Below are 72,089 nucleotides of genomic sequence, written 5' to 3'. Positions count from 1 at the left end.
CGACTGCTGCGTGAGAATTAATTGTTAATTAAGCCAAGTAAGTTCCTCAAACAAAACTTTTTGGTAAATTTGGATCCTTAATGACAGTTGCCATGGCATTCGTGTTTGCAGTTGTCTGACTTTTGCTTTACAAGGAATATTCCGAGTCTTGATATTTACCTGATCTTTAGCAGAGGAGTGATTAAACCTTCCTGTTCAAACGGCTCCGTGGGATTTGTTTCCTTATCATACTCAGCACTTTCCTGATGTCGGGGCGTTTTGTAAAGACATCTTGAGAGAAAAAACAAACATCATTCCTGAGGCTGTTCGATGAAATACGGTTCCAGCCTTTGGTGACACAGGGTTGCGTAAATACTCAGCGGTGAGAATCCATTGTTTGTTTAACAGGCTTACACTCAGAAAGTTTCTGACTAAACAAAAAACATCCTACACTAGATTAGTATTGAAAGCTAAACAAATGCAGCTTGTCAATTAAAAGAAATATAGCACAGACTGGATGTTTTATACACGTATATTCACCTGATGGCGAGCACATTTCCAACGGCCACCACGATAACGGTACAATAAAGCTCACAAAGCTTTTTAGTACTTAGCTGAGGGATATCTCAGAGGTTACAGTGTTAGAGAAGTTTGTTTATTTCAACTTCTGAAGAAAACAATACAAAAGTGAGAACTACAAATTTAAAAAACTAGGTATTGCCAGTCCCTTTAAAGTCATTCAGCAGCTTTTCACCGAAGCAAACATTCTTTTAATGTTCCCTTTGCATCTTGTAGATACACCAATGTTTAACAAACGGGGATGTAATATGGTCTTGTGTCCACACCTAATACTACAAAAGAATCAATCATTACTGTAGTATTCTGGTAGTTTGAGCCGATATTCTGTTGGATCCACACTATTGACGTTGTTTTATTGGCATTTGTAAATGTTCTAGGTGCTACAGAGGAGCCAGAAGTCATTCCTGACCCCGCTAAGCAGACGGATCGGGTGGTGAAGATCGCTGGGATCAGTGCTGGGGTCCTCGTCTTTGTACTGCTGGTGCTGGTAGCCATCCTATTGGTCAAGAAGAGGTGAGTGACAGACCACGCCCGCTAATTCAGCATATTTAGTGGAGAATATCAGGAAGAGTGCATATACTACATGAACAACAGTACTACTCCAACACACATGCGGATGCAAGAACACACATACAAATGTGCACCTAAACCCATTCTCTTGTTGTGTGTTGGTCCGGTATTTGCTGTAGTAACACCATCTTCCATCCATCTACCATAAACGTTGATCTCCCTATAGAACCAGCGTTATACATTCCTGAAGGTTGTTCTGTTTATAAGGCACTAAATAGCTGATGTCTTGATTTCCTCAGATCCCATACGAAAATATGGTGTTTCCAAAATTAGAAACTCCTGCCTCACAGTTGTGTGATTTAGTGCAGGAGAGATCTGAGGCTGTGTTGGGTTTTATTTTTTTCTTCTTCTTGTGCCGTGCAGCTGTTGAATCAAAGTAGACGGAACAACAACCACTCACTGAGAGTAATAGAGAGAAACACAGTGAAAGAGATCCTCAAGCAGACGATGTCAAGTAACCATTCAAGATTAAAATTAGAAAGTTCCAATACACATGGATTATATAAACACATCAGAGACATGAGACATCCCAGAAACCTAGAATGTGGTATTTCAGAGGTGAAAGGAGACATTGTGCAGAGAAAAATATCATTTTGGAAAAGTTGATCGAGGAAAAAGGGCATAGAGATGCTGACAAAGAAATCATTTTTTTATATCCACTAAACCACACACGTTGCTCCACGCACTTTATTCGTTTAGGTTAACACACACACACACACACACACACACACACACACGCGCACACAAACTTTACTTCCATCTAGGATAGCATGGAGAAGACTCCCAGTTGGTCCTGGTGTCAGCGTTTTGGCCTGTGATGTGTTAGTTTGGTGCAGGGCTCCACCATGTGGTGGCCTAACATAAATGCAACGTGTGAGTGCAGCCGCAGAGCTCAACAGCAGCTGAAGCAGTAGATCACACCGACAGTAGTGAGAAGATAACGCCCATGTCTATAATGCATTACAAACATACTTTTAATGTGTTATAATCTCCTCATAGCACTGTAAACAATGTCATTGCAAACAATGACAATTGAATTAGTTGTGATTATTGTTATAAAGCATTATGAATACTTGTGAATGCTTTTAACTGGAGTTATACAGTGCTATAAACAGATTATAACACGTACATGTGTTTATGGTCACAGAAAGGGCTACATATAACTCATGTTATGTGTATAACTTGTATATTTCTGTACCATTTCCTTTAAAAACCTGTCTATTCTGTCGTCCTATTTCAGTTCACAGTGACTTATTGTTTAATATTATCACGTCAAAAGTCTGGAGCTGTAAGGAGAGTCATCGTCATGCTTTAAAGGCAGCCCCCACCCCTAAGTCTAGACGATTTTTAGTTTTGCATATAACCTGCTCGCTATTCATCAAACCTGAGTAACTGTGAAGTTACACGAGGCTGAATTATGTCTTTGTACTCTTCAGGGCGTCTGTGTGCGTATGCGCGCATGCAAGTCATGAACACAAGTGTACGCGTGTAATAATTAACTATTACTAAACACGCCGTACTTCCTGTGACCTTTCAATTAAAAGCTGGTGTTCAGGGAACCTGAGTGCCTCATTTAAAAAGAGAATAATTAGGAAACTAATTTGCATATTCAGGTATTGAGTGCCTTATATCACATCTAAAAAAAGTGTCGGCATAAATAGCTTGATTTTCTCACCACCATGTATCTTGTACACATCACAAGACATTTAAGATGAATACAATTTTAAAAATACACCCAAAATCTTGACTGTGTTTGATCCGCAGTTTGCACTAAGTGGCCTAAGGACCGTAGCACGTATTACTGGGCTTCCCCTGTCCCTCTGAGGGTTTCAAGCCTTTTGATAATAAGACATTGGTCCAAACTGATCAGGTCAACTGTTATGTAATTGCACGGACACAGCTGGGAGGAGTCTGTTGTTGTTTTGAACTGTAACCAGCTCTTGCTACGTTTATGTATTTGGGCAAAAGGAGACTTCAAATAAGCACCAGATCACAAAGCATTCGAGGACTGCCGCAGGACGACAGCGCTTGTGTGAAATATCATGTTAACATATTATATTTAAGTGTATTTCTGACAGGTTGAAGCTATAAATCACCAGCATCAACAACTGAAGATGAATGCTATTTCTGGAAATATAATATTTTCAAGTATTAAGTTTAATTATGTTTCTAGGTTAATGCTTTGTGTGGTGTTTTTACATTACTTTTTTTTAAGTTACATTTTTTGTTTAATTTATGGGAACATATGCGACTGTGTAGCGAGTGACATTGATCAACTCGTGACAGCAGTTACTGGTTGAGGAAACGTATTTGCATATCTCTGCATGGGGTAGAAATGTGCCCTCGAGCTGCTAAAAGTGAGTCCTAAAAGTTTGGATTCAGTGAAAAAGCATCTTTGTGTTGAGCTGTGACATCATTTGTGTTGAGATATGAAAACTTATTTAGACATGTTTAGATTGGTGTGTGAACTAAACAGTTTTAATTGTCTTACAAGTGTATTTGGAAAATGGATTTAATATGATCAGAGGATTTGTGAGCCTTATGAGAGTGAAGCTATGTTGACAGCTTTTAGTAGTTTTTCCATGAAGGTTTCTGGGGAGATCAATCTTCATTGTCATAAAACCGTTTACAACTTTTAACAATACTGCATCTTTAAAATGGTGGGACATGATGACATTGCAATGACATCATGCTTGCTTTACAGGAAGCAAGCTGCGTGGTGTTACAGATCACAGAGCTTTGTGTCAGTCAAATTATTTAGGAAGGAAATGGTTATTGGCTAAAAGAAAACTCCGTTCAGGGACTTCTAAAAACAGCGAGTTCCACTAATAAATAATGCATGAATATTTTATTCAAAAAGACTGTTATTATTAATAGTTATTTGTTATTTCAGTTATAGTTTTATAAGTCTCTAAGCTTGTTTTGTAGTATTTATTTAGCATTAAACTTGAGTTTTTTAAATAAATAGTGCCCATAGTTACTATAACAAACCCTTGCATGACCCTTAAGTTGTAGCAATCAAACGGTGTTTTCTTCTGTTTCTGTTGTTGCTGGTTGGGACAGGACAGTAGTGTCCTAATTTGCACATTCATGACCTTTGTGTCTCATTCTTTGCTTTCTGATTGGCTCACAACCCCAGGAGGACCTACTATTCATACTCTTATTACCTGTAAGTAAACAACCAATCAACAATCAGCTCACCCAGCTGCTGTTATCTTATTGGGGCGAATTATTAGTGGCTAGTTGTTGTTATTTTTAAAGATGCAGTATACTTTTTTCAAGACAAAACACATTTTCAGCTCTGACCAATCAGCCCAAGCCATCCTCATTGACGCCGTGCCAGGGTGGGGGTGAGTTCACGTTCATGTCAGTCAGGTCAGGATTCTCCTTATTCTCCATCATTTATATCTAAGTATTCAAATTATAATTATTAAAACGTTTTCTTTCTCCGCAAGAGAATGTTGATTGTTTCATGTCTTAAACTAACAATAAATGCTAAATCATAATCCATTCACACTTTAAAGGGACTAAACTGACAAGTGAACCGAACTGACCTCAGCCCTGGTGTCCTCTACATGCTCCAAAGTTGCTCTGAAGCAGGCTTATAAAGGCCAAAGTGGGCCACAAACCAGAACTAAGCAGGCCCTAAGCGTGTTATTTGAAAAAAGAATGCTGCACTTGTGACTTGTAGCTCTTTGTGTGCATGTAGTCATGTGATCATCCATCCGCCCATCAAGTCACAGGTATCATGGTTCCTCTGCTGCACATGCTCAGTGTCTCAGTCAGCTTTACTGTGTGGAGCACATGGGTCTGATTTTGGTAGTTGTTGGTGGGTTTTCTCGTGCTGTGGGCACTCTCTACTTCTCTACTCTGTTTCTTATTGTCGCTCACCGGCTGTGACCAAAATAGATCCCCAATCGCCTCTTTGCACTCCTGTTAAAAAGAGTTTAGTGCACCGTTTAGCAGTAACAAAACCAGATGCATATGGACATTTATTCATCACCAGCTACTATGCTATTTACTGTCTATAATGTCTCTTATTGTCCTCATACAGATCATCTAACTTTAAGTAATCCTTTTCCATATTTATAGCAAAATATCTTAATATAAATGTAATATATTTTTGCCATGTTTTTAGTTTTCTTATTTATTATCAAGAGATTTGCAGTGTGTCTTGGCATTTATTTACCATTTTTAATGATCAGGCATGTTCAGTAGATATTACTTATTGTGCTCAAAATCAGTTTACAATTTAATATTACAATTCAGACCTTACAAACTATGTAAAGTGGTCACACACATCCAAAAGGTTGTAGGCAGTTTTGAGCTAATGCTCTTCTCCAGACAACAAATAAGACCTTAGAAATAAATAAAACATAAAAAACGTAAATAGAGATTAACTTTAGTTCTGGTCACAGCTACCCCTCCTACTTCTCTCTCCCTTAAATACAATATATATATGCATATATACTGTACCATTACACAGCATATGGTGGTTTATAATATATGCATCGCTTTCTTTCCTATTTTTCTGTTTTCTGTTGAACAATACATTCACAAACACGCACACAAACAGCTACACCTGGTCAGCAGCTAAACCAATGTTCCAGAGTGTGTGCGTGTGTGTGTGTGTGTATCATGTGTGTGTGGTCTTAGAGGTGGCGTTGGTGTATTTTTGGGGTGAAGAGGTCAAATAACCCAAACAAAGCATGCTTTCTGTCTGTTTACGGGGAAGAAGTCAGAGCTGTACATTGTATCAGTTATGCAACAATCAAACTTTTATTTCTTCATCAAACCTCTGAGAGATTTTTTTTTTACATTTATGTTGTATAAGTGAGGAACTAACTCATGAGCAGGTCACGTAAACACATGATAAATGTTTGCTCTTCTGTACAGATGTTGTCCTAACTGATGTACATCTATGGCTCTGGGTACACAGTGTTCCTGCATGCTCTGTCATGCTCGAAGTACTAAACCCTCTACAGTTATTTGTGCTGGGATGTTATGGATTGCACACATTAAACCTGAACAAGATACCTTCATGATTCGATTTTAAACTGTTATTTTTCTTCACCAGGCACTGTTTTCTGTTGCTTACAAAGACAAAAAAGCATATAATTCCACAATTTAACAAAAGCCTGTGAAGAAAAATAGGAGATTAAATTAGAAAAATCTGGTATTTCTTAAGATATCTTTCCTAGAAAGACGGTGTACCTTTCTCTCATAATTCTGGACTGACTATTTATGATGTGACCTCGAGTCCTGCTACTCATATAATGATGGCTGGTTAATGGTTTCCCTTGAGCTTCTGTAGATCAGAAGTCATTCCCTTACTGCTGTTTTAATGGGATTTTCCTCTTTGCTGTCAGATGAAACACAAATATTTAATACTAATGTCATTTTTCCTTTTGTGTTTTTTCCCTTTATTGAAAGCCTTCCTCTTGATAATGATCTTTGAAATTACAAAAAATGAAGAGTTTCATACGATAGAAATATATTTGAGAATAGAACTTACATTATTCATCTGACAGCTCATCTATGGCACAGCGGTTGATAACAGGTTTTTACTTTGCTACTTGTAGGCCATAGGCCTTTTCCCCTGGGATGTATTGGATGTTATTTCCCCTCCGCTCCTTTAGCTGAGCCTGTTACATGCTGCCATTTACAAACAAGCCCCCCCCCCCCCCCCCCTTGCCTGTTCTCTCCTCTTCTCTTCCTCTCTTATTCTCTTCTCCCCACCTTTCTTCTTTTCACTTCCTTGTTGGATCTAAACTCGGCATCTTGAATCAGCAGCCTGCAGCCCATAGCCGTGCTTTTTGATTCCAAAAAATGACACGATACCACCTACGTCATACAAAATCAGAGTATACTTTATAATTTGAGACTATTCCTGACATGGCGGTGGTCTGCAGGCTAGCTGATGTTTGTGCATTTGTTTATAGAATGCCTGACTGTGTCTGTCTCTGCCCCTGACAGGAAACTGGCAAAAAAGCGCAAAGACGCCATCGGAACGACGCGGCAGGAAATGACTCACATGGTGAATGCCATGGATCGCAGCTATGCTGACCAGAGTGCTCTGCATGGAGAAGACCCCATGGCCGTGACATTCATGGACTCTCACAACTACAACAACAGATGTAGGTTCACGAACAAGACCGTTATTATTGTTATTATTTAGCATAAACATTAGTATTAACCGTGGACTACCGTCGAAACACAACTCAACAAGTCTCAACAAATCTAATATTCAGTTTTATCCTTTTACATTCTAACACGTCGACTTATTTTCATCTTTCCTCTCTTCTATTCTCACTGATGAGACTTTGATTTAGATCTGATTTTGCCCGGGAAATGCCTGAAACGATTAATCGATGATGATTAACAGTTGCCAATCAGTGTCCTAATCGCCTAATAATTTCATCTGTTGAAACAACTCAAGAATTGATTCAACCGTATCAGTTTTACAATTAAAAAAAAAAACATTGACAGTGTAGAAAGTTCACGTATGTTTATGTCTGATGTGTGAACGAAAGAATTGCTAATAAATAATTTCATGGCTTTACCAAAGCACGTCGAGCAAAGCACAAATTATGGGATGGTTCTGTCGTAGATAAATGATCCTCATATTTAAGTCATGGCTGGAGAACGTCACGTGTAGTCCATCCGTGGCCACACAAAGATATCCTCTTTGAATGCTCACTTTAAGGTCCTCATGTACGTTTGAGTAACACTGAAATTTAGGACATTTCCTCACCGTGTTTCCTCCCACAGTGCCCAACGACCCCCTGGTTCCAACAGCTGTGCTAGGTGAGACTCCTGGCATGGATGGATATGTCCCATTTACCACCAGCTCCCTTTAGTGATCACCCATCCTCATCTTAAAGCCTTGTAGCCCCCTCATTGTTCATCACTACATAGGTCCCAATTTAGTGTCCTCAGACGACGTCAAAGCCTCCATTACATCCTGCATCCTGTGTTATGTACTTTGATCTCTGTCAAGTACGTTTTTGTGGGTGAATAGTTTGGCTTGACTGAAGTTTCAGCACCACGATTCTGTCTCTTATCCACATTTTTAGAAGTGCTAACACAGATCACTAGTATTGCCACAGACATGAACTGAAATTAAACGGAAACACAACAAAATTACAAAATAGATGTTTGGATTTGGTTCAAAGGCAATCGAATGATTTGTAATGGATTAGAATACATGCGGATGGCAAAACCGTGTGTTCATCTTTTATCTTTTTTTTTTTTGCCACCTAGTGCCAACACTCTGTGTAAAACATTGCTGGTACTAAAAACTCCAACAGCCAAGCACTTCATCTGTCGTACTGCGTTATCCCCAGGTTCAATCACTCCCAATCCAAGCCATGGTTTCTGTTTCCTACTGAGAGTTATTGATATTCACAGTAATTACCATCATTCTCCCTCAGAGACCTCATTATTTCCACAGTTTGGAGTTGTTTTAAGGCGTGCCATTTCCTGTCCCCGAAAAACGACAGAAACCGATGCTTAAAAGGAGGACGACAATTTGTCACATTGCCAGCTCAAAACGACCGCAGATTAAATCTGCGACATCAAGTGACAGTGAATAACTTAGTGCCTACAGGCCCGTGTGCTTGGCAGAGCTTTTTCTATAAACTGGATCTCAAAGTCTGCTTGAGTATCTACCATCTGGTGCTATTCCCTAGGCTGAAGTGTGAAAGCTCTAGTTTTTGCCAAGTTGGATGCTCCTCCAGCTCCAGTGTTGCACTGCAATGTGTTTATCTTTAGTTTAGTCTAGTTTTGACGCTGCAGCATGATGCAGAGTTCTAACAAACCATTCAGGGCTCCACAATCCACGCTGCCACCAAACTGTGTTAACCAACTGATCCATAGCCTTTGATTGAGAGCGAAGGCTGCAGTTATTATCTGTCTTGGCCAATCACATCACAGACTGGGAAGGAGTAGCAAATGAACAGGCAGTGTCGGGTCAAGTTTACTGTTAATTGGCCTGACGAGGGCTCAGCAAACCTTTAACAATCGGTAATGAGCTAACATGTCCTCAGAGCACATACAAGCATCAGCTGGACGAAATAAACAGTGTCAGTTAACAAACAGCGGTGGAGATGAAATCACTCGGTTGTTCTGCAGCCCCGAGCTACTCCATTATACGAGCTGTCAGTCAGTGCGTACTGCCGTCAACTCGCGTTATCCCCCGCTCACCTGGAAGTTCTGCAACAATTTGACCCCATGATTACCTGCCTCGATACTGCTTTTTCAACTTCCGAGCTCCCAAAATGCAAAGTTCATTATATCATGCCATACTCACGAGTGATAATTAAACCGGCAACAGTTCCACACTACAGAGCAGACGCTTGCTCGTCTGTGGTTTCAATGTATTGTTTCATTCCTAATACAACAGATGCTGAAACATCTTAATGTGGGGAAATTTGTTAATATTGAATAAAACCACCTACTCTTACAATTATAATGAGTATGGAAGGTGTAGAGAGGTTGGGATAGCATAGTGAAATATGAATGAAGCGACAAAGTTATAAATAGGACGTTGCAGTAGACTTAACAGCTCATTTTAAGTTGTTGTGTCCTGCTTCTTAGTGTCTTTCATGTTGCCAAAGGTGTGTTTTAGTCAAGTGTTAATTCAACTCGTGTTTTTTGGCCACGCTCCATTGTTTTGTGAGATCATCAATGTTTTTCATCATCCATTATTTATGGCCCTTTGGGGTCCATGTACACCGATCAAAGGTTCCACAGTAACCTGTACTTCATGTTTTAGAGTCTTACTAAAATACTAACAAACGAATCCTTCCATTCAGCCGTCTGACTGAACCTTTTGCTCTTCTCTTTTCCTGCTGCTTTAACATGTAGTTCCAATCACAGGTGAGTTTAGACAGAGAAAAGTGACTTTTGGTTTGATTTATATAGATACAAGTAATGTGTTCAATATCAGTGAATGTAAATCCAACCTACCTTAACTTATAAAGCTTTTTACTGCACGATTCATCCCACAGACCTGATTAAATACAGTGGATCTGTTTGATACGTGTTTTGTACACTAGACGGTATAAAACAGCGGATGCGCCGATAAATGCAGCTCAAATTTTGGTAGGTTTGCAATTTAAGTGACCAGTCATTCCCCCTCTTGTTGTAGATGAGAACCACAGTGCCTCTGGAGCGGAGAACAGCCGGCTCCTGGACGTTCCTCGGTATCACTGTGAAGGAACCGAGTCTCCTTATCAGACGGGACAGCTCCACCCCGCCATCAGAGTGGCCGACCTCCTGCAGCACATCAACCTCATGAAAACCTCTGACAGCTACGGCTTTAAGGAGGAGTATGAAGTAAGATTATAATAAACAGTACTAGTAGCAATAACTGTTGTATTAGTTGCCTGACTGGTTAAAGTGGCAACAACTGTTCATGTAAAGCAGTCATGTTGATGTTGTTTTTAGAAGTACTGTTATTACCTTAACTATAACCCAGATAGGGGTATTTCAGATTCTATATCGGAGGACGAGACGGTTCATACATTACGATATGTGAAATGTACATTTTTAATGTAGAGAAAAACACAAAGCTTATAAAGAAAGTCAATGATGCTTCATTTGATGTTTTGGCTTTACACTAAAATGATAAAATGACTATTACGGTTGAGCTATTACTCTTTATTTGAGAGTATTATCGACTAAACAGTCAAAGTGCTACAAACCGTGTTTTATTTCCTCTTTTTGTGTATCTAATAAGCATTATGTCACCATTCGTGTACCCATGGAATAGTCACTCAAGTACTTCTTCCTGCTCGGAGTCCTCCAGCAGGAATGATATGCTTGGATCCATGACGTGTAATTTCCTTTTGTATATTTTTGTCTGTTGTTGGTGATACAGAGCTTCTTCGAGGGCCAGTCGGCCTCCTGGGACGTGGCTAAGAAGGAGCAGAACCGCACCAAGAACCGCTATGGGAACATTATAGCATGTAAGCAAGCTTTAGTCATGTATGTTCACAACACAAGCTGCAATGTGCTTTACAAGAAGAAGAAAAGGGAAAGGAGGGGGGAAGTAGAGAACAAATACTTACAATACATGTGCCTTTTGAGATAAAATAGCCATATGTCCTGAAAGAAACATTTAATTTCTATGTGCCTTCCTCTTTATCTCACTGTCTCTTTGTTTTTCATCTCTTTGTGATTGCGCTCTCCAACCCTTGTCCTCTTGCGTCTCTCTTTAGATGACCATTCAAGGGTTATTCTCCAGCCCATAGAAGACGACCCCTCCTCCGACTACATCAACGCCAACTACATCGATGTAAGTGGAAACGCATCGAATGCTACTATTGGCTCCCAACGAAACCAACGAAACCACACTCCCTCGCTCGTATGTCAGGCCTCTATACCTTTATTGCGTCTACTAGTCATCCATCGTGCCATTTTACGCATCCCGCCACCCCCAAAACACATCATGCATACACTACATGTGTCTTTCCCAGATGTCCGTTCTGTCTGCTGTCTCTCCATGCATGTGCATTCTAAAGTTATCATAGCATCCTGATGCAGCTAATTTAAATTACAATTTAGTCTATATGAGTTACATCGGATAAAACTGTTGATTTTAGTTGTTATTTGGATTTAGTTGGACTCATTTTTACAGTGGGACAACCATTTAACGTTAACAGCTGAACAAAGAGAATTGTTGAGAGAGTTGACACAAAGTGTGACTCCAGGAAGCCGTGAGCTAAGAAATAGTCAAGTACATAACAGCATGTGTTAGAGCTAGCCGAGCTGCTTCCACCTGTTTTCAGTCTTTACGGTAAGCTAAGCTAAGCTAAGCTAAGCTAAACAGCTGCTGTTGCTAGCTTCATATGTATTGCACAGACATGAGAGTGGTATCAATCTTCTCATCTTACTCTCCACAAGAAGGGGATGAGAGTATTATCTTTAAGCCACTGCATTCAGCCTTCAGTCTATTTATCTTTTTACTAGCTCATCCACTGATGACAGTATAGCATGAAAAATCTACTTTCAGCCTCTACAGAGCCTTAGTTGTTTCTTCTTTATGCAGTGTCTGTTCTTCTACGAGAGAAACTGAAAAGACAGTTTTTACACTTCAGGTCCATCCATCCTTTTTTTATCCATTTTATCTATCGTTTCTCCGTCCATTCACCTATCACTACAGAACTCCACCCTTTCCCATCTCCACCTCTCCACTCTGCTGTCACCTTTACAACAATCATCTGCATGTTAGTCTCTCACATTTAAAATGCTAATACTGCTTATGGCATGCTTTTCCATAATATCACTACTTTCCATTGAAACTATCACATGCACGCTACCACCTACATTAAACTAGAACTAGGGTGAATAGAGTGGACACTCCCTGGTGTATCCAGCTTATCTTTGTCCGTACAGCTGCGGTTATGGCTGTCATGTCATTTGGAGTGTACTCACAAATGAGATTGTAAACAACCAGCTTGTTGTTTACAAATGCTTTTTGCTGTAAGAATCTCAAACGGCATCAGGAAGTGTCCTCTCTATTCAGTCTAATTCACAATTTTTGATCATTTTTTTTTTTTTTCTGCATGTCTTGTTCAAACTTCCATTATATCAGTGCAACTTTTCTTTTTCTGATTGACACTCACTGACATTGTTGTGCTTTCTTTCTTTCTGCCTTTCTTTCTTCCACTTGTTCTTTCTGCCTGTGGCTTGGGCTGTAGATTTGGCTGTACAGGGATGTAAGTATCACTGTGGATTCCTTCATTCACGCCCCTCAACCGTTAACAATGCACATCCGTTCTTGCACTCGTCGTTACGTGCATCGGGTCACGTTGTTCGCACACTCTGAGTTGCTGGGGCCTCTGCCGCATGGAAGATTTCACACCATCTTGCCCTCCCACCAGTCTTGCTTACATCCCACTATGTGCCGTTCATTTTACTTATGCGCGGTACCTTTTTGTGTTATTGCCATCAGGAAATCTCAATCAGTGGTTGTCAAAGCTTTTTGTACCTGTCTGTAGATTTTGGCAGGGCCTCACTTTGAGCCTCATTTTGCCATTTTTGATCATTCGGAAATGACAGGTAGAAGTACTGAGAGTAAACGTTCTTCCACATACCTCAAGACTTAGAATACACACTGTACATGTATCCCAAAAGATGACAACTACATTCATTATATCATCAAATTATTTCTGTTAACTTCAGCTCCATAATCTTTCTATCTCCACGGGTGAGAACAAGCTTCCAGATTAGTTTGGACAGTTATAATGCTGCACTCTGGACGTCTTGAACTGTGATAATAGATTGATGGTGTTTTGTTTTCAGGGCTACCAGAGACCAAGTCACTACATTGCTACTCAGGGTAAGACACTGAAACATTTCTTCATAACTTCAGTTTTCTTCACACTATAGAAACCATACACAGTGCTGACCGTGTGTCTCTGTGTCTGTGTGAAGGTCCTGTTCATGAGACCGTGTACGACTTCTGGAGGATGGTGTGGCAGGAACAGTCGGCCTGCATCGTCATGGTAACCAATCTGGTGGAGGTTGGACGGGTAAGTTCCTCTTCTCGTGCGGTGGAACTGGGCAAGGCATCTTTCCTGGCGCCCCATAGTTGTTAAATGTGTTTTACACAGATTATTCGGGCCCTTTTGACAATTTGCATAGCCAGATAATATATAATGAATCAGAATCATGTGACATATTGAAGTAGCTTTAGCACATACACCAGAAAAACACTGAAAAATATTCTTTTGAAGTATTTTTGTTAGTGTTGATGTCATTTGAATTGGTGATAATTGAATAAAAAAACTGTATATGACTGGTGCAAAGAAATGTGTCTCTGCTGTGCTGCGGTTTTATTGGTAAATCTGCAATATTTAGGGAATTATATTGTATTTTTTGTAATACGTAAGAAGCTGTATCTGCCACTTGACCCAGGTCTTTGAACACATTATAATCACTATACTGTATTTGATCAAATGTGAAATGCTGTTTTTGACAGGTTAAGTGCTATAAGTATTGGCCAGACGATGCAGAGGTGTACGGAGACTTCAAGGTGACGTTTGTGGAGGTTGAACCTCTTGCTGAATATGTGGTCCGCACATTTACGCTGGAGAGGGTGAGTACAATATGTTTAGCTTACATTTTGCATCATTTTGTTTTGTTTTCATTTTGAGCTAAGCATAATTAACATCATTGTTAAATACTTAAATGCTTGTACCTAAAATATGTGGAACTAGTTGAGTGTTTATCTCTTCTGTGTGAGTTCAGCACAGGTTTCAGTCATATTCAACGGCTGAATACATAATGACAGGCTCCATTAAATGTAATCTAAAGATGTCTTTTGTCTCTATCTCAGCGTGGTTTCAACGAGGTGCGGGAAGTCAAGCAGTTCCACTTCACAGGCTGGCCTGATCACGGAGTTCCATATCACGCCACAGGACTACTTTCCTTCATCCGCAGAGTTAAAATCTCAAATCCACCGTCTGCTGGTCCAATTGTGGTCCACTGCAGGTATAGAAATACATAAAGACGTTTTCATACTCCACCACACATGATTAATATACACCCTTATATCTTAAATATACATACCATAGTAAGAAATAAATAGGCTTATCTCTCTCAAGTATCGCCTTGAAGAATGATTTCTCTGTGGGTGTGTCTCTCTGCAGTGCTGGAGCAGGGCGGACAGGCTGCTTCATAGTAATCGACATCATGTTGGACATGGCGGAGAGAGAAGGTGTGGTCGACATCTACAACTGTGTGAAGGCTCTTCGCTCTAGGAGGATCAACATGGTACAGACTGAGGTGACTGCATTACCCATCCTCCATCTGCATCCACATCTCAGACAATAAAAGCGTAAGACTCAGCCATCAGCGTCTTTGCAGGCTGAGGTGACGGCATCTATCTGCCACCCGTTCATGTCATTACATAAACACAGAAAACAAACAAAATCGATTTCCTACACGTTGGATCTCTGGAGACAACGAGGCAAAACATATTATTTTGATTACATAGGGACCACATGCTCCATGCATGAAATCATCTTTCATGAAATCATCATGATGTTTTTTTATACCATCAGTGAACATTGCAAAATGTACAGAATTTGAGTCTGTAGCAGTGTAACAACAGTTCATGTCATCTATCATAACAAAGAAACTCACAGCCATTCACTAAAGCAGCATTCAATTCACATTCAATTTCCTGTGTGGACTGAGTGAAGTAAACCAAAGCTCGACAGTCATCATGTCATCTCGTTCATAGCTCCACGTCCCATCGGTCGTCACCCACTCAAAGTGTCGGCATGCTCACTTTCATTCGGCATCACAGCTGCTCGTGTTCCCCACGTGACACGTTCTGTGTGTTTAATTGTTTGCCAATGTTTTTATCTCGGAGTGAAATATAATAACATAAATGTCTTAAATTTGATGTCTTCAGGAGCAGTATATATTCATCCACGATGCCATTCTGGAGGCGTGTCTATGTGGAGAAACAGCCATACCAGTCTGCGAGTTCAAAGCTGCTTTTTATGAGCTGATCCGCATCGACTCGCAGACCAACTCGTCCCATCTGAAGGATGAGTTCCAGGTAAACCTAAATACAATCTGTGTCTTCCACCCTAAAAGTAACAATCCTATCTTCTGAATGGTCAGAAACAAAGCAAAACAACTGTATTATTGCATTTTTTACATTTACAATAAAGCTGTGCAGCTGAACGTAAAGAGTAACTTTAACATTTTTTGAAGCTGGAAAATACCTATTTTCCCATGTTTTTGTGTTCGACTGACTAATTGGGACAACAATTTTTGAAATTGGTCCAGTATGGAGGGAGCACGCTGCAGCTTGCAAGGGTAATTGCGCAGCGCCAATGTAATGTTGCGTGAGTCAGTCTCTGTTAAAACATAGCAACCAGGCGGCAGATTGTAAGCACGCATCCAAGAGGAAGCTACGAAAATGTCAGACACAGCGTTCAAATATAGCCAGACAAAATAAGTGGATAAGTACGAGAATTAATCGAATGACTCTGCTTGTGCACTAACTTTCATATTGTTTATCTGTCTCTCTTTGTTCAGACGTTAAACTCGGTGACTCCTCAGCCTCAGCCTGAAGACTGCAGCATCGCATTGTTGCCTAGAAACCAAGACAAGAACCGCTTTATGGACGGCCTTCCTCCTGACAGATGCCTTCCCTTCCTTATTACGATAGACGGAGAAAGCAGCAACTACATTAATGCTGCTCTGATGGATGTAAGTGTAGAACACACGCACATACATTAAGGTTGTGTTATTTTCAACACATCCAGCGAGAGCGGTTTGGGACATTTCACACCGTGTGTGTTCTTTTTTTGATGTGGAGCCTTTTAGACAGATGTGTTGCTTTAACACAATTTAACTTTATGCAATGTGAAAAAGTATTTAAAAAACTGTGTATGATGTCCCAAACTGCAATCAAATAGTTGTTGAAAATGATGCACGCTGTTTAAGAAGTTATACACAAATGATGAAGAGAAACACGTGTACATGCAGATATTTCTGCATATATGCTTATGCAGACAACACACACAGACTCCCCTCCCTGTTTGTGTGATGCTGTGTTTGTGGTTTTAGCAGCAGAAGTCTAGAGACAAATCCAGGTTCTGAAAAGACCACTAGCTTCTCTGGCCACCACCCGATCAGTAACCGCCTCGTTGTTGCAGGACATTGTTTGCATTGGCAACACGTTGCCCGTGTACCATGACTTGAACAACAAAGTCATTAAGTAGGTTGAAATTTAAGGTAAGATGGCAATATCTGGTCATTGTCTGACTTACTGTTTAATGTTGATTAGCAGGTCTGCTAGAACAGGCAGAGGGGAAGATAGTAAGGGGTGGGCTGTAGATACAGTATGATAATGGTCGAAACACAAAGTGTAATATATGCATGGTGTGGAAAGAAACCTGGCTTCTCTCCAACAAAGCTGTTGGAGGACAAAAATACTGTAATTGCTGTAAAACTTTCCAATTTTCAAAAGTTTATATTTAAAGTTAAGTCACTTACCTTTGGCCTCTCTCTAACCAAGCTCTCAGAGGAGTTCCAGGTAATGGGATTTCACTTCAAATCTCCAACACTGGATTTGTTTCATGGCTTCAGTGTCATTCTGCCACCAGGTTCATGTTTAGCAAAGCCATTCACACCCTCAATCCTAAACCTGACCCCCGACCCCTCAAGCCACCAACATCATCCACTCCCATGTCTCACATCTGGCTGCACATTTTCATTCAGGATGAGTCGGGCTCAGTTCACTTTCAGTTCAGTCAGTTTGTTATGTCAACAGAACCTTTAGTCTTTTGGTTGATTTTATTTTGTGTCTGACATCTTTGCCATTGGAGACATTTTTAACTGAACATAAAGTAAACTGGCCCCATTAGATGTAGATCTAGATGTACGGTACGCACAGTGTATTTGTAAATGTAAAGCATGCTCCCACCTTCACATTTAATAGGCCCACTGCATGATCATGTGACCAAACATCACCCGTGTTGCTTGCTGTCCCACAATTTGTCCCACAATACAGTATGAATGAGAGAGAGAGAAAGAAAGATGTAAAAAACAGAGAACATAACTTATTGCTTCACATTGTGAAATGACACCTCTGTTTGTATGAAAGGCCTGACATTATTTCTGTTGTCTTGTTTCCTGCAGAGCTACAGACAGCCTGCTGCATTCATCGTTACCCAGCATCCTTTGCCTAACTCTGTCAAAGACTTTTGGCGTCTGGTTTACGACTACGGATGTACCAGTTTGGTGATGCTGAATGAGATCGACCTGGCTCAGGTAATTCACTTTAGTCTTGGCTTAGTTAGTGTCATGACTAACACATTACATAATGTGAAATATCTGTCACTGTTGTACAACTCTTAATAACAACAATATAGTATAACTTTTTATAACTTTATCATACTGTAAACATACTTCTATACAGGCACAATTAACTAAAATACCACCTACATGATATTATAAGCAGGAAAACAAACAATGATATCTGATAGATCCAACAGCCAGAACCAAGAATAATTAACCGGGAAGTAAAAGCTCTTGCAGACCGCTCTGGAACAATTACTGGGGTCAGCTGTGTCAAATAAAAATCAAATTAAACTCCAGTCTGACCAGAGAGAAACCTTTATAATACTGGAGGAGATAACCCTGTCTTGCAGTTATTGCAAATTTGTATTAAAATGCTAATATTGGCTTAAAATGTCTATCCTCAAAGTCAACACCACAGAGGTCAGCATATATTAACAGACTTTTACGGTCTTCAAGGGTAGAAAGTGGTCCTCTGCTCACCAAGGCCTCAAATAGGCATAAACCAAACAACATATAGGAAAATAATAGTTTACTTACAATATTAAATTTTTCCACTGCTATTTCTTGCTGTTTCTCTCTGTTTTTGATCAAGTCTATTGTTGTCTCTAAATGCTGTCACTGTTTCTAAGCAGGGTTGCCCTCAGTACTGGCCGGAGGAGGGCACGCTGCGTTATGGTCCGGTCCAGGTGGAATGTATGTCCTGCTCAATGGACTGCGATGTGATCAGTAGACTCTTCAGAGTCTGCAACCTCACCAGGGTTAGTAGATTAATATTGTGTTTATGTGGTAACTCATCAGCCTCCTATATAGATATAGATATCGATATATATAATAGAATCCATTCCAATAAATGTGTGTGTTGTTTGATCTTTTCAGCCACAGGAAGGCTACCTGATGGTCCGTCAGTTTCAGTACCTGGGGTGGGCGGGACACAGGGAAGTCCCCGCCTCCAAACGCTCCTTCCTCAAACTGATCTTGCAGGTCGACCAGTGGCAGCGTGAGGGAGAGGAGGGAGAGGGAAGAACCATCGTGCATTGCCTGTGAGTTCACGCCGAACGTACAAAATCCCATGTACTTTACTTTCTGTTATTTAGTAAGAGTTTGTTTGTGAAAAACAATCTGTAGCACTGTAAGGAACAAAAGAGAAGTCTGTTGACTTTTTTTTACTACAAAAGAAGCGAAAAAATGATCTAGCAGTGGCCGACAAGGACTTCTATCCACTTTAGGAATGGTAGTTAATACCAGTTATCTTGGCACCATTTGATGATTCGTATAGAAAGTGTTAATGAAACTCACTCAGAGTGACACCTCTCTTTAAACAGAATGTCTCTTTGTCTGATGATGCACAAGCTTTTACTGACGAGCAGGATGATTTGTTACCTGTGTGCCAAAACATCAGTGCCATGAGCACTGGGAGAGGTGGCAACGCTGCATATGAAATATTATACTGTGTCACATATCTCTGTATTACTCTCTGTGTGTTTGCAGGAATGGAGGCGGGCGTAGTGGCGTTTTCTGTGCCAGCAGCATTGTGTGTGAGATGGCCAAGAGACAGAGTGTGGTCGACGTCTTCCACGCCGTGAAGACCTTGAGGAACAGCAAACCCAACATGGTGGATACTCCGGTGAGAAAATACAAACATATCAGACTTTGTCAAAGATTGACCCAAAAATATGAACATGTGACCGCCCAGATATTAAGGTCAGTTTGTCTGTCTGTGTTCTGCTCCAGGAACAGTACCGCTTCTGCTACGACCTGTCCCTGGAGTTCATCGAGTCCTCCTAAACAAAGGAGAGAAGAAGAGCAGAAGATCTTTTCACTTCCCACGTGTTGGATCCTTTGCTTTCACTTGGTCCCGACTCCCCTCTGTGGCGGCCGTTCTGTAGCACCCATTTTGCGTCCCTACAAGTGGAAATTGGCTCCTTGTATCCAAACAAAGGGAAACAGACTTTTAACAGAAGGAGTGCAACAGAGAGGGAGGTGTTACTCCTCTTACTCCTTTATGCTTATTGTACAGCTTTTTGAGTGCCAGTGGGGCCCTGTATGTTTTGGGCCTCATTTAAATGTTTAGCCCCTCCCTCCCATGGATTTGATGCCTCATGCTGTTTCAGCTGCAGTACCCAATGTGCACTGTAGATGTCTCTCCCCCCCCAACTGCAACCACAGCTTTTGAATAACTGCAAGTTTTCAGTGGCCCCGCATTCCTGCTCTCATGCTCATCATTTGTGAGTAACTAGACAGTGTTGGGCATCTCATCATGGTGATGTTTGAATATTTGCAGCAAGTACTTTTGTATAAGAACAAGAAACGTGATGTTACAGCCTGGCCAAACTCTGTGAATGCTTCTTTTTCTACTCCATACATCAGCAGCATCTTCCTGTTATATTCCTGAGTCAGAACATTATGTATTTAAGTACATGAAAGCCACTCTGAACCCATTTTCATTGGTTACACACACAGTAGGTTGTCAGATAACAGAACACATAGAAAACACCCTAAATGTCAATGTAAGAATTAGACTGACAGTGGAACTAAAACAGGAAGTGTACATGAGGAGTAGAATGCTTTCCATTGTATTTTTTTTTTACGATATCATGAAGTGGCAACTTGAAAAATGATTAGTGTAGGATTTTCACTAAAATGTATAAGTTCAAAAAAAGTGTGATATGTGTCGTTGTTTATGTTTCCCCGCAGTCACTTGCAGCGCTGATTTGTTGCATCTTTTATCGATCGACTGGAGAGAAGTTTTGAAGTCTTCTTTGTACCCTAAATTGTAAAAATTGGAACACTTAAGATTTTTGGTCAACCGTGTCACATTAGCATAATCATGTTTGTTTCAGGGCCAGGCCCAATGCACTTTCAATTCAGCCAATTCAAAAATGGGATGTTTCATTTTAAAAAAAAAAACGAGAATGGAGCGATTTGGGAAGTTCCATTTTTGCTTTGAATGGACTCGGAAGTGAACTGACCCCAGGCCTCGTTCGTTTTGTGCACTGGTTGCCAACACTTTTTGTTATTATTTTGTAGCTGATGTTTATTCATAAGCCAAAGACTTTGTGTAAATATGTCTATATGGATAAAGCACATTGTTTGTATTTATTGTTTGTTTACTTGCATTGCTTGTAAGAACAATCATTCTTCATCCCATGTTTACTCTGCCACCAGCGCTTCTTAAACTGCAAGTCGGGACGCAAAATGGGCTGCCAGTCTGTTTCCTCCGGAGCGGTGAGAGCGTTAAGTATGGTCAAACCAGCCCACAGAGGGTCCTGAGGTAAAAGGCTACATCGGCTCAATTTGGGTTTCGCGAAGAGAAGTTTAAGAACCCCTGACTGAAGCTGTATATTAAAGCATTAGAAGTAGTTTTTCAGTATCTAGGTGGAATTCAGTAGTATTGTCTTGTTTTCACTTAATGAAACTCTCTGTGATGTTACCGTGGTTTATTTGTGTAAAAGCCCATTGCTCTTGTTTGTGGTCAGTAGAACATCGGTGCATTTACATGCACAGAGTATTTTTGGATAATAGCTCCAATGTCATAGTCGGGATAAGCTGTTTGTCCTCATCATATCCTGCTCGCCATTATCCCTGAATACACACGGACTGAGTGATGCAAACAGGCTTAGTGAGTGAAACATGCAGGAATGTGAAACAAAAACATGTATTGTGCCTAATCATTTGAATTTCCTTGTTTGATACAAGCATTTTAACAGTATCTTAGATCGCAAACCAGGGCTTTGTTGAATGCGTTTCTCACGGACGATCAATGTTTAAAGACCGTTTGGACCATGGCTCAATGTGTTTTATGAATCACAATGCTTCATGAATTCTTTGTGAGGCTTTGCGGTCTTACCAAATATCAGATGCGTTTCTGTTGAGCTCAAGCGGATTCATAAAAAAAAAAATCTAAATAACACACTTTATTGTAAATAAAATGTCAGAGGTTCCACTTGGTTGGAACAAGAGTAGCCCCGGTTCTACTGTTAAGGGTGTTATTGTAAATAGGCTATCATGAGAACTCTAAAAAGGCTCTATTGTTGGATGAACAGTAGAGATGATGGACACAATGTCAGAACATTAGTTCTGTTGTAGATAAAATTTAAAAAAGTCAGAGATTGTACTCCTGTAGGGCGCAACTTCAGATTTTAACAGATATTGTTTTTAAAAAAAAAAGCATAAAAGTGTCCTCTGATTACAGAACTTTATTCTTTTGGTGGAACATCACATTTCTGTTTATTTCTGCAGATTTGTGTCCGACCCAAAGGAGGGAGAGAGAACTCACGATGGTAATACAGTTTGCCAGTTGGAGTAAACGGAGTGCCATCTCTATAGCATGCAGAGAGACAGAAAAGATTGGCGAGTGTCAACAGACAATTAATGCAGTAAATCAACCTTCTTAACTACACGCGTAAGGGAAAAACTAAGGAGCAAATCATGCTAAGATGCCAATAATTCCTCCGTAATATATCTGAAGTAATGGCCCTCAAGAGTAGTGAATGAAGCAGGTGTCTGGATGAGAGGCCAGTCTTGAGTATAGATATTCATGGTTCATAATTATTCTTGTCTGTAATGTTTGGCTTCTTTGCTGTAATAAAGACCACTTGTTTAATTACAACCTGTGTGGAGCGCTGTTTTCTCTCATGCTGATTAGAATGGAAGACACCTCTGTGAAATATAGCAGAAGGTAAGATGAAGTCAGTATTTGTCATAACAAACATGTGAATCTGTGTAGTAGTGACGGCCCTCTCCGGTCTGGTGCCTATACTTATCGGTCTAACAGAACTTTTTCACCGTAGACATTTTGACTTGTCATTGCAGGAATGATAAAGTTCCACTGAAGTTGTCCCAAGACGCGACACCAGTGCCGTGAAACTGCCAAATTGAATCGTACGCGAACATCCATTCAATGCTGTGCTCTTCCTGCTGTGACACGATGTCACTGGTGGGCAGGGCTTCCCTCATCAGTACAACTGGAAACACCTGTGTTAACATTAAGTGTCCCAGTAACCCATGACTGTAAACCGGCATGCACAGTACCAGGACCTTAAGACTTTGCAGGGACACCAAGCAGGCCAGAGGGATATCATATACGGTAGTTTACTGTCTGTCATTCACCAATAAGATCACTTGATTTATTTAAATCATCACAGTTGTAACTAAGAGCTAGACATTGTAATAAGACACTTCACTTGGACTACCGCTCAGCGAGCGTCTTTGCATTTCTTATTGTATTGATCCTCGGGGAGTTATTCCAGAGAATGAACACTTTATCTGGGTTTTAGTACTTCCCCATGAATAACCTTGCCTTTGAGCTAAAATCCCACATGGCTTGTCTACTTCCTGGTACAGCTGCATCACCGAAGCCTCTCCAAACTCCCGGTCCTCATAGCGGAAAGAAGAAAGTGCTCTCTCACAGCCATGCTGTTTTCTTCAAAAAGTTTAATTTGCATAATTATTTACAACAGATGGTTGATAGCAGTACTTAGAAGAGGCAAAATATACTGAGCCACGTTGATAAAGCAGAAAAATAATGAAATGATATAAACTGTTGAAACCATTTCAGAACCTTGAATTAAAAAAAAAAAAGAAAGTTTACAATTCATTTATAAGTAAACAAATCTAGAAATGAAATATTCAGCTTAAATTATTCTTACAAACACAAACTGATCTGTAGAATGCTGTAATACTGAACAGCAATGAAACACTAAATAATACATTCATTTTCACGATCCTGCATGCTATCTGAAGATCTTATAAAATAATGTTGACAAAGGAACGTTAAATAACAGAAACATGGTCAAGAGCGGAAAATAGTTCCATTTAAATTAGGTATATATTATATATTTATATATGTATATTTCTGTACAAATACTGAATATTTGGCATTATATTTATCCTCATTATTGATATATCTAACAATTCAAAATAGTTGTAAGCTAACCACAAACCTTTTATGCTGTACATTTTTTCTCATGTCACATTGCAAAACCCATAAGAGGCCTTCTGTTACTTCTACCCACAGCCACGACACAAGACATTTCTCCACCAAAGGCAAACAGAATTGTGACTTCTCTCTCCCCTCATAAAACACTGAAACAAAAAAAAGAACAGCACAGATTCAGAAACATTTTTTCCTCCCAGTTATACCGTCACAAGCAATTCCCCCCAAAAAATATGCAAATGTGGACAACATATGCCTGTCGATTCTGGTTGTGATCATGAAGAATTGGTGCAGAGACGAGCAGCGGTGTAAACTAGTATAACTGTCCTTCAGAGGCAATGTAGGCTGATTCACACTGACTCAGGCCCTTAACTCTGCAGATGGTCACAAGTTTAAAAAAAATAAGAATAACTTATGAAATCAAACTAAGAAACATAAGAGGACTTACAGATATTAAGTATGACAAAATGTTACATGCAAGCTTCTACATTGCCTTAAAAAGTTCTGATTTAACGTGACCAAAGCAAAAAATTCACCTATTCAAAGGAATAATTTAAACATTTTGGTAAATATGCTTATTTGCTTTCTTAGATAGTTGAAAAGATTGAACCTGTACAAAGCTACAGCCACCAGGACAAGTTAGCTCAGCTAAAAGACTGGAACCGGCTAGCCTGGTAACAAAATAGGCCTACCAGCGTCCCCAAAGCTCCCTAATTAAGATACAATATCTTGCTTGTTAATTTCCTACAAAAATCTATGTTGATTGATGACAATTTGTGGTTTTTATGCTGATCGATTTGGGTATGTGGCGGACTAGCTGTTTACCGTTTTCAGCCTTTATGGCTAAGCTACGCTAATCGTCTCATGGCGGGGGAAACAGCTAGTCACTGTGCCTAGTTAGCCAAGAAATAAACCAATACAACTCCTATAAAACCACAATGTGTCTTTTTTTCACTTTTTACGTATAGATTGAAGAAACATATATAACTTGGTAATTATTGAGGTGTTTTTAGGTGGATTTTGATACCTCGGGGCAGCCACAGGCAGACTGTTTTACCACAATACGTTAGCTTAGCTGTAAAGATATGGATGAAACAAACAAGACAAATCAAGTTTAATATTGAGCTTTAGAGCTGATTTTAGGGCGATTTGGTTACTTTTGGACAGAAGCCAAAAGCCGTCTCCCTGTTTCCAGGCTTCATACCAAGCTAAGCTAGCCAGCTGCTAGCTTCAGATTCACATTTAACAGAAACATATGAGAGTGGTATCAAGTGACTTATCTAACTCTGGCCTAGACAGCGAATATGCATATTTCCCAAAATGTCAAACAGTTAAGCAGCGACATCCACCTAAACGATACTGTAACAGCCCTCAGATTTAGGTTAATCAGGAGTCTAAAGATCAGGAGGAAAAGCTAACCTAAATATCTAAATTAGGCTTATTGCTTGAGGAGCAGATACACAGCCCAGTGTTACTTGCATGACATCTGTTTGGCTTGTGACAACAAGCAAAACTCTGATCCATGTCATCAAAAGTCACATGATTTATGAGAAGAGAGAGCAAGCAATAGAAAGACATCTTTGCAGTGCAACTGTATCTAAAACGAGGAGAAAAGCTTTCTATGAAAATTGAATGGAGTCTGTAAAGACGTCCTCAAGATGCGTATAAAGGAAACTCAGGACTTTTATCTTGAGGATAGAATATGACATGCTGTTGTAGTGTGTATGTGTGTGTGTGCATTTGATAGTTTTGGTGTGTGCTGATTGTCAGAATAAATAAACAAAAATAAAGAAAATTTAGGAAAGGTACAAGGAGAGAAGTTGCTTGATTCAGCACCTTTACAAACTTCTCTGAGGTTTATTTTTCGGACAACTAATAAAGGATGTTAGTCTAAAATATGGTGCTGCAAGCTGTGTTGTACAAAGCATAAACAGGTGTCTTAACGAGGAAAAGTGACCCTTAACTCATCACATCCATGTGAATCATTTTAGAGTATTACTAAAAGTTAGCTGACCTTTTCTTCACACTGGATACTTTAAATCGGCATAAAGTAACTAAGTGATCATGGACGTATATAGGATTGAGTACTGGATGGTAATGGCAGCACACGTTTTTGCTCCTGTAGTGTAAAAGCACGATCGACGGCGTGCTTTCAGTGCTCTGTAAATGAAAGGTGATCTGCACCGGGGCCTGCAAGCTCTGCCGCCCCACAGAAGTACCACTGCATAGTACACAGGCATGACAAAGTGTTCCTGTGGAGATTACAACTACTCCTACTATACCATGTTTGCTAGAACACTTAACCGTGAGGTAAATAGCTGTAGGTGATCGCCTGCCCGTCGTTGTATGAAAACACTATTGCACTTTTTGGCTGGTCAAGTTTTGTCAGTCTCCAGATTCTGTAGATGTAGATGTAGATGCCAAAAAGGCAAAAAAAACATCCCAAGATTACAATATCACAGCTAGGAGGAAAAATAGATAAAAGACCTTTTAAAGAAATGATTTGCTGAAATAAATGTGCACTCTGAGATGTCATCTCCGCTCCCAGAAATACACTGATATTCTACAATTCTCTTTTGTTTTTAATGGAGCTGTATACGCTGTCATAACACATAAATCCAATTTTAAAAAATGTAACTGTATCATGGTGAATGGTAGCAGAACATCTGCATAATCTGAACCAAAAACATAAAAGTTAGCAAATCCTCCTTTGATATCCTCGAGACTGTATTGTGCTGTAGTTTATTACAGTAGGACGTTTGATTAGTCAAATATAAATGTAAAATCGTTTTCTGCAGCCGACCCAGCCCAGTTTCCAGCCCTTTGTAACGGTATCACGGACAAACCTGCACTCAAAGAGGTGTTGAAATCCTTTCACATATATCTCAACCCCAAAACATTCACTCACAGAGTCATGTGATAATTAAACTGTAAGGCACCTGAGGATTTGTCATGTACATAATTGCCAAACTCCTAAGCCGCTCATATAGCATGGTGGGTCAAATATGAAACATAGACGCAAAAGAAAAATATTTAGCGTTTCGTCAGAGATGCCGCACTGACCTTGAGTCATCCTAAAGTATAAAACAACAGGAAAATGGTACTATGATTATAGAATAGCCCTGCTTGATACCACAAAAACACATTATATTGTGTGTTTCACGTCACGCTTATGGTAATAGTGTACACTCGCACTCGCTGCACCTGGTGTCCCTGTGACTTTTGAGGACATCTTTGCGTCTGATATCAGTCTTAGCGACAGGTGATTGGTGCAAAAACAGCCAAAGTGACATAATTTTTCATTTAAGCCAGTGACGGAGAGGTTGTGAGCCTGGTTCCTGTCAATCCCTCTCCCACTTGGTTTCCGCCAGGCTTTAATGTTGGCGCTAGACCAAGTTGACCAAGCAGAAAAGGTCCTTTTTGATGTGCTAAACCAACCTCATTACCAGCTCCCAACACTCTATAGATTTGACTCATGCCTATGGTTGGAAAGTGGAAATGATTGAAACAGCCCTCAAGGAAAATTCTCGCAACACAAGCACAAACTAGAAAGTACACAAAGGAGAGCCTGGATTGATGATGATGAGTACCAGATCATCGAGTAGTAAACATGATGGAATCACAGTATGCAGTCTGTGGGAAGTAGACTTGATTTGCATGACTTTCAGTCAGGTGGAAGAGCAGTAGAACCGTTAAAAGTAGCCCATCGACTGTTGTCAGAGTTGAGAGAAGCTGTTGTTAGTTCCTCCGGGGTTAAGACTTAGAAAGGAACCAGTAAACAAACGAGGACTTTCATATTTCCAACAGTATTCTATCCAAAAGATGAGTGAAGATGGTGATACTCATAAACGTACAGGGGAGATAGAAGATAGCAGTGGCAATAAAATAGAAGAAGAGAAACTGAATCGACTGTAAAGTGCAAAAATGTCACATGAGAAACACCGTAGCGTGTGACACTGCACATCAAATTGTAATGGGAGAAGTGGGCCCTCTCTTGACAAATTCTAAAAGTGCAGAAATGAAGTACTGAAACACAAAACATTGAAGCACTGTAATTTGTCCAAGATGAATTGCCAATCTATTCTTCAGATTGAATGAAGAGGAAAAGGTTTAATGAGCTGAGATGACTTCAAATCATTTAGCTTCCTGTCTAAGGAGGGTAATTAAATGGAATCAGCCACACTCAGTTGGATCCTTCTTCTCTGAAATACAATATGAGTGGCGTCTCAATGCTGGAGGTAAAGCCCCTCAGTGGAAAAAGATACTGTATTTTTAAGAAAATTATATCATTGAAGTTAAGAGTAAGCCCTTGCTATTTTATCAGTCTCTGTAATTATATAATGCACATGATATTTTTAGGCAAAGTATTCTTCCCTTCAATTACTAGTCCTTCAGTGTATACTGGGGCACCGTATATGTACAGTAAAGCGATATAAATTAAACTACTAAACTATAATTTGGTTAGAAGAAGGTGAATTTCAGAGGAAGCTGAAACAACAAGACATCCAGTCTTGTAAATATAATTATTGGTGCGTATAAATCTAAACTCCACAGAAAAGTGGTACTAATCCTCACAGTCTACATATAGAACTCTGTGTAAAAGTATCAGGAAATATTGTTCACATAAATAATTCTGTATCTGTATTTTAATTGTGTACTACAAGGACTAGTGAATGTAATATGTATAATCTATTCATTATTGGAACCTGATTGAATTGATCCTACTAGGAGTCAACTTTGTACATGCATTGAAACAAGACAATCTATTCTGAGAGACACGTGTTGAGTTTCAGTAATGGCACACACGTCTGTACATCCTGTGGGAAACCTGAAATCAGTGTGAAAGGAAGTACTGCCTTCAGTGACCTGGCATGTTGTCACTATGTGTGTTTTTGTGCCCTTTAATATTTCATCTGAAAATTAACCGAACGAATCAGAAAGACTGAATTGAGTTTAATCAAACTAAAAAGTAAGAGTTTGTCCAATTTAAATGGAATTTGGAAAATAGATTTTCAGCAGCTGCTCATCTCCTGGGAAGTTTTTTTTTTTTTTTTTGCATTATTAGGGGCTCTACATTCATGAGTGTTTTGGTTAAGGCCATCTGGTAAGGTAAGGGTTTCAGATTTCGCGCTGATGAAGACATGTCACAAAGTAAAAGCTATTGGTCAATACAAGCCTCAACGCAAGCAAAAACAAAAAGCAAAAACATCGTAATCCCAACAAGTACGACTCACTGCCTCACACATGTATTTACACACTGCCCCTCCCCGACTGAGTGCTATTCTGACTACAACAAAAATAGGAAACATTAAACACTCTATGCAGCATAATTCTATTGGCCCTGTGTCGACATTTGTTTAAATAAACTATTAGATTGGCAAATGAGGATGAATGTACGCATGTACCGTAAATGTTAGGGAAACATTGTTGCTGTGGTATGACATATGGACAGGTACAGTGCAGTCTGTTCAGCTAGCAGTATGCCCTTGGCTCAGGGTGGGCATATTCGATTTTACTTTAAGGTTGGTGGAATGTCAAAGCCTGTAATCTCTCCCATCTGATAAGCTAATATCACGGACCTCTTTGCATGTTATAGAAAGGAAGTGAAACCGTAAAAACCTTCTCCTCATTTGAATCACTGAGGGCAAGAGCATTGCAAAGATGATCTTTTCTAAAGTCACAATCTACCACAAGTCATCGGAGAGACAACGGGCACCATGTTAATAAATCTCTGTTTAAAAAGTCCTTGAGTGTGTGTGTGTGTGTGTGTGTGTGCGTGCACATAGGACTGGGTACAGGACAACAGTTTCAGAGTAAAAAGCAGCACCATTTACTATAGTAACTGAATATTGTTAAAGTGTCATTTGCACCTGTCTTTCCTAGACTACATGAGCAGATCAAAGAATAACAACTGAAGTGTTTTCTTGTGTGTTATGAGATATGGTTTCTGTTAGCAAGACAAACGCACCGTCAAATGAACCCACAACTGTTTCAACTTTAAATACGAAACGCATACCGTAGATCGTGATGCTGGTCATATGATAGATACTGTAAGAATTCAAAGTGTTAGAATCACAATATTGTAATTACGAGCGGCCCGAATGCCATCAGAAGGAAATGTAAACAAAACAACACAAGGTGCAGGTTATATGACCGATAGAGTAACATGAAATTCTGTAGTAAATTTTCCATTTCTGTCCTTGCAATTCAACTGCAACAATATCACATGAGCTTCATAAACTACATTTCCCTTGGAAATACAAACATGAATATTATAAGGTGCAAAATGCATTGTTTGATACAGTCACCTCTTCCGGGCTGCGCAAAACTGTTTTTCTTTTGTTAATAATTCATATTTGTTCTGCAATGGAAATGTATCCAGCAGCAAATAACGCACATAGCTTTAAAATGTATACTCCTAAGAGAGGGGGGGGGGGGGATGTTAAATGAATGAAAATGAATAAATGTGGTCTAGGATTTTTAGCCTTATTTTCTGATCTCATTCAGCAACACTGGTCAGCAGCTGCAGCATGCCTGGTTAAAGATGGATGGATGATATAAGTTGTGCAGCACCTCAGACACGCTGTCAAACATTTTTAATACCGTTCTACCGCAGACTGGCAGGAAATTGATCGACCACGGCACCAGGTTTTTAGCCACCTCCATAGAAAAGGCTGTGTGTAAAGTGTGAACCTTCAGCAGTTAGGCAATGTTCAACGTATATCAAAGGCTTTTTTTTTTTTTTGCGCCTCGCTAAGATACGTCACTGTGGGAAACATCAATTTCTGCTGCCGCTGTTCCTTCACACAGGGAGCTCCAGCCCAAGACCATTGTTGCTGGTGAGAAAGTCTAGAAAACTGGCACTTTGTGTTTCCCTTTGAATGTGGCACGTATAGCATTACCCTTACTCACAGTGGAGATGAAGACTGGAGTTGTAACAGTAATGGTTGTGACCAAATAAATGACTGACTTGACATAATGTTGCTGAAATGAAATTGAAAAAAAAAGTGGTGAAATGTTTATTTTGGGATATGGCAGCTCATTCTTGTGATGCAAAGAGTCCCTTTGTGGGGTTTATAGCTACACTAGGCAACTTCACTGTTCAACTGTTAGTGGCTCATGTTTAACAACCCAGCTGGCCTGTGATACACATGTTTTACCAAAAGGGAAAGAGGAAGAAAGTCAAATGCTGGTGTGTCCCATTTTCTCAGTTTTGAGCTTCATTCACTTTCTGTGGGAAAACAACCTGAATTATGGGACATCTTACTCGGGGAAAGATTGGGCGTTCTTCCTCATGGCCGTGCCACTTTGTCGTTTTAAGCTGCTAAAAAAAGGATGCGTTTACAACTGCAATCTTGCCTAGTGTAGCTTCAGCAGGGACAACCCAGAGAATGGCGACAAATTATGAAAAAGTGGTGGAGCGATGACAGATGACGACAGCGGGCTGGTTGTGACGAGCTGATTTTGGGTGGAGGTGAACAAGAGGAGCTTAGGATGAATCCGTGGACCTCAAAGCCGCGTCTGGGCTTCAGGGATGTAGATCTCGATGCTGTCTGCCCTCTCTGTGACTGAGTTCTGTCTGAAAGAAGCTGCTCGTTTGGCAGCCATGAGGCGTCTGCGGGCTTCCTGTCGCTGGCGGTCCTGAAGGTCCAGAGAGCGCTCTCGCATTATACCACCACGCCCCTTGGATGGCCGCTTTAGCAAAGGTGGTGGCCACTTTCGCTCCTTAGGACACAGAATGAGGTGGTTAAACAAAGCTTATTGTTATTGCAATGTATCTGACAGAACAGGATGACTCACAGGGGAGGAATGCAAACCAAACAATGCATCTCAATCAATGGTGTACAGCAACAATTGTTAGGCGTGACGATGTGTGCCAGATATTATAGATTAGAAATACATTTATCAAGTCATCCTCTTCGATAACTGTTCTGCTATAAAGTAGAAGTGAAAACACGACAAAAGTCGTCAGAAAACACTTCCTTTACACATAATAAAGCTTACAGAAGCAATATTGTTTTCATTCTAGTGAGGTCATTTTTATATTGTTATATTAAGTTTGGTCACTGTATATTTTGTCATTGTAGAAAAACAAGAGAGACTATTTATTCAGCTCAATATTAACCAGCAGATTGACCGGGGAGAGCATATGTTGAATCAGGGCAGGTCAATTAAATGCTAATAGGAGTTGTTTTCACTATGGAGTGCGCAGCCTTGGATAAATGAGGCTATGACCCTTTAACATATGAACTCTTGGTATCTTGGGTACATGTGTGTCGTGGACAGACCGAGGCCACTTTGCCTCAATAGTGAGAATTCATCCTTCTCCCCATTGCTGAGGCCCTGTATATTTATTTACCAGGAAAGACATTCATGTGAAAGGCAACTAGAAACACTACAGACAATATAAACTGGTTATGTAGCCACAACATTACCGTTTACAAACTTTCACAAAATTTCACCCACACGAGCTACAAATCTTAACCCAGCACTCACAGAAGCTTTCGAGCGCAAGGCAGACTGGCGTTAGTGTAAAACTGTACTTGCCTTGAAGGAGAGAAGCCCAATACAGAGCATCTGTGTCACTGTTTGGGCTCGGCTTCACGGAGCTTGCAATGTGCCTATTAACTGCTGGAGGTAAATAACTCTCTTACAACTACAACTGTAGCGTGGAGATAATTATCCGAGTGCCCTGAAGGATCCTCATCTACAAGAACCACTCTTGCAAATGTGCGTTTATTTCAGCTGTTGGGTATTGGCGATTTAACTGGATGGTTTGATATTCTTAATGCTGTATGTTTTTCATTTTGTAGAGTGAAAATGCTTTGAAATCAAATTTTTTTAAATGGCTACATATTCTAGCTACTGACATACAATTGATAGTATGTCAGTAGCTAGAATATGTAGCCTGTTTGTCAAAACTATTTTACTTACAGATAAATATGGAGAATACAGATCTGACAGATAGAATTAGTCCCAAATTGTTCACAAATAGACTCAACTGAAGTTGCTTTTTTCTTTTTTTTAAAGGAAAACATTTTAGAAGATGCTATAGCCGTCTAGGCTGAACTGGTGTTGCCTCCTAATAGTTGTCCCTGCAGTGTTAAGACAGGAATGATTAACCTCCTACTGGTCACAAGCCTATAAAAGGAAGGCAGATGTTGTTCGTGTAGTTTCCTCAAAAGCTGAGCGAGTTCGTCTGGAACCCATTAAGACTAATTGTAATGAGTGTATGGATCCAGTTTTACCTTCTTATCTGGGCTCTCCACCAGCTGCCACTGGTTGCTCTTGATCTGCTGCAGCTCATCAAACTTGGCAGTGACGTCATCAATGGAAAGCTGCAAGAGGTCCCAGAATCCAGCCAGGTCCTGAGATGTGGGTCTGGGCATGGCACTGGGGTCCTGAAGAGACAGTAAGAGTACACAATGTAGTGGGTTGTTTTGTACTCAAGACAATACTCAAGTACTTCTTTGGTATGTGCAGGATTGCAGAACTCTAACAAAACTAAACAAACTACAATAGAGAACCTTAGCCTTGTACTACCTGTTCTCAACCAGCGTTATACCACATGCATCATACTTAAATTAAAAAGCAACAAAAATAAGCTAAACATAAATAATTGGAAAATAAATGAAATACTTAAATACTAAATCTATGTTTTAAACTACAGCCTTCATTTTCAGGACATTTTGTTACTCATAGCCACCTCACCATTCCCACCACTGTGTGGCAGCACAGCACCAACATTGGTTCATTAACTCAACCTTACTCCCTTTATTGCCTTTCGTTGCATCTTCTTTTTTAACAGCTGAGTTGGTCTATTGTGTGCTGGGGCAAAAACTATGATTAATAATTATTAAAGGTCATATTTACGGTCCCATGCAGTGAGGACAGAATGCATGGGGGAGGGAAATGCTGTTTGTGCACAAATTACATGTCATTACATGTTTTTGTCGAAATAAATAATATACCGTTATTTCATTCTACTATAATTTTGCAAAATTATCTGTGTTATCTTTACAATTTAAATGACGAAAATGCGGTGCTCAATGTTGCCGCATTCATGTGATGCACCGCTGTTCCCTACTGTCAACTGCAAACCACAGGTCACACTCACCTCATCATGCAGCCACACACAGACATGTGCTCATCACCACAGACAGTAAACACAGAACTAGTGTGATCTTAGACCAAGACAAGGTCTGTCAAGTCAAACTTCAAAGCACGTTTGGAGCTTTTTACAGACACATCGTGCAGTCCCTCCACGGTCCAGAAGGGAAACAGAGTCATTCTCTCATTCAGACACGTCTGAAAGCTCAGGGCAATCTCAGGCTTGTCACAACCAATGTTGGACTTAATTCATCATCTTATTATCTATGGGGAGAGAGAGTGCGGCCTGAAACCATCCAAGAGAGAGCAATGCACAGAGTTATTAAGGCACACACACACACACACACTCAAATGCACGAAAAAACAACAACACACAAGGCAGTGAGAGAGCAGGTAGATTTCAACCACCTCCACAAGGTTTTGCATTTCATTCAAACAATTAGCTACGCTTTAGTGAGGTGTGATTAAGTGCCTCTTTTCACTATACTTTCACCTCTACTGTATCTGCAGAAACATTCCCACTGATGACACTATCATAGTCTGATATACTATATGCTGACGCTATTAATAGTTAGCATTTGAAAAGGTCTGAGTTTCGAGTCGACATGAGGGCTAAACAGTGAGAAGGCGTGGCAGTCCATTATTCAAACTCTGAGCTCCTGCTCAAACTGCTGCCTCCACTAATGGATCGCCTCAACACAGGTGCTGCAACCTATTGGAATTCCCCTTTCGTTTACTGTGGGGTCAATAGCGGCAGAGGGACTGCTTCACTATTGATCTATGTGGTTCTATTTCTGGAAGGCGCACAAGTGCAGTGCCAGGCCGAGCACCTTCGGAGCTCTGACAAAGACAAGCCTATCAACAAGTTTAACCCTGATCTTTGGGGTTTTCCATGCAACATATTGACAGCATGTCGGTCAATACGGTGTTTTTATTAACACACACATGCTACTCACCAGATTCTGCTGACATAGCCAGTAAAACTGCTGAAACTTTTGAGACATCAGTAGCTGAGCACTTCCCACTGCACTCCGGATTTTTCCTAGGACTGGTGGACACACACACACACACACACACACACACATAGAGAGAGAGAGCGAGAGAGAGAGCGAGAGAGAGAGAGACAGAGAGAGAGAGAGAGACAGAGAAAAAGAGAGATTCTGGTTTTATGCATGACAGCTTGGCGAAGGCTAACATGTTGAGCAATGTCTTTAAGACATTCACATGGATCCAATCTGCTCACAAAACACCGATCACAATTCTGTGTTTTCAAAATCAGCATGTCGGCTAATACTATGAATGTTCACTTTGGCTACTGTTATACATACTGCAAAAAATAAATGATAGAGTATATGTCATTACAGAGAAATATAGAAATGATATCATGAAAGCATTGACCTGAGACAACAAAAGCAGCTCCCGTTTTGACAAGTATGTAGTTTCCTTCAGGACACTCACTCTCCTCTGTCAGGTCATGCTCCTCTGCTTCTCTCTCCATCTCTTTGCACCATCCCTCCAGCCGCTTGGTTTCATTGTGAAGGAGCTGCATGAACCAGCTGCCGTCCCTGCGGAGTGGGGACACTCGGCCCGTTTCGGTGCCCTCCAGACTGGGCTCAACCAGCCAGGTTTCAGGCTGTGGGCTGGTTGGCCCACTGGAGGGCCGGTAGTCCTCCCTGTAACTGAACAGGCCTTGTGTGCGCACCGTACGGATGGCCCCATACTGCGTGGGCGTGCTGGGCTCAGAGTGGCGACCGAAGCCGCCACCAAACTGCAGGCCCTTGTCCTCCATGGAGGGGAAGCCCTCCAACTCCATGTCTGCCTGCACTGCAGTGGTCACACTGTTGGAGCGCTTGAACCTCCCATGCCTAAAATGCACAAGTTACAAGGACAACGCTTAAGAAATGCAACTTTAAATGTACTATACTTTGACTATGGACACTGTGTTTCTTCTGTCTGAGCAACATACCGTTTGTGATCCTCCACCTGGATCCCTATAGAGTGGAATTGAGGAAGGCCTTTACTTTCAGTCTCAGAGTCTGTCACAGTTTCCACCTGGTGAATATAGAAAACAGAACACCGCCAAGTCGTCATCACTGAAATGAACAGTCACGCCCAAGTAGATGCACATCAAATGTTGTTGATATATTGACTAGATTTCTTATCATGAGAGTTAATTGTAACTGTTTTTGTCGCCTAAAAATGTCTTATTCTGCGTTCGATTGTACTTAGCTCCACCCTCTTCTGTCACATCTGGTTGCAAAAAGCCAGGATGGCAACGGCTAAAATGCCGAACTTGAGGCTTCAAAGCTGCAGTTCACAAACCAATGGATGGCGTCATGGTGACTACGTCAACTTCTTATGAGGTAGTGACGTAGTCTATGATATAGGCCTGTAATGATGCTGTTACAGGTGTCTTTTAAGTGCCTCACAAGAACACGAGAGGTTCACAGTCAGGAATGAATTGCCACTCCTCACCAGTCCTTTGTTCAACCTAAAGCCAGTGCAAAAAGCCGGTGTTTGAGTCCCAAACAAGACCACTCTGTAATTATACACAATGATACATAGTCTGGATGATGCAATTTAGTGCTTTCCAAGGTTCTGACAATCCAGCTAGAGCTTAATTGATTGCCTAAAGCTGGTGTTACTGATACCAGCTGCTGTGTGGGCAGTTGCATAGATGTCAAGTTCAACCTTATCCTGAATTTTGGTACAAAGGAAACTTAAAATAGAATCATCAACTGGCTGGCTTCCAGCCGGTCAGTGTCCTCTCTAAACAGCTACATTTGCAAAAGGAGCGTCAATTCTTTTCCACACCATGCTCAGCATTGTCCACAAGAGACGTCTGTGGGCGACATGCAGGTACAACATGGTCCACACAGACAGCCATCCAAAGTCAGAGCTAAAGGCTGAGGACATTTGAGGATGCAGGAGCTATACCTAAGTTGGTTGGACAGTTGGCGCACAAGGCAGAATCCCTATCTTGTGGTGGAACTACTTGTTCAGGTTCTGGCTCTGATACGATCCGGCCAAAGCTACCAGCAATCTCAAGAAGAGCAGGTTAAGCAGCCAGATCACAAACTAGAACAACAAGAGTAAGAGAGATCCTCGTGTCGCTCTTCATCACTGCTGCTTTTGAATAAGCCCTGTCCATGTAATACAGCCTGACACTTGTAAAGGTCAACAAGCCTCCAAAACCTTGTAAAGTACTTCACACAGATTGGTACATTTGGGAATTTGTAATCCCCCCCCCCCCCCCCAAAAACAAATGACAGGATTAACTAATTTGCACGTGTAGTTATACTGCTAGTTCAGCATTGTGAAGTCTGCCTGGGGATGCGGACACAGAATAAGTCTTCAATAAAGAACCCTAATCCTCTTGTCAGATAATAATCCAATGGTGCAATGCAATTGAAACAACTACCTAGAGTACATAAGAATGGGCCTGTTGCGTTCTAATAACATTGGCGTTGGGTTGATATAAGTTACTGAGAACTCTGAGAGATGGTTTTACTGTGACTGGGTTTTACAGGGCATCTCTCATACATATTAATATATCCTTTCAGCCAGGACTAGATAGAAGGAGACAGATGAGATTGGTGTAATTAGCATGGAGGCTGGGTTGTGAGTGTGGTGAATGCAAAGAGAGCAGCAAATTGAGTGGCATTGTTACCTGTATCCCAATAGAGGAACGTGGGGTTTTGAGGTACTCCTCGGCCTTGGACACCAGCACCGCTTTGTCACACGTCTGGACGGAGGTGTGGCTGCCCAAAGATGCATGCCTCTTGCCTGCTGCCGACTCCATGGCCATGGTGACAGCCTTGGTGCTGTCCAGGCTGTCCACGGAGCTGTAGATGGGACGACCAAGGCTATCCGTGGTCCACAGACCGCCCCGTGGATGCCTGCCCTCCTGGTAGGCATCTTGGGTGGACTCTGTACTGCTCTGGGCTGTCACAGAGATAAGAGGCTTGGTGGTGGTGCGCGGGGGCACAGGAGGTGGAGTCTTCTTGTAACTGGGAGGATATGATACCGCTGGATAGCACAAGCAGCATGAGAGGGACGAGGACAAGGCAAGACAAGGGTAGAGGATAAAATAAAACATGAGAATGAAAAATGTGGCCAGAAGCTGACAAGGGCCAAGTGCTGCAGTTCACCTGGATCACACAGTGTGTGTGATAGAAGAGCGTCATAGCATGATAGGGGATTAGGCATTAAGCACTTAAAGCAAGGGAAATGTAAGTATAAGGTGAAAAGCAACAGCAGCTTTGTAGTATGACTGTGTTTATTGGGGAGGAGCAATGAAGGATTATGGGGAAGATTTGCTCTTTTCAGTGCAAATAGAATCTGATGGTAATCCATCCAGATGGACCTCACAGCAGAGTTGGAAAAGAACCAACTTCACTGGCTAGATGTCTTTTTTTTCCTAAGCTATGATAAGGACTGAATTAACATGTAGTTGCTCAGCATCCACATTTTGAAAATCCTGGTAAATGAAGATGTCTCTTTTAAGAGATAGCAATACATGTAAAGTAAGTTTGCTCCATTAATCTAAAGAAAATAGCATTCGTTCGTTCAAGTCTGAGCACAATAGATGATATCCACAATCCCCATTTGTGAGTTAATTTCAAATGTTAACCTTAAATCTGCATGAAGTATGCAAACATTCTTAACAAGTATAAACTGTGTCAAGAGTCAAGACTATTATAATGGCCCTTATGAGCATTCAGCCTCTCACCCCTACAGTGCTTCTGATCAATTCATTAAATCATTCTCTTGTCAAGTCTCCTATACTTTTCCTCATTTATTACATATATACATTTCTATAGCAAAATACAATATTCTTCAGACTAAACATTGCATTACTAAATACAATAAGATTGTTGTGCTTTACCTATTCAAACACATGCTGTATACTGGCGTAAACAGGTGCAGGCAGAGCCCCACACACATACACACATACACACATACACACGCACACGAATCGCTTTGGATTACAGGTAATTAAGTGCAATAAGAAATAAGAAACCACAGGGAACTCTGTTAAGCTAAATCCAGTCACAGACTTGACTTCCTTCCAACCTGAAGGGGCTGCAGTTCTGCAAGACACAGTGGGTGGATACCAAAATGAAAAGAGCACAGTGACTCAGGCAGCACTCAACTCCACACGTTCTATTTTTACACATTCTACCAATTTGACTTACTTTCAAAACTGAAAATGTTACAGATTGCTTGTTGGTACCAGATACAGAGTCAGTGACATGAACCTCTACATGTTCCTATACCTCCACTATCTGTGTGTCTTGGGTACATTGCATTCATTGGCCAATGCAACATATTAAAGTCAGGTCACTCAGGTGATTTTTGTCACAATTATCATGTGTATAGAAGAACCATCAGGATGTTAAAATAATAGTTTATTTCCATGTCCATGGCTTTTCTAAAACTTTCTGACTTTTCAATCATTTTTTACAAAATCAGCATCAGAGATATCTGATTAAAAACTGTAGTAGTAAATGAAATTATATGAACATTACAATAAACTCATAATCTTTTTAAAGACATGTAAAACATATACCTAACTTTTTTATTCTATGGAACCTCACCTTGTTTTAAAGAAATCCATCCTGGTCAAAATGTATAATATATAAAGTACAGTATATTTACTCTAATATCTTTTATCAAGTATGGCTGAGTTGTAGGCAGTCCATATGAAAGTGATGAATTGGGTTTCTTGACTACTTTGGAGAGATGCAACACAATGTTTGATCTAATGGTGGCACTACATGAAAGGCCATAGGGTCTCCAACATTAGACTATAGTGGAGATGTGCTGTGAGAGCGGTAACAAACAAACGGTGAGTTAATGATGATACTCTAAATTAGCCTCATCATCAGACTGGAAGTTGAGTCAGCAGTAGTTGCTCTGCAGTTCATTCATAAATGTTATGCTTGCCTAAATGGATTAACATTTGCAAAAACATTTGTTTCATTAGACACCTACATTTATGTGCTGGGCATAATTACTGAATAATGCTAATGTTGTTTAGTGAAGATACTTAATGTGCTGATTCCTCCTAGGCTGTCAAACCACCACATGATAAGATTTGGCTTATCACTGCTCTACTCAAACTGACCAAAAGAAAAAGAAATCACAATGTCTTGCAATAATGTTGACTGGACACCAGATGTCCTCCTATAGACTGTGCATAGTCACTGCTAGAAGAGCTGAATTATACACTGCCAAAGTGTCAAAAGTATATTTATTGAAGTTGATTTGAGCAGTGGTCTCTCTGTACATTTACTCAACTAGCATACTTAAGTTAATCTCCAATAAGAAAAGATGGAAAGGGCAACAAAGTACATTCGTATGGCTACTGTACAGCGGTTTCCCTTTCAAATGCTACGGCTTTAATTTAAAGTTTGGCTGATATACCCTGTCCTTTGTGTAGTCAGTCAGAACTCGCTGTGTTTGAATTTGATTGTTTGGTTTAGCACTGCTGCACTCGGCAGTCTAGTAAACAGAACCACACACTGGACGTGCAGCCAGACTAAGTGCACCTGAATGTCATGCTATAATATTGTGTTGCTGCTCTGCTTAAAAGCTTTTGCAGTGAAGACCCTGGTACCCAAAACAGGCATTTTGACATATAATCTGCAGGGACATGCTTCTGCATCAAAACACAAATGAACCCACCTACCTACAGTTTATCCTCATGTAATCTCCTCCCTGTACTCACTGAATATCCAATCTAGTTACTTTCTGTTGCCATTTCTAACTTCATCAACTCTCACAGTGAATCAATAGCGTGCCTGCCACTGGCTTATCATATCAGAACATTTGCGGAGCAACAGGCAACTGCCTCCAGCAGCGTGGAGTTGGTGTGGGCTCCCAGCGGGGGACCGCGGAGGAGCGAGGTGAAGCTCTGCTCCTGGCCGGAGGAGGAGATGCTGCTGCCCGGGCACTGAGATCTCCTCCTCCTGCCGGAGCTTCCAAATGAATAGGTCGAAGGTGACAGTGAAGCCAGAACTGGGTCAGTATGCGGTTGCTGCCGGAGGTGTCGCTGGAGTCTGAGTTTAAGGACTTTTTGGTGAACCTGCAGGATTTCATCTGGTTTTGTGCGGAATCCGACCCGGTGGCGCGTTGACAAGCATTTAAGAATAACTATGTCGAAATAACCAATGTTCTCGCTAACGGCTTTCTTTACTTATTTAGGTTATATAAAGGCATCAGTATTAAATTGAGAATGTTTCATAACCAGTTAAAAGTTCCTCGCAGTGACTTTAACCTTGGTTTTTGGACGAGCATATTATACATTCTTCTTCTTCTTATTATTATCATTGTTATCAACCACACAAGATACGTTTGTTAACAGATTAAACTTTCATTGCACACTATCAGCAATAAATATTACAATTACACAGAAAAGAAGGTTTTTCTATCGCTTCTGTTTGTTGTCAAAACTAAGAGCCAATCAGCTGTTTGGTCAGGTGACAGCCGGGGGTTTCATCATGCCCTGGTTCTTGCAGTCGGTCGGGAGCAACCGCTGTGCCTGCCTCTAAACACCGTTATCGTTGCCCACGCGTGCATGATGTTAGAGAAGTTGGGATCAACTCGGACACAACTTTAACCGGTTTCCGATGCGCGCGGGCTTGGCTCATCTCAAACGAGCCGTGTTTTAAACCGGAAGATATAAATTTAGATTTACCCTCCTTCTTTACTTCATCGGAAGCAAAAGTAGTGGGACCCCCGTCACTACACCCATGGATGTATGACTGCAACTGAAATGTAGTTTGCTGCTAGTATGGAGGAAGAGAGAGGCGATGGAGACGGGCTGGTACCTGGAGGTGGCTGAGCGCGGTCCACACTGCAGGAAGTAGGGAGACGAAACTGAATCCCTGCAAGGAGCAAGCAACACCAGTTAGAGAGGAAACACGCAGGCACCAGTGCACACCTACAGTGAATATCTCTATACCTACCATAACTAACTCCAAGAGGTCTAACGCTCATTGAAACATATTTACAGAAAGCTTTCTTAAGGCCTATCCAGTAGTAACAGTACGTCAGTAACAGGCAGGGAGAGAGAGAAACACAGATATGCTCACTTTCCAGTGTTAGAAATGTGTCTCATCAATGTGTTTTTCCTAAACGTTGAATGTGCATTTGGCCTATAATGATGTCATATGAGCGAGTTACTTTTACAGTAACAAACTCTTAGTCACTGATTCACCACATATAGAACAAAATGAGAAATGCTGATTTCTGGGCAACAGCCGTTATCATGCATTTGCTGTGTTTCTGTCTCAAAATGCAGATAAAACTTGCAACTTGGGCAATGCTCATGGGCATCAATTCTAGTGGAGGTGAAAACTAAACGGATTGGCAGGGGAATTTGTATGCATTTGTCTAGACTTTGTACTTCTTCCCTTTTGCTTTTGCAAATATACAATTTTGTCCAAAAATGTCTTTCGGCATTACATAACCAACGATAGAATCACAATTAAATTAAGGAAGTGGCAAAAGATGATCCAAAATGGACCAAATTGGGAAAGAAAATGGAAATCAGCTTTATTGTCTTTAACAAAAAGAAATGCTAAAGCCTTTTGAAGAATCGATGTATACCAAGGTTGTTAAGAATGCCCATCTGCATTGCCCTCATGTATCACTATCTTAAAATCAATCCTTACAAATCAGGCACTAGATAACATGCATCATCTCAATCTGAAAACAGACAGCTACACATTATCTTATTATACATAGAAGACATAGCAGACATTATCGAAACATAAATATGAAACTCAACTCAAATTTGAAAATTTAGGATTTAACAAAAACAATTTAAATTGTTCCATTTAATGGTTTTAACTGGCAAGATAATTCATATCTTTCAATCTTTGGATATTATATTAAGAAATGTTCAAAATTCAAGTATTAAACTTGGTTTATTATCAGTACAGTGTGTCTCCTGAGAGGTGCACAGAACATTGCAATTTTTGGAGTATAAGGCCAAGAAAATGTCATGTACAGACAAAGACTTAGAATAGGAGACACACAGACAGTCGTTATAATTAACCACTTAATTAGCCACTCCACAACTGTGGGGAAATGACACAAACATGAACTAGAATAGGACAATTTCAGTCTCTGGCAAGTGGCCTTTTTGTAGATCTAACGTAAATAAGGCTTAGATAGAAGGCAAACAAAGACAATCAGACAAAATGTGCTGAGAGACCCAGACATAGAACATGTTTTTAAATGTAAAAGCAAGACAGTCTATCCGTCTATTTTTTTCTTTTTAACTCTTGACTGCCACTGGTGATGCAAAAAAGTAATATATTGAAAAGTGTTGCATGCTGTACTACAGCATGTGGAGTTCCACTTTTCACATTCACATTTTTTAAATATTATACCAAATAGGTATGACCACACCACTTATATTTACAGTTTACTTACTTTGTATTTGGCTGCATGAACGTAAGCCATACTTTACATGAAAGGCAAGTACCTTGCTGCACTTTTAATACATGTAATCATGATCGGAGCTAATTCCTGGAAATGGAATTATAATCACTGATCATGCTCACACTTTACCATGTGAGCATGAGAAGTGCAGGTGAGACTCAAGTTTGATAATGTAGGTGCTATGAAAACTATGGTACTTACATTGACTTTATGTAAAGTGTGACCTAATATCATTTCATAAATGTTTTGGTGCAGAAAATAAGAAACAGACCTTCCCTCTCGTGCTTTTTCAACAAGGCCCCTCAAACCTTTTTCTCCTTTGTGGCCAAGACATAAATTTCAGAAAAAAGCGTTGCAAAAGTTCTGACTGCGTCTCCTCCCCGTCCGACTCCCTCCATTTGTGCCAGAGGCTGTTCTTGCCATAGTTGTGGACTCAGACTGGCAGAGAGGCTGGTGAAGATGCTGTTCTTACTCGGGGCAGGATGGGGTGTGGCTTAATGGCGTGCAATGTCTGACGAGCTGCATACATGAGCATGGGGGCTGAAGATGTAACAAAGTGAATGTCTCTCAGGATTTAATGTAACACTATTTTGTTTGACTTCAGACTGTATTAATGATGACTGAGTGACTCTCTAGCTTCACTCCATTTTAGCAAGTGTCTTTTATCTTCCTTTTATCTATATTCTAGTACTTATATTGCAAAATCATTGTAGTCTAAAGCCTAAGAATCGTCACATTAGAGCAATGAGCAGTGAGTGCGTGCTGTGTAAGGACAAACAAGTTGAAAGCTCTGCTTCTATTTTACATAATTGCATAAGTGTTGCTCGTAGCCTACTCTAACTTCTTTTTTCTTCATGAAGCCAATGTAGCTTGTTTATCGTTAGGCATCACAGCATCCTCAATGTAAAAATAACTTTAAAAAAAACATGCATTCAGTGATTGCTGTAGATCTTACATTGTATCAGTAAAATGTCAATTCAGCGATACACTCCAGGATTACCTTACATCTTGCTTGTGTACAGAAATAGTCCAAAATTGACATTTCTTTTGAAAAAATGTTCCTGCTCACCTTAATGGCATTTCTTTGGTTTGCATAAAAGATGCATATCACCACAGGCAAAATAAATTGCTGTGTTTAGCTAACAGAAGATTGAATTTATTATTTTATTTGATCAATGACCCAACCATTCTGAAGATATTTCCTCAGGCCTAGGATTGAGCTTGAGTATGGGACTGATGGTTAGCAAAGTTGGATGACTGGATGGATCTAAAAATGGGTGGATGGATGGATGGATGGATGGTTTGACATAGGACAACTGGCAGGACGTGAGGGTGTGTATAGGTCAGTGATTCCAGCTGATTCTGCTGGATTTACCAAATTTAGAAAGTAGGTTTGTGTAGCCCCTTTTTTTACAAGAGTCGCACAACAAAACAAGCATGTTGCTCATAGCCACATACATATATACATACAGTGGTGATGCCCCCATGGATGCAAGGTGGATTTACCGTTTATGTATGAAATATTACAACAAACCAATACAAATCAATGGCCCGAAAGTATTATTTCAACAAACTTTCAAGGAAATCCACCAAAACAGGCAACCTTCTCTGAAAAAAAGGGAAAAGTAACTTAAACAAAAAGCCCCTAGTAGCTGTAAAGTTCATTGTACCCTATGATCATAAGTGTTGGACTAAACCAAGAACATATTGACCATATTGCTATAGTTTGAGCATTACCAAGAGTTAAAATGATATGTATGTCTAGAATGGTGGACTAGAAGAAAAGCTAAAGAGTTAATAAACATGGATTCACCCTCTTCAAGAACTGAATCTTCTGGGTAACTTTTATTGTAAGCTGCCTGTTAGGTTAAAATATGTTGTGCAAGGATAACATTTTGGTCTAAGAGTGGCACTAGAATAACACTCCAAAACAGAAACAGTTCATCCATTGTGCATGTGCTCAGAAAGTGTGTACACATCATAGTACACATGGGAACTTTGGCCTGGTGGTGGCACTATAGGAGAGGTCATGGGTTCACCCAGAACTTTAGGATTCATCCTTTGGGGATCTGAATCTCAACAAATCTTTAATATCTTCTTTATTATGTTGCTTTGAACTGACGTGTTGGACAGATGAAACAGCTGACAGACTATGGGATATCCCCATTCATTGATTCTGCTGCTAGTTGGGCCGTTAGAGTGGGTTTGCTTCAGTACAGCAATTGCAGCTGAATATCAACTTTGCTAATAAATATTAACATTTTATTATGAACAGATCTTTATAAATAGAATTTTGGCGCACACAATGTGCATCGTTTGTGATAGAATTGCATGTTTTAGACCATTCATAGAATCAATAACTTCCACATATGATACTCTACCTACAAGTATAGTCCTGTACGTAGGATTGTGTGTAGACTGCATAAAAATGGTCCATGTTTGAATTACTTTAGTATGCCAGAATCTGCAACCATCTTATACATTCTAGTGTAAATCCATCACACACCACCTTTAAAATTAAGCTTGAGTATTGGTAGTAGTATCTATCCTTCCCCTTTAACAAATGTTAGAAGAATATGCTGAATATAAAATGCCATCACTGTCAAAATCACAAGTACTGAAAGCCACTAACATGAATACAGAACCAAAAAAAGTATTTTTATACATCAACAACTGTACAATTTGAGTATGAAAACCTGATTGATATCATCTAAAAGCGGCATTGATTTGTGCTGGTTTGTAGAACAAAGCTGTTATGTTGGTCATAACCGGCCTTGCTGCATGCCAGGATATTTAAAATAAAGACACACGACTGTGTGCTGATTTTATTCCCCTCTGTTCGCTTAAAGAAAATGTATACAATGGTTAAAGCAAGAGGGTGAATCACTTCTGATACCAATGGATTTGAACAGAACAGTAATATAAATCATAATAAATAAAAACAAACCAACTAAATATTTTCCATGGATTTTTTAAAATGCTTCATGCACGTCTCAGTTAAAGTACATACCAGTTGTGCAGAAGAGATTTTAAACGGAACAGTTATTCTTGTGTCTCACTGTTCAAACGCAGTCGACATTGTACAATAAATGCCAGTGTGCTAACACAAGGCCAACATGTGGGACAGTAGTCAACAGATGTTCTGGTTTTCTTGAAAATTCCACTGAATTCAATGTGGAAACGGATGAAAACATTTAAATAAATTGTACATACTTAGTGAGTATGACAGCATTTTCAAGTAATGATAGATCTTATTTTTGTGAAAAATGTTAATGAGTCAGACAAAATGTATGAAAAAGTGTATTAACAACATATATATAAAAAAGAGAATAAAGCGGTTCCCTACCAGACCTACCGTACTCTCTACGCCCCCCAGCTAAGCTACGGATGCCTAAAATGGGGGGAAAAAAAAGAAAAATGAAACAAACAAACAAAAAGGTGATAGCTTAGTAGAAAAGCAATGCATATTAAGAGGGTCAAAGTAAAAGACACTGTGCCTGGCCCATGCGGTGTATTTGCGGTGTGTTAAAGTGTGTCGTCCTCCCTACGGACACAAAAGATATTATTGATGCGATACGTCATTCTCATCTGTTGATGCCATTGTAAAGCTATGACCCCCATTTTGCCATTTAAATTGCCATAAACATAAACATCATAAACATTTTAATCCATTGTTTTATCTCAATATATGAAAAATACATAAGGCCAATAAAAGAAAATTCACAAGAAACGCCACATTAAGCAAAAAAAAAAAAAAAAAAAGAAGAGCAAAAGCATCACATACTGGTTTCATTCTTTTTAACAAAATAAGCATAAGCTAACAAATGTCGGCTAAGCTACGGTTTTCAAAAGGTGCCTCGTCATTTTGACAAAGTCTAATTCACTGAACAATTCAGTCTGAGATCCCTGAAACTTGCAACATGATTGATGCGAAACATAGTAGCATGTTTCCTCCAAGAAACCTTGAATAAATGCAGGAAGAGAACATAGGGGTAGAAAAGGATTTATATTCAAGCAGTGTTACAGGTTCAGGTGAGATCAGATTCCATCCAAAAAACCTTTGTCCTAATAGCTGGACGTCAGAGTCGGCACAGTTGTTGCATCAGATCTCTGGATGACAACAAAATGTAAACAAAAACTCATGGGGTAATTGACTACATACTGTCACATATAAGGGAGACAATTCAGATTTCTTCTGACAAAATAATGATATATTTCATTACAGAAAATATGGTTGCATGGTTAAAAAATAATTGTAAATACCCTTTGTCTATTTCCTCTTCAGTCTTTGTTAAATGTACATCTTTTAGGTATATCTTTTTAAAATAATACTTTAATATCTGTATTTTGCTACATTTCAACTTGTTTTAAGGGAAGGGTAAATTTCTTTGGGCTGAATGATGAAATGGTAATAACACACTGGATTAATCTTTTTTTAAAGCATGGGTGAGTTCCCTGGGATCAATCAATCGCCAGTTTGCTGTTCAATTAGATATAAATTTAGAAACATTTTAAGCATTTGTACAGCATTTCCAATTATTTTATCACAGGCTTTGTTTTCTAATGTTGCTGTACAGTTTTCAGTAAATTAATTGACAATAAAACACTTGATGATTGTTTTTCTTTTGTATATGATGAAAGCACACGGATGCTACCACTATGCATGAATCTCAAGAATCTCACCAACAAACTCTTTGATGCTAGTTTACATATAAGCTAAAATGGGAAAAATTTAAATGAAACTGTCTGCTAGGAAACACTAAAACAACCTTAAGTGTGGCCCCCCTAGCTCATGCAGAAATAATAAAATTAAATAAATATTCTTTGAAAGAAAATAAAAGAGAGCCACCAATATTTTCTGAAAACATCATTCCATTCCCGGCATTGATGACTCGAATGAAGTCTTAACATAAATAAATACCTAATATCAATAACTGCAAATATTTAGATGATGTAAAATTACAACAAAGAACAAAGACTTGCATAGAATGAATGGATGTAAATTGGTGACATCATGGTTTACCAGTCTTCAGCACCTTTTAAATAAGTTTGCATTCCCCAAACAATGGGAAAAGATGTAAGTAAGGAATGCCACTGCAATCCTCAAAAAGCAAAAAAAATCAATACAAGCCTTTCCTAAAAAAAATCATATATACTTTATATATATATATATATATTCTATTAAAATGGTGATCTGCTAAATGTTCTCACAGTTATATGCCTTTCCCTAAAATCATTTATGATTTATGCTAACCGAACCTTTGGCCGGTCAATGATGAAAAACTCAAAATTGAGTTTGTTTGGGTTTATAACAATAAATAGATTATAATCTTTTTTAAAATTCTTATTCTGTATTGCAAATGATGGCGAATGGCAATAATACATTGGAACTTATTCCTTACCTATTATTCGTTGTACCAAAACCTCAAGTTCCCCGTTCCGAGCAAAACATGCCTGAACATAGTGTTCCTCTGTAACACATGTATTAGATTATCAAGGCAAATGAATCATTTATGTAAGCATTTAAGCTCAGGTTTAATGAGTTTCTGCAACGTGTGTGTGGGGCGGCGCTACTGCAATAATGACATTAATAAATAAATGTCTGCCTCTCTTTCTTCCGTGGCTTCCACTTTAATTTCGATCTTACCTCGAGTACAACCTTTCGCATGAATATCATCTTTTTCAAAATGCCACTTTTTCTGCAAGTATTGTCTTTTGGCCGTGCAAAGGGGGAGGAAGATCCACTCTCTTCATAAAGTGAGAGATGATGCCTCTCCTTTGTTAAAGGTCCTTTTGCAGGGTTCACATTTCAGTCAGGGGTCTGATACATACAGGCTTCCCATGGTCCTGCGCTGCAGTGATCGTCCAGAGATAAGTGCTGTCGAGCTTGGAGATGTTTGTTGTTGGCCTCAGTATTACAGTAACTTTGGTACGCCATGTTGGTGCAATGGGACAGTGGACTAGATGAGTGGTTGAGGGGAATGCCAGTGGCTCATGAGCAACTATTATACTATGAATAACAGACAAAATGAGCAGTTGGCCAAATACAGCAGATGATTGAGGGCTCCCTGTCATTATGGTTTGACAGGAGCCCAGCTAAGCCGTCACTAGTGAGGCGGTGTTAGTACATTCAGTGGTACTATACTGCACCTCTGGCAACATGTCGGAGAGGTAGAGGCCCTCAGTGGCTCTGATTGTCTACTTATAGGGACCAATGTTTCTCTGTTATCTTTCAGCAGTGATGAACCACCCCAGCATGAAAAATTGCACCGTTACTAGAGAAACGTGGCATTTAAAAAAGGTGAATATGGTAGAATTTAGTCCAAATCTCTTCACATCATTTTCATAATTTTCCTTTTCATCTAGACTAAAAATGAACTTAAGACACTTAACCAAACATTTAAGAACATCCAGTCCCCACTGCAAGAAAAACAATAGTCGAAACACTGGTATGAACTACCAACTTCCCTTTTTAAGGTGCACAAACAGCCAGATGATGAATATGATGAAATAAATGAAGACAGACCTTGAAGACTGGAGAAAGTGCTGTGTTTGATTTAGAACCACAATTACTATTTGAACCCCTCTCAACGCTGGCAGAAATGGGTGTTAATAACTGCAACAGTACAAGTATTGAATATAAGTTTCTCTATTTACAAAATGGTACATTTATATACATATACACATGTTTGAAAATGAATGCAGTTTGTGCAAGAATGAACTGAAGCCAATACATTCACACTTCTCGATCACTGAGAATCTCCCTTACTGTTTCCTCTCCACGTGCTGTTAGACGTAGTCTAGTCGGTCACAATTGATTCATCGTAAACAATTTTAGCCAGGGACTAAGTCCACAAAGCCTTGAGACAGTGTCATCCATCAGTATTCCAGGATTAGGCTTTCACAAATGTTAGAATAAGTTGCTGTCACCACGATCTATTTTTTTATTTATTATCAAATTATTACAGTTACTTCTTTATTCTGTGTGGTTCACCAGTTCTCCATTGAGAAAACCTTTGCAAATTGGACATTTTCAAAAACTTTTTAACTGGACCTGGCTACACAATGGACGAAGGAAGGCAATGGAAAAGGAATGCTTTGATTAGAATAACTAAAAAGTAAATTATATATCAATATATTCATAAATAATGTATTCATCTTTAATGTATTCATTAGAAAACTAGGGTTTATAAAGTTATTCACAGTATTTTTTCAGTATACTCAGGTGCTTAAGAGAATGTTTCTACAGGAAGAGAAACTGGAATGAACATGAGCTATTTATTTGAGAAAACGGACCCACTTATGCATCACCTCACAATGGCTGATTATTGAGTTTTATCATTAAGTGACCCTCAGATTGCCGATCATATTTACTTGAATTGACTTTTCCTCTGAAGGTTGGGTATTTAAGACAGCGGAGGGAAGATGATGCTGCACTTGTTGGCACTTGAGGATCTGAGCATAAGCCACATTCTCTCTCACATTCTTATGTCACCTCATTCTGGTGTAAAACAAAGTCATTCTCTTTTTATCCATGGCTAACCAAGACACTTGTTCAAAGACTGCTTGAACAACATTGTGACCTGTTCAAGAGATGACAGACTCTGTGTCTGCATAGAGTAAAGGGACATCTAACAACAGCTCTGCCCTGCCTTTCTTGGTAAATGTCAGGTTTTTACCCTGGCTTCCTCATCTCGCTTTACAGGATGCGTAGAATGGGAATGATTAGAATGACATAGACAGATATGACATGGGCCCACTGGTGTACTTCCTGCTCCACAGTTCTAGACTGGCGCTCCTGTGACCACCTGTGTGGCCACTTGTGTCTGGCTGCTTCTGGGCCGTTTGCTTTTTGTTGATCTCCCATGGGAAATCCTCTATTGGAAGTGGGCTGGCAGGGCTGCCTGACCCCTCTGGCGTGCTCTCGGGGGTTCCCTCTATGATCTCAATTCGGGGGGGGTCCATCAAATCCATAATGCTGAAGGGTGCCGGCTCTGGTTGGCACATCACTGACTTGTCCTCTCTATTCTGTCGAATGGACCAACTTGAGCCTGCTTGAATTCCTATGGACACTCTGTCGTCCGTTTGTGTGGTTCTGTCGCTGCAAGGCTCCCGGCAGAAAGTCCACATGTTGTAGCACTGAGTAAAGTTGAAGAAGTTACTGTTGAAAGTCTTCAATTCCCCGCAGACATCTCTACGCAGCTCCGCCAGTTCATAGCGCATTGCTGAGATTTCGTCCTTCCACTGCATGTTGAAGGCAGCAACCATGTTAGCAGACTCTTTAAAGGCCTGAAGGGCCTGAGGGACCAGCGGCTCAGAGGCTATGGGTGAGTCAGAGGGGACCCTGTATGAAGGCGGGGATGCCGGTGGGACGGAGATGGCTGTTACGGTGGAGCTAGTACTGTGGTGGCTGCGAGCAGCAGCAGTCTCTCTCTCCAGCCTCTCCAGCTCCACATAGGCAGAGGAGCTAGCACCGTCATCATCCTCTATCATGTCGTCATTTAGTAAAGAGATCCCATCCACAACATCATATCCCTCTGGAAGACAAATTTGAATATGCAGAAAGAAGGACATTCAAAGTGAAAGGAACAGCTGGAGTGAGATTTGATTTGGATTCTGAACTAGAAAATAAACACATATCTATGGAAAACATACAGTATGCGAGTGGCAAGTAAATCCGAAGACATACAAGATCAGACCCAATGTTTGGTTTTAAGATTTAAGCGATTAAATCGGGGATGAACACTCACTATTGACTGGTGTGCTGTTCAAATATGACTATGTCTGCACCAGAGTAGTACAAAAGCGAGAGGTAACTGAGTAGTGTCATAAAATCACAGAAATTACAAATGCAAAGAAACTCTCTGTCCATTTGTGATCAATATCTAAGTGTATTGTTTGTGTTTTCGGAAGTTGCTTATTGTCAGTAAAATATTTGGATGAACTTTCTGTGGTGTAGCATTTTACGGAAAATCCAAAATGGGTCAGCTCCAAGTAATAGAGCTACTTCCTGCCAGAGCCAGTACAGAATATACAGCACCTTTTTTTTAAATAGGTTCTTGAGTGCCTTAACTTAAAGACAATAATTATTGTCATTAAACTCACATACTGTAGGCTTTTCCCAATGTTTTTACACTGCCTTCTCAGTCATCTCAAGGCTTCTTTCCATCTTTTCACTGCACAGCACAGCAAAGAGTGGAATTAAACATGAAATACATCAATCATTATCAAATCATGAATCCATTTTCTGAGAACCCTTTTCTCAAAACATATCTAAAGTGATTATTTTGTGCCATTTTGTGCAAAAGAAAAGATGTAAAGGGAGTAAAAGAATCACAACCCACTGGGTCAAGAAGCAGATATGAACCCTATTGAACATATCAGGTCCAAGGTGGCTGATTAGACCATGTGGAGTAAGTAACCCGGGGAGGGGAGGGGTCTCTCCCCCCTTCGGGGCTGAACCAGGGAGAGGCTGCAATCCCACAGTCAAAGACAGCTGACAGACTCAATGCCAAGGGTTAGACTGCCACATGTGGCCTTTTTTAAAAGAAGTCAAATTTCCATGGAAAGAAAAAAATAACGTTCACACATTTACAGCAGACGCATGCTGCTCTCACAAATGATTGGAGACAGTGGCAATGCGATAACATTCAGTGCTATTTTAAGGTTGCCATATGAAAACATTCTGAAAAGTTTGGGAAGTACATCTCTCATACATTTACACTTACAATGTGGTCTAAGCACACTTAAAATAGAGACATGGTAAACAACTCACAAAAGCCAGCATCACATTCATCACTGTAATCAATATTCAGAGGTGTCAAGGTTTAAAGAAGAATCTTTAAAAGTCTGAGGTTTTGTGAGTTGTTTGGAACCGTGTTTGCTACTTAGGATAACATAATGAGATATTTCTACCAACTATATATATATAAATAGATATATAAACTCTATGTATCTATTGTTTTTATTGAGAAGGCAGTGCAAAAACACACATATACATAGATATATGTATGCGTGTCAACATTAAAATACCTGCAACAATCATCACTGATGCCTCCAGTTGTTCATTCCACCTGGTTATCCTTCAAGAGATGGATGGTCAAATGGAGAGGGGTTTGCTGCTCGTCTGCCCTATGGAGCAGGATGGGATCCCTTCCCCACTCAAGGGCCCACTAGCCTCACACGGGGTTTGGTTCATAAGCCGCTTACAATTCAATTATAAACTGGAACTGAATACTAACATAAAAAACATGATTCCAGGAATCAATGTTTATCTTAGCCAAGGATAAGTTACTTAAATAGTTATTTAATTAACAGTGCAAAGAGTACACCAAAGGAGAAATATAATTTAGAGTATGGCTTGACTGGGAGGTGACGGTGCTGTATACAATTAATCACCATCCAGGGAACCCTTCCTCTGGGTTGCTATAACCTTATCTGACATATAATAATTGATGCATCATGCCAATCTTCAAAATACAACTTCAAAACATATTGTACAGTCAACTGCTTGTTTTAGTCCACGTAGAGCTGACAGGTTTGGAGCAGAGAGTTAAATGAATAGAGTTCAGCAAATAAGACAGTGGGATTGGAGAACACTCCTTTATCCTCAGTACTTCGTCACATCGAAGAAATCGTAGATGGAAACCCAATTGAATATGAAAGGATTCCAAAAAAGAAAAGTCCAGATTGCAGAAGAAAACAAAATCCACAAAATGAGTAAAAGTGCAATTGTCTCCAATATTCAATTGACAGAAAAGTGTACAAAAACAATAAAAATCCAGGTCATAATATTTAAAAATGCACATATTTAAAGAAAAATGTTTCAATAGGGTTCATAGCTTTACTCTTGCAGGTAAACATCAAATGCACGTAGTGAGGGAGTTACTGCGAAGACTGCTTGCACAAAGAACCTGAAGTGCTAATTTTATATTGCTTGCACTGTGTCGCACAAAACCTTGACATTGTTGCATGTTGTATTAAAAAAGCAGCATATAGGACGTATAAATATGCGAGTCCATAAACAGAATGTGCTGTTTTCAGAACATTTTGAGTCTGTTTCCACTGTCACATTGAAATTGTGGCTAAAAAAAAATAAAAATATGAATCTGTTGAATTGGAAACTTTCAGTCGATGACGACAGTGATTCTTAAACTTAGAGGAAGTCCTCTAATAAACTTTGCATAGAATTCATTAGTTATTTTGACTGAGACTTGCATTTCATACAACACAATACAACAATACTGCAAGTGATTGAAGGTTGTAGTTCTCAAACTCGAATGTAACAGAATCAGTAGATGGTTCCTTTGTGCAACCAGTATGTGTTCTAGTCAATAGAGGTTGTTGACTTACCTTAAATTGGTTACAAGATTGTGCTTTTTTATTTATTTTACGAGGTCAATGACCAGATCAGGTACAAAGCATATGCTAATGTATTGGTGCAACAGAGCAGGGGGAGATCAGGCGGAAGGCTTGTGTCCTCAGCCCTCCCTAAGTAACTCACACGCTTGGCACAACACATATATAACACCACAGGTTAACATGCTCAGGGGTAAGGCCTGCTCCTCCTAGGCATGCCATGGTGTGTCGCTGTGCTGTGTTGTAATATTGTGTACCGTGAGGCATCTCAGTGTTTATGCGACCCTCCCACCCTTCATTAGTCTACAGCTTGGCAACACCACAAGTGACCAACCAGAAGCTTGGCTAATGATGCGTGAATCGTGCAAAGTAACACACAAGCAAATCCATCTAAACCATTTGGAGTATGCAGAGGCAAAAACAAAACACACGCACACCATAGCTTCCAAAGAAAAAATAACTGGGATCATTCAGCCCGGCATCGCTGAAGCTCAAGGGTTCCCCACTGTACATATGCAGGTATGTCCAGTTTGTGCGCATGTATAGGATGTATGAGGATATGTAGTCTAAGCCCTCTCTCATTTAGGGGGGGGATTGTTTTACCTGTTGTGGATCTGAGAGTTGAAGTGACAGTGGAGGATGTCATTGAAGGCAAGCAGTCGTCATCTTGGGAATAACCGGCCTGAATTGCACGGAGGTAACTGTGGCTTCGAGTGCGGAACGAACCAGGCAGGTCCAAGGCTTCCATGGCCTGGGATTCTACTTCACTAAAAACGGACTCGCAAACTGACTCAAACTGGCCATTGATCTCAGTCTCACTCACCTGAGAGACAAAAACAGGAATAGCAGTCCTTAATTTTTCCTCGTCCTTTCTCTTTCTCACTTTGATTCTTCCCCTTTGCACAGCAAATATGAAGGAGTGTTAGCGTAAGGAAATGCCACTGTCATTCCGACCTTAAACTGAATAAATGTCAAGATCAAATGAAAAAAGGCAGATGACAACAGGAAACAATCAGAAAAATATTCATATTGTGTTAAAACATTCCATTCACCTCCTACCCCAAAAACTAAGATGTACGCTGCAGTCTCAATTCTTCATGTAGCTCTTACAAACATTCTACATTATTCTAGCTTACACAAGATTAATTCACTTATTGTCAAGAACATGCAACTAAATCATGCCGCTGTAAAAGGAGCTATCTATCTATCCAATTCTGTTCTCTCCTGTCATGTCCTCTTCTGTCCTCTGTCCACATAGTCTTGCTTTTTTCTTAAAATGTCAGTGTAATAATACAAAATTAAATTACAGAAGAGAGATGTGTTTCACTATTATTTCAGACCTCTTTCATTTTAATTATTAATAACCTTTCAATTACCTATTAATCAACAAAATCTCTCCTCCTTTTGTTACTCCTCCTCCTTATGGAGGGTCTGTAGCTGTGTCACAAATCTTCATAGCTACCACGTCTTGTTCCACCATGGAGGTCCAAAACAGACTTGCACAATTGATCCAACTGTAAAGATTCATAGCAGGGTATGCAAAAGGAAGATAGCTGAAAAGGTTGGTGTGAGGTAAGACATGACGTCAATGTGTCTTTTGGCCCTAGTCTCTAATTCTAAACATAAGTCGTAGAAAAATACTCTCGGTTAACAAAAACAAAACTGCTGCTTTTGGTGTTGTTTGCTAGCTAGTTAGCTGGCATGCCACAACAGCAGGAGAGGGATACATCGTTTGTAAGCGGTCGTCTCCAGATATCCGTGGGCCAAATCAGGATACAGACTAATGTGAAACTGATATGTTAGTTTCTTAATTATGTACAATATCATGATTCTTATTAAAACAAAACACTTCAAAAAAACAAACTGTAAACAAGATTAGACTGTGTCTGGAGCTGATTCAGAGCTAAATCAGTTAAATCATCAATTTCCAGTCCAAAACAGCACAAATTAGTTATGCCTGTTGACCCGAGTTGAGACAGCCATGGCTATGTCTTCTAAACAATCAGCTGTGGACCTCCAACATGGACACCTGTGGATGTTTTATGTCTCCGTGAAGCCCTCCACACAAAGCTACCACATGCAAAACAACTTAACATAAGCTCTTATTAATGTCTCCAGGTGTTGCCTCTGTGCGATGTATGTGTTTAAAACTCACCTGGCTGACGCAGCTAGCCTGACTGAGGGTGCTGACGGCGCGCATGTAGCTCTGGTTGCGAGAGCGGAAGGGCGGAGGGTGAAAGGCGGCAGGGTCCAGCGTGACACTAGGGTGGGGTCGCATTTCTCTTGTGGTTTGCAAGTGGTAGCCCTGGCTGAACGAGGACAGGGGGTAGGGATAGATACGATTGCACAATTCAAAAGCCACACATGGAACATCACTGGATAATAATGTACCTAACAAATCTACTGGTTAGCATCAATGGGAATGGTGTGTCTTCTGTTTGGTGTGGGTCATGTTTGAGGATCTCTATCTCAAATGAACATCAGCCACCTGAGTGACTCATGACCGTTTCTGAACTGCTGATATCCACATGGAACTATTTTTAGTGGCTTGCGTGACTTCGCTTCTAGTTTAGCTTCAAGTGTCCTATGAGAAAACATTCTTCCATCCCAAAAGTATAGAGAGCATGTGTTCGGCTTGTCTCTGGTTCTGATGAGAAAAATAATGAGAGCCGCGATCTGCAATTATGAGATATTATTACATTCTCCACCAGGCTAGAAAACAAGAGGGCGGATTTGTTTGTGGACGAAAGCCAAAGTGATCAGAACCCAGCTGAGATGATGGTAACACAAATAGCACAGAGCACTGAGTGGCAATAGGGGATGACGGATGTATGACGCCTCCCCAGGTTCACAGAATTTGGCTACATCTGAAAGCCCCACTGCCTGGAAAAAAAAACAGTCACAGACAACAATAAGCCGAGTAAAAACAAGCTGAGCAACGACAAGCTTTAGTGTGAATGTGAAAGTGACAGAATAGCACCCTCTGGGTCACAAATACACTTCATGGAATATGAGTTGGCAACAGATACATTTCACCACAGATAAATGATTAGGAAATGATTAAAGAGTATCTCGACACCCCCTGAAAATATTTGACCTGCAGTGGTTTAACTTTTCACCTTGTGGCAAAGAAGTACAGGTGAACTCCACAACCCAGTCAGAGGTGGAACAGGGCTGAGACTGTCGGCCGGAGAGGGCAGCAAGGATCCTCTGGCTGTCTGATTATTATTATTATAATGATTTAATAACCATTATTGTAATTATAATAATAATTACTGTTATTGACACTGTTTTTTAAGGCCTCTTAATAATTAATCTATAATATTTCCCACTCTTCTTGACCTATATATATATATATATATATATATATCGTTTTATTTTTCCATGGCAATAAGAACTGTGCTCCACACTTCTCAACACAATAGTCAGTAACTTTGATGTCTGCCCTTCTGTGTGACAATGATTCCCTCATCCAGTAAGCCCCGGTACATTTAAGCCTGCTCTCTAGAGGCTGACATTCTGTAAATGTGACAGTTTTGCTGCAGCCTTGTCAACAACACTGTGATGAGATGAGGAACATTGCCAGTGTAAGATGTTGAGCAAATATTGAAACTAGCATATGAAAAAGGTCACAAACACAAAAACCCAATTGGCACTACAGCGTTCAGCAGAGCACTACTCTTGATCTCATGAAAGAGTTGTCAATCGAATACTTAGCCCACAATGCCTAAGAGCAAGTAAGTGATATGGTTATAAAACAAGCCAACAAGTCATACAGCCCGGCTTAAACATAGCAGCTTGATACAGTTATCCAGGCGTGCGTACAATGATGTAAGGAACGGCAACCAAAACTCTCTTTTTGTTGCCAAGCAACTTCACTTGGAATCACCAAATCACGTGAAACCTCTTCAACATCTCTCAGGGACGGCTCAGCAGGATCAGCAAACAACAGCTTTACTTGGACAGTGAGTTTGGGGTTAGATGGTTCAAAGGGCAGAAGATCTGAATTCAAATTTCATGTATAGGTTGAGAAGGAAATAATTATTGAAGACAAGGTCTAGATTTTAGACAAACCTATTTGAATGCCCTCCCTTGTAACCCATCCTTAAAAACACTGAATATGTTTTACATACATACTACACAAGACGCAGCAGTGTGTAGTTAGGAGTTGAAGTGCAAGTCAGTTGTGCATGAAACGTTTCTGGTCATTCCCGGAACATTGTTAATTGTTCCTTAACATACTACAGCTAAAGAAGTGTGTGGAGTAGTGTACAGCTTCACCACCATGATTGTCTGAGTGTGTGTTTGTGTGCAACACTGTGAAGCTTAACCCTTTAACCATTTCTACTGACCTCATATTGAAGTCGTACCACTATCTTTTATCAGTCACTGGAACTGACAGTCCAATTCCTGACTCCTCAGATTCACTCAAGACACAAAATCTATGCCCTTGCATGTAATAATTAATAATTCAAGACAAAGGAGTTAATTTCGTTGACCCTAAAGGCAACCACCAAATTCCTGAGCTATTCCTATAAATGATTATACATTTTGAAAAAGGTACATTTCTAAAGCGTTGCCTGATTTTCAGCATACCTTCCGAGCATCCATTAATCCTTTTAATGGTTTCATGAAAACAATTGGAATAAATTGAAATCAACACATAGCTTTGGCGTGGACATATTAAGCTCGGCAGCCAAGCCTACCTTTGGGAGTCTAAATGGGGTCTCTGCATGGCTGATTTGAGGACGAGAGCATCAGGCCGAATGGCCTTCTGTGGGGAGGTCTTAGGGCTGGTGTCAGAGTCACCACTCTCATCATCCACCTCTCCCATAGCTTTGACATAACTGCTGCTGCGCATCCGTCGACACGGGATCTCGTCATCATTCTCGCCTGGGTATCCACCCCACTCATCTTGGGGTACCTGTGGGAGATAACACACCTGTATTAAATACTACATGCACATTCATAATCGTGAGGTTATATTACTTGATTACTTGAGCAGGTATCTGTGGTGACTTGTTTAGCCATGTGACAGTGGGTCGTCCTGCTCAGAGACAAAAAAATCTGGCTTGCAGATTGCGCTACATCAGAGATATTATTTGCAAGTACAATGGGGTCCAATTAGCCAAAGAGTGTGAGAACTGTATCAGACAAGTAGTTAGACAAGCTCTGGCTGGATTTTCCCTCAACAGAAAATTAAGCTGATTCACATCCCTGGTTTCAAGCTCCACCTCTATTTCATTCCCCTCTGAGCCTGGGATCTCAAATTAAACTCAATGCTTAACCTTACTCCACCCATGATCATCAGATCCAATGGGTTTCTCTAAGCTAAGTTCCTAACTGCAACCACAAACGGGCACTTTGTATCATTCTCGTGAAAAACACGAACCACTAAAATTGGTGAAATGGCACAAACCAACTCAGCTAAACTTGACAACTAAAGGAGTAGCTGATGTCAACAGGATACACTACTCGTTTGTACCTCAAGTGTTGGAAGTAAAATGTTACAAAGTAACAGGATGCTGTATTTATATCGCTTTTTCCTGCAATGCAGTAGTGAAACACACAATAGCAATTTAACTGTATTACTTTAAATAAGATTTAATTGAATTATTTATTTATTTTTTCTCTTAGTTTTATTCAAACAGACAAATATTCCTTCTATTTGGCAGGAATAATGTTTGTTTGTTTTGTTTCCCTGTAGTCATTACTGCATGTGGCCCCTAGAGGGCCACCAAGAAGCTAAAACATTCAGACGCAGTCTCTCTTTATGTTGTCTGAAATCATTGCCTACTTGCTACTTTGTATGTTCACAATTATTCAAGTGTCCAAATTCTGAAGGCCTTGTCCCATTTGTATTATTTCGATGGTAATAACGAGGGGGGCTGCATCCTGTAAGGGAATTGGTCATACTGTGCGTTTTATGTACACAGAGAGATAAATCAACAGTGCTATGGGTTATAAGCAGGACCTTAACAGCAACGTTTGCATGGGTTTCCCTTAGATGTTCAGGTTTCTTTGCATCGTCCAAACATCTTGGTCAAAGTAACACCCATACGTATACAGGTTAGTTGAAGGTAACTGAATTCACTTTAGTGGTCTAAAAACAAATACCTCTTTCTTCGATCTTAATATTTTGAGACATGACAAACACCCACTGCTAGATCCATCATCTAAAGGAGTTGTAGTATTTTTCTAAGCCGTAGAACTTTAAATATATTTTAATCAATGTCAAGTTTTCCAGTTTTGCAGCATGTCAGCATTTCAACAACTATATAACTTTAATAATATCCACAAACCTTCCTTTCATTCATTTTAATGGAGTCCATGTTTGTGGTTTGGAAGTAAATCAACATGAAGTAGATTCATCAGCATGTCTCTAGAAGGAGCTCAAATACTACTTTACATCTGCAGGATCATCAAACCAGTTGAATGGGAAGGCTAAAACAACCTTTGAGAATAGCACTCATATTGCAAATCAAAACATGGGCATACTTAATTCAAGGATTTGTAGAAAAAGATTAATAGAATTTGCTTCCCACTTTTGGCGGTGATGCAGGTTTGTGTATTTTTATGCTTGCACAGCTAATGCTGCCAATCATAGTGCTGAGGCTACGGCTGCAACTTATAAATCAGCACACGGCCGTTAATGGCACAGCATCGCTGCTTAAATTAGCTTTGAATGACAGCCAAAGGAGCACAGCATATGTTTTTGACATGCAGTACCTGAATGTGATCAAAAACGACATCAATTATTAACATTCAAATAGGTTTGTAACCACGGCCATGACATAAGGTAGCATAAATAGCCTTTTGTGTTAAATATACTCATAAGTGTGAACAGTGACTGTTCTTAACATTACGGCATCAGGATTAACATAGTGATTAAGTGATTGTGAGCTAATTACTGTACACTGTGTGGTGTTCTGCTACTAACGTCTACACATAACCAAGTGCTCATGTACTGAAAACCAGTAAGTTTTAATTCGATTTTGATGTCACAGAAATCAAGGTAGAATACAACTAACTCCTAAGAAGCAATTACCCTCAACATTTTGATTGCCATATTGAATATACCGTTTACATTTGAGCTCACCTGATTTGACTGGGACTGAACTGTGATTTTAATATTGACAAATTATTCATGAGATGTAAATCAATGCCCCTCACAAACACAGTGAGGTTTTGTGCTCCCGAAGATGGTGATTTACGATGGCAATGTGTCACGCACTACAGGCACAATATTGATTGAGTCGTGTACTAAGTACAACAACTGTGTCAGTGTGTGTGGTGCAGCTGTAGCGGTTGTCCCAGTGGACAGGGCCGCCTTAGCTCTTGAAACAACAGCCCCAGGCGAAGGGCTGTCCCCCAATGCTCCGCAAGTTCCTCACTTTGCCCGATCACATAGCTTTGCTATTTCTCTGCCACAGTCGCTGAACTGTTCTCACAGAGAGCAGAGTGGCTGATGGTTTCTCTATCACATCTGTTGTCACTATCTGCTCTTGTCCGCCACCTCTCCCCCGCTCAGTCTTTCCTTTTCTGACTTGACGTTCCGCTTCAGCAGGGCAGACAGGTTAAAGACAAGACAGCATTGGGCACTTGCCATTAAATTGATGAACATGTTTTTCCTCCATGGGAGGTGGCAAGTGGGAGAATTCAGAGAGAAAAGATATGCTAATAATAGCACCCATTGCTTTCCACCATCATTAATCTAGCTTATTTTACTCGGATGTTTTTGTGGTCAAAATGAAAAGGGTTGGGAAGCATTTAGACCATATGCTACGAGAACTCTCCTTTGAATCTTCTTGGGCAGCATGGCTCGCTGCCATGTTGCAAGTATACAACAGCAGAGTAGGGAAATGAATGACGATCCTTCGGTTTGCTAATGTTGCAATATTAGGTTATCATCTTTGTTTGTCATCCCGTTTAAAAAAAACAAAACAAGGTTGTGCTTTCCAGCTTGGAAAGGTAACATGAAAATGAGCTGACCTGCTTCTGTCTTCCTTCAAAGACCTATCAGTAAAACCATCACACACACTAATTTGCTCTGCATACATTTATCTTCTCCCACATGAGTGGAATGAAATGCAACAATTGTCTGGCAACTAAATGAATTAGGCTTAAAGACAGCAATAAAGTAAAAGAATCATTTTCCTCCTAATGCACGACCATTGATCGTCTGGGGCTGTGGTTAACAAGGCAGCCATCACTGATGGATGCATCGTGCTAGCTTATTAGCATTGGGGGGGGGGGGGGGGGGGGGGTGGGGGAGACCAGCTCAACCTTCAGGGATGTTGCAGTTGATACTCTAATAGACATCAAGAGGAGACAAAGCTCCTCCCCAGATAATCTTTTCAAGTTTCCTGCCAATCATTTGAGAGATTTCATTATTACACTAAAAGGGAAAGCACTGCATTGGCTACATTTCTGACAAGCAAGGGCAAGAAGATATGATTGAGTGAAGCTAGATGATTTATGGACTACTGTAAAAGATGTGCACAGTTTGCCTTAACTGCACACATTATACTGTTTCTCACATTCAAAACATGCTTCAAGATCTTTGGACCACGGCCAAAGCATTTAATATTTACACGTTGTTTACCAAGCTTTACCCCATTAAAATGAAGTATTTCTCATACACAGGAGACTAAGTAAGCCATACAAAATGTCATTATTAAAGCAAGCAATACAAATTCTAAAATAGATGGGAAAATGTTTGTTTTTTTAAGTTGGCTTTTAGGACTTAAAGTGATTTATTGCAGGCCTACGCTCTTTAAGTTAATTGTAAAATCACAACAGAACATTGTCACATTGCACAATATCTCTACATTGAGCCTCATTTAGATCATAAAAGTTCAGATTTATAGCTGTAAATTATGACAGATGTATTTGTCCTTTACTGGAAGGCTAATTCCTGTCGACTTCCTGTGTCTGTCTCTTGAAGTTCCATGATGATCTTTAAGATTTCCACAATAATATATATTTTTGTGTAATAGTCATTTTGTTTGACGTAAGCTTCACCCTACACTACAACTGAGGTTGTTTGGTTAGGAGGCAAGCCTGACGACTTGACACTTGACTGAAATAAGATTATGTCAACAGCTTGCCCAATGCAGACCTTTCCTCCTCATCACAAGTGAACACAGACCTAAAGGACCCAGACAAATCAAACAGATAAAATCCGATGAGCACACAAAGCAATGACCACAACGCCTGAGTACAGATTCCCCCCTCTCCTATTCCACTGAATAAGGCTCTCAGTGTGGACACGCTCGGTGCAGAATGTGCCCATGTGGCAGCTGCAGGGTCTCTGCCCGCTGACACATAAGCTTGTCAAATGCCAGTTTAGAGAGCCTCTGTGTTGACAGAGTCTTCCTGTCCCCATGGCACACAAACAACTGCAGTTTGTGTATCTGTGTGTAGTGGTGCACTACACATCAAAGCGCATGCACTGGGCAAAGATTCAACCTCTTCTCCTTCTCCAAGTATAAACAGAAATGCATCTAGTAGCTTTATGTAAGAGCAGCACCGTTCACTGTCATTAGTAAAAGTAGGGTCAGTAAAATTCAATTCTAGTGCATGCATATAAGTCAGTCTTGCAAATGTTTCTGAAATTGGGTCCAAATGCAAGTGTGGCCAACAAATTTAACGTTTTCCGTGATTGTGTGAGGACAAGCACAATGCTAAGCTTGGCACAATGTGAAAAAAAGGGCTAAAGCAGGATGAATGTTGTTAGTAGAAGGCATACATCATCTTGAACTTTAATAATGGCCAACCACTTCAGCTCTTTTCATCCCCATTACAAGAAGTAGACCATTTCATAATGGGGTGTCCAGGCCAACTTCTACTGATAGAAAAGTGTTCTTCGGAGGTGCAGAGTTTCAAAGCACAGCTATCCCCTAAATATGTTATTAAGGTCTGAGATGATGCCCCTTTTGTAGTTGAAAACAACGTTTTCATTATTTGTATATATCTTGAATCACCTTCATGTGAAGCTAATTGAAACGTGAATTTAAGCTTACGGTGTTCTAATGCTGCACTGACTGTGAGTCACTCTGGATGAGAGCCTTTGCTAAATGCTGAAAATCGAAAATGAAAAGAAATTGAATCAGACATAGCCGTTACCTCAAAAACTTGGCTTTTGACTGTGTCTTTTGAAGCCAGTACCTGTGGCTAAACCCGTCCTGTCCTGTTAATATGTCAGATGGAATGGCAAAGACGAAGGCCTGAAAACTGTGTATTACACAATGTATTTCTAGTTTAGTTTGCAACCTACATCAGCTCTGGCTTAACAGTATATCTTTTTTGTTTAGACACCTAACCTGTGTGTTTTCCACATCAAAGTCTCGCTCAGGTATCGCCTTGTATTCTCTTCACACCATGACATTGATTCCATCAATTGATCCCTACATCTTAATAGACAATAGCTCCCCGGGGTGACTACACAAAAGTGAATCCTGGTTAAATATATCGGCTTCTCACTCTGGACACTGTAATTGCCCTCAGGAGAGCAACAGAAAGAAAGGTGGAACCTGAAAGGCCTCCCTGGCAGGATTTGTAATCAATACATCAATTACTGCATTTTACTCAGAAGGTGCTCTATGGGGGTGGGTGGATATTGAGCTCAATTATTGTTTGTTATATTTTCAGATAGGTGATGTTCAAGCTTTCTATGCATTTAGATAGATATTCAACAATGACAAGAATCATATTGCATTGGACGAGGGCTATATATGTTATCTTTTAAACAAAGAATAGCACCATTACTTTGTGTCAAGGTTTAAATGTATATCAGGGGGATTACATGGTTTTCCGATTTATTTTTTAAAATTGTATTCTGCATATCTTTGAATTTGGAAAGCACTTCCTGCTTAAGCTTGAACAGTTCTATATCAATACAATTATTATCATTACTACACTAGTTACTTATCTCTACTTTCTTATCTGCAACGGGAAATGAATCAGTAAAACAATGGCTTACAAGATTTCTTAAAAAACGATCACTGCAGGCTGTGGATGGGAATGGGCCTTGTGTGTATATCGTGTCACTAGAAGCTCGTCAGAAAACTGCAGTCCGTTGCCCATACGTGCTGCTGCACTCCACTCACGTGGGACTGAATCCTGGTACAGGCGACGGACTGCTGCACAGGTAAATTGGACTCTGTTGTAAAGGCCTAATTAAAATGGATTTGTTTTTTAAGTGATGTGTTTAGAAGTAGCTCACAATTCGCACTTTATAATATCTTTTCTAATCTGCTGCTGTATAATGTACAGAATCACTTAACTGCGAGCTTGTCCCAATACAGTGGTAGAGAATTAAGGATGACATGTGGAAATCTTTGGACCGCAGTGCTAATATTGTATTTTGGTTGTTGATTGGAAACGGCCCCAAGGGAGGACGTCATTTCACGTATTTTGGCCAATCATATATTAGCATGAAAAAATGTAATAAATTAAATTGATAGAGGTCCAGCCCTGAGGGAGGACAGCAGGAGACCATCCTCCTCTGACCACCACCACCACCATTTATTTCGCCTGCCCTGCATGTGTAGCTGTGGAAGCATTTTTAATTACATTTTCAATCATAGATTTCTTCCAAATAAGAATGAAAAATATTTAATAAATAATGCTGAGATGTTGTGATGGTTTATTTCAACCAGTCTTTTTATATGTGTGTATATATATATAGTACCTGGAATAAGTACATTCAAATTTCCAAAGTCTAGCCATACATTGAACCACTTATTGTACATGAACTTTGTTTGATTTCTGTCCATTTTTTAAACATAAATCAAGTAAAGAACAACTTACCTGCAGGTAGTGACATGTTCGCGATGAAGGCTTGTGGTCCATGTGCATCATGGGTTTCTCTAGATTAAGCGATGACTTCCTGTAGGCCTCCTTGGCCTGGCTGACTGTCAGTGTCGACCAGGAGCTCCTCTTCATGAATTTGCCCTCGGGAGCCATGGCCATGCTCTCACAGGCTGAGCACTTGACATCATTGTTACTCTTAGAGGTCTTGAGTGACAGGTCTCCAAAGTGATGACTCTGCATGGAATCTGGGTAGCAGTGGCTGACATGTTCCCCATGGTGCCTCGACATGACACTGGGTGTGCGGTAGGTGCTGTCACTATCCAGGTTGTCGTCGGAGCTCCACCAGCCGCCAGAGCGGTGCTTGCGTTCTTTGCTCTTGCTCCTCTTGCTACCATGTTTGGTGGAGTGGTGGCCACGATGGTGATATCCGCCTCCACCTCCCATAATATCACCTTTTGTGCCATTCATCTTGGACGATCCCTCCAGTGAGTGGGACTTGGTGAAGAGCTTCTGGACAGAATGAACGAGGTGTCTGATGCGGCCAGGGCTCTCGCTGCGTTGCTCAGTGGTGGTGGAGGTGCGCTGGTACTGTAACGTGTGGAAGCCATCGCGGTGTAGTGGCATTTGTTTCTCAAACTGGTCTATTAGGTTAGCAGGAAGGCGGTTGCTCTTGGTGCCGGCGAGATGGGAGGAGGCGGCCGCTGCGGCTGCGGCAGCCGCGACTGCTGGGGAGGTGGCAGAAGCTGTGATGGCAGCGCAGTCGTCCCGTGTGGCTGAGTCATAATACTGAGAGCTGTAGTGCATTCTGGGAAAGGTGCTGCTGGAGATGTGGTCAGGAACAGCAGCTGGAGGCATCATGACAGGGGTCATCATCATGCAGTCCGAGTGGATGGAGCTGCGTGGCGAGTAGCGGTGGTGGAAGTCCATGGGGCAGCTCTCAGTGGGGCTGAGCAGGTAGGATGAGTGGCGGGACTCGGAGCCATGGTGAGCATGGAGGTCATGGACGTGGGGGTCATAGTCCAAGCCATAGGGTAAAGGGATTTGGTGCTGGGAACGGCTGCCCGATAAGCCCTTCATGTTCCTGGCTGGAGGGAGGCGTCTGTCTTCATTGAACTTTCGAGACGGGGACCAAGGTGAAAACTTCTGGTCTGTTTCAGAGAAGGGGAAAGAAAGAGGGAAATAAGATACAAGCAAGTTGGAGCGAGACTGATTGCGCTATGTAAATTTCTCATCCTCCCACTTTATGCTGTTTCCAACACAGTATACCAAGGGACCTGTAATGTGGGTGAACACTCTTGCAATGGAGAGACCAAATGAGAAGTTGTTGCAGAATTAAAATACGCATGTAAGTATAGTTATTATTAATTAGAGAATGTTAACAAGTTGTTAACCTGCACTAAAAGAGACAAACAAGACAAGAATCAATATACTGCTTTCATGGAGGCACAAATATATTTCTCATTTATCTCATGCAAAGAGGGACTGCAAAAATAATACCACAGTCTGTGAAATTGGCAAAATTTTATAATTTATGTTATGTACTGTATCATATATCATTGCAGCTATCTTTTTTAAAACCGTGTATACACTTGATTTGAAGTACGCCACCGTAGTTTTGTCACCACACATTTTTCTTTTTTAAAATGTATGTTTTTTGTGTATGCATATCGCATTCTTGTAAGCAGAAGGGAACTCACTCTCTCAACAAATTGAGCCATCTCCTCTGGAATCTGTGCGAAAGTTATTATTTCCTCAAGCCTCGAGTGGTGAACCAGTGGTTATTAGCTATATGCCGCATTACAGTGAGGGGAGCTGTGCACATCACTGGGCAGTGATCACAAAGAGCAACACATTTTGAACAACTTTTGTACACTTTGCAATTTGAGAATTAAGTAGCTTTTTTTATATGAAGGGTTAAAAAGTGCAGCGTAACCTCCTAAATCCTTTTGCTCTTATCTCTGTAAGGCGCTTAATGATGAATGCTCACCAACCACCCATAGGTTTTTCTATATTATCTTAAAAAACACTGACACAATATGTGCAGAGTAAGCTCATAGTTTATTATTATATCCAACAGTTATTGTACTCGACGTTAACAATTTGATAATTTGACAAGTTAAATACCTGCAATTGTATCAAGGCTCTCGCCATGATATCATGCTAGCATCATTTCCGATTGTGTTGCCTCTAAACATGGAGATTGTTTAGTTCGAAATAACTGGTAAGCACTTCTACAATGTCTCTGATAAATATAGTGCGCACTATAGTCTGTGGTAAATGAACAACCGACCTGCACCTGTGGTCACAAAGCTTTGAGGACACAGTGGCTGCATGCAACACAGGAGTTCTATGATTAGTATCTGAGAGATACTGTGAGTCAATAGCATTGGTTCTGTGGGTCTGCAGCTGGTGATACCTCATTGGCAATGTTGTAAAACAGAAACTGCTCATGAAAAAGTAAGCTCCATGGAGTTTTATCTTTGAAGCAAAATGTCACATTGTGACATTAACCACAGAAAACCCTCTCTTGGCTTTACTGACATTCATTTTCCAGGTTTCCAATTCAAAGAAGGAAAGCATCTGCGAAATGAGATGATACTGAAATTGTATAATGAAGTGTAAAATATGTTTGACTACTTGAATAATAAACTGCCTATATCCAACAAGTGATTAGCTACTTACTTAAATCCTAACTTGATGCCCCAGTTTGTCCTGTAATCCCATTCAAGTTAATTCATTATTCCCACGCCTCTTTATTACAAACGTACCATCGTCTTCTAATGTCTATTATTATTCTCCGTTTCCTTCCTCTCTGACTGATGCACAAACCTTGATCATAATTTCTGTTCATCTGTGGCCTATCTAGATACAACTTTTCAATAAAAAGGAGCAGCGTTATTAAAAGCATCTGTCACCATGCCGAGCTTCCTGCATATCAATTACAGCTTACGTCTCACCAGGATGTAATAAAAGATATCAGGTAAACAGGGAGACAATGTCGAAGCGCCTTAAGTGTTTGCCATTCCCCTGTAATTAATTACTTTTTGAGTTCTCTGCAGCAGAAAACCCCAAGTCTGGAACAGTGCACGTCGTCTTACATAACATTCGGGATCTGTGATCTCACACACCATTTCGTGAGAGCCAGAAATAAAATGCACAGTTGTCATGGCAACCACTGCTGAAAAAAACAAAAACAGGAACTGTAATAGGAATTTTTCAAGGTTGTTTGGGGTGGATCCCGGTCTCCGAAAAGGGAGAAAAAAAAGACACGTACAGTATGTATTGTGATACAGACGCTCTGCTGTGTTTGGTGCACCGTCACAGATTGTGCTGCATTTTATAGAGTTCAAATAAACGATGAATTTACGCACCAACCTGGAGGCGCATAATCAACTCAGATTTAGCTGCACATTTGATTGTCACTTTAAAACACGTCTTATAATATTGGCTTTCACAATTGAAATGTCTCTCACCCAGGCTTACATTACATCCCTTTGAAATGAATACAAGTTGGGAAACCCTTAAAATCCACCATCAGTGGGATTTGTTGCGCTGCAGGTTTTTACAACATCACTGAGATATTATTATTGTTTTCATTTGATTGATATCCTTGCCTAGCTGTCTATTTTAGTCCAGCTACATTAGAATACATTAAAACCCACTATTATTCATTAGAGGGTGTAATCAGCCACATATGTAACTATAGGAAGCAGTAGACATAGTGTTGTAGAGCGTCAGTGTAATAATTACTGTACTGTGAATATGCCACCATCCTTCTGTGTTCCTCTCTTTTTCTCATTTCCACCATCATTGCTCTCTGACGTCCCCTCTCACTTTCTCTCAAATTCACCGCATTAATTAAAGTAGATGACATCTACCGGCTGCTGAGGCAACAAAATGTGTCAAATTAAAACTAACAATAGTAATGAATGCACACAGAGATAATGTGTGTGTGTGTGTGTGTGTGCATGCAAAAACAAAAACATATATCATCATCAGACAATGTGCCAGTATGACTGTGGAAACATACAATATAAACTGCATTCACCAGAGCAGCTAAACATCCATCCGCATATTGTTCAAATGCAGTTTCACTTATACAGTAAGGAAGGAACCCATTCAAATTGCCAACCAAAACATTTCATGTTTAGCATTTTGCATCATCGGGTTGGATCAAGCTGTGTAATTTTCCGCAAACCACGGATATGTTGAATGATGACGTTTGTCGAACCAAATATATATTTAACAACAACGTAACTAGCGTCAACATAGCTTTAATAAAAAACAACCAGCCTGAGCAGACTTTCTTGCGTAATGTTACGTAACAGGTGTAAAGTTGAATATTGGTTTCACACGGGACAGGAACAGCGGCCTCCTCTGTAAACGTCCTGCGTCCACCCACTCTGAGTGGGCTTTATCGGCTCATCTTTTAGCAATCAGCATTCAGCAATCATATACCACTACATGGCAACATGACTACTCTGAAATAATGAAGTAGAAGCCAGAGAACATCTGTTTGTTCCCACAGAGTAGCGTCTGTATCACTGTCAGCCTGATCTGCATTTTCTCTCGACATTCACCCCAGGATTCTGATTACATAAACTCTCTTGAGGTGGTTTGATTACCCCATAATCAGCTATTTAGAGACTAATCTTTCAACCCAGATTGGTCTCTTTAGCTATCAAACAATTCATTTCAAGAAGAGTCAATTTGACATCAATCATTTTCCAGAGAGACAGAAGGAAGTAAATAAACTACCAAGAAGATACTAAAATGTTTTCAGTAATAAATGAATGATTAAGCAGATGTAGATTGGGGCTGCAGTGTAATTATCTAAGATTACTTTAGCATCAACCCTCCTTCAGTCCTCAGATACATCCAGCCACTCCAGGATTGTAGTTACAATTATATACAATTTAACTTTATTTTTTATCTTTCATATCGCATATATTTGCTAATATTAGTTAGGAGTTAAATCAGTGATTTTGTAACAATTAATGAACCCAAAAAAACTAACTAATTAAAATAACTAATCTTGTCTCCGTGTTTTCACATGGTGAATAAAAAGGGGAGGTGAAACTTAACTTTATCCTCCGTGACCTATTTCTTCCCTGAGGTGAAAGAGTTGAGCTGTCAACTCTGTAGATTTGAACCTCTGCACTGTAGAACAAAATGTTCACCTTTGCCCTTAAATTCAATATTCATATCAACTATGTTGTATTCTACTCTTCACATTGAATGTTGGTGAAATTAAGTAGCCTGTGGCAGATGTCCTGACAGAGCAGGAAGCCAGTGGCACCTACCATCAATCCATAGTGAGGATGTGACGGTGGTGCAGTCAAGTTATGGGAGTTCATATCATATAACGACTTGGTCCAGTATGACATCACAAGCACACACTGAATGTCTGCCCGAGGAGGCTTGTGTCATCCAATATTTGCAGCAGACTGCT

General features: G+C 40.2%; 2 protein-coding genes across 3 annotated transcripts in view; one reads left to right on the top strand and one right to left on the bottom strand.

The window, feature by feature from the left end:
- ptprk (protein tyrosine phosphatase receptor type K) overlaps positions 1 to 19,746 on the top strand; it is a 95,004-nt gene extending 75,258 nt beyond the window's left edge. Inside the window, exons 21-42 of the mRNA XM_076083754.1 lie at positions 936 to 1,071; positions 4,268 to 4,297; positions 7,105 to 7,265; positions 7,900 to 7,935; positions 9,997 to 10,008; positions 10,280 to 10,466; positions 10,999 to 11,099; positions 11,352 to 11,497; positions 12,834 to 12,851; positions 13,438 to 13,474; positions 13,570 to 13,667; positions 14,117 to 14,233; positions 14,474 to 14,628; positions 14,787 to 14,922; positions 15,557 to 15,706; positions 16,192 to 16,365; positions 17,177 to 17,194; positions 17,800 to 17,931; positions 18,594 to 18,719; positions 18,838 to 19,001; positions 19,450 to 19,585; positions 19,693 to 19,746. Of these exons, the coding sequence (XP_075939869.1) occupies positions 936 to 1,071; positions 4,268 to 4,297; positions 7,105 to 7,265; positions 7,900 to 7,935; positions 9,997 to 10,008; positions 10,280 to 10,466; positions 10,999 to 11,099; positions 11,352 to 11,497; positions 12,834 to 12,851; positions 13,438 to 13,474; positions 13,570 to 13,667; positions 14,117 to 14,233; positions 14,474 to 14,628; positions 14,787 to 14,922; positions 15,557 to 15,706; positions 16,192 to 16,365; positions 17,177 to 17,194; positions 17,800 to 17,931; positions 18,594 to 18,719; positions 18,838 to 19,001; positions 19,450 to 19,585; positions 19,693 to 19,746 (2,324 nt within the window). The remainder of the gene's footprint in view (positions 1 to 935; positions 1,072 to 4,267; positions 4,298 to 7,104; positions 7,266 to 7,899; positions 7,936 to 9,996; positions 10,009 to 10,279; positions 10,467 to 10,998; positions 11,100 to 11,351; positions 11,498 to 12,833; positions 12,852 to 13,437; positions 13,475 to 13,569; positions 13,668 to 14,116; positions 14,234 to 14,473; positions 14,629 to 14,786; positions 14,923 to 15,556; positions 15,707 to 16,191; positions 16,366 to 17,176; positions 17,195 to 17,799; positions 17,932 to 18,593; positions 18,720 to 18,837; positions 19,002 to 19,449; positions 19,586 to 19,692) is intronic.
- Positions 19,747 to 31,405: 11,659 nt separating this feature from the next.
- dlgap2b (discs, large (Drosophila) homolog-associated protein 2b) lies at positions 31,406 to 67,780 on the bottom strand. Of its 2 annotated transcripts, XM_076084702.1 has the most exons (11): positions 66,635 to 67,780; positions 59,527 to 59,744; positions 56,976 to 57,129; positions 55,424 to 55,643; positions 37,677 to 38,035; positions 35,973 to 36,058; positions 35,465 to 35,871; positions 34,963 to 35,054; positions 33,145 to 33,297; positions 33,020 to 33,022; positions 31,406 to 31,621 (listed from the first exon to the last, which is right to left on the bottom strand). In XM_076084702.1, the coding sequence occupies exons 1-11, from the start codon at positions 67,712 to 67,714 to the stop codon at positions 31,406 to 31,408; spliced, it is 2,988 nt and encodes a 995-aa protein (XP_075940817.1). In that variant the 5' UTR covers positions 67,715 to 67,780. The 2 variants fall into 2 exon arrangements, with proteins under 2 accessions (XP_075940817.1, XP_075940816.1); XM_076084701.1 differs by lacking the exons at positions 31,406 to 31,621; positions 33,020 to 33,022; positions 33,145 to 33,297; ... (2 more) ...; positions 35,973 to 36,058; positions 37,677 to 38,035 and adding an exon at positions 51,188 to 51,999 and having other exon boundaries at positions 66,635 to 67,714.
- Positions 67,781 to 72,089: the final 4,309 nt, after the last annotated feature.

Source organism: Anarhichas minor, unplaced genomic scaffold, assembly GCF_050575085.1.
Source record: "Anarhichas minor isolate MPS153535 unplaced genomic scaffold, ASM5057508v1 ptg000136l, whole genome shotgun sequence".
Lineage (NCBI taxonomy): Eukaryota > Metazoa > Chordata > Actinopteri > Perciformes > Anarhichadidae > Anarhichas > Anarhichas minor.
The sequence above is the reverse complement of the archived record's forward strand: the minus strand, read 5'-3'. Positions and strand labels throughout refer to the sequence as shown.

What these genes read in the sequence shown, in the direction of transcription:
- dlgap2b (XM_076084702.1), bottom strand. Translation starts at nt 67,714, where the DNA reads ATGAAGGGCTTATCGGGCAGCCGTTCCCAGCACCAAATCCCTTTACCC. An exon ending in CCCCATTTAGACTCCCAAAG is followed by an intron (nt 57,130 to 59,526) that starts GTAGGCTTGGCT and finishes GTCCTCGTTCAG; the next exon opens with CCAGGGCTACCACTTGCAAA. An exon ending in GCATGACCTGACAGAGGAGA is followed by an intron (nt 35,055 to 35,464) that starts GTGAGTGTCCTG and finishes TGTGTCCACCAG; the next exon opens with TCCTAGGAAAAATCCGGAGT.